Source organism: Akebia trifoliata, chromosome 3 (assembly GCF_017979445.1).
Source record: "Akebia trifoliata isolate Shusen 1 chromosome 3, ASM1797944v1, whole genome shotgun sequence".
Classification (NCBI taxonomy): Eukaryota; Viridiplantae; Streptophyta; class Magnoliopsida; order Ranunculales; family Lardizabalaceae; genus Akebia; species Akebia trifoliata.
In genome coordinates, this window is record NC_141377.1 from 24,649,228 (window position 1) to 24,710,175 (window position 60,948).

The 60,948-nt window shown below is 34.9% G+C and overlaps 2 long non-coding RNA genes across 2 annotated transcripts; both read left to right on the plus strand.

Moving 5' to 3' along the window:
- The first annotated feature begins 46,131 nt into the window (after nucleotides 1-46,131).
- Nucleotides 46,132-48,287, plus strand: LOC147406187 (uncharacterized). The gene is made up of 2 exons (XR_015175776.1): nucleotides 46,132-46,519; nucleotides 48,024-48,287. It is a non-coding gene; the product is annotated as an uncharacterized LOC147406187 (long non-coding RNA).
- A 4,194-nt stretch (nucleotides 48,288-52,481) lies between these two features.
- LOC147406188 (uncharacterized) lies at nucleotides 52,482-54,642 on the plus strand. Its single transcript, XR_015175777.1, has 2 exons — nucleotides 52,482-52,872; nucleotides 54,379-54,642. It is a non-coding gene; the product is annotated as an uncharacterized LOC147406188 (long non-coding RNA).
- Nucleotides 54,643-60,948: the final 6,306 nt, after the last annotated feature.

A 60,948-nucleotide genomic window follows, 5' to 3' on the forward strand; every position in this document is an offset into this window, starting at 1 on the left:
GATAAAAAAAAATCTTAATTAAAAGTCCGATGAAGTCCAATGATAATTATGAATCCAGATGCATGATAAGCCAATAAAGGCCCGATCTTTCAAACTTTGAGCTCGATTTTGAATCATAGAATGAATTAATAGGATTGTTTAAGTTCCTATAAATCTGAACCCGAGAAACGTGGCTTAGTAAGTTTGAGTCTAAGAAATGAGACTCCAATTTTTTTTTGATTCATAAAATAAATTAATAGGATTGTTTAAGTTCTTATAAATCTGAGCCCGAGAAACATGTCTTAGTAAGTTTGAGTCCAAAAAATGAGACTCCAACTTTTTTTTGCATCTTAGAATGAATTAATTGGATTGTTTAAGTTCCTATAAATCTAAGTCCGAGAAACGTGGCTTAATAAGTTCGAGTCCGAGAAATGAGACTCAAAATTTTTTTTGATTCATAGAATAAATTAATAGGATTGTTTAAGTTCTTATAAATCTGAGTCCGAAAAACGTGACTTAGTAAGTTTGAGTCTGAGAAATGAGACTTCAACTTTTTTTGAATTATAGAATGAATTAATAGGATTGTTTAAGTTCCTATAAATCTAAGCCCGAGAAACGTGGCTTAGTAAGGTCGAGTCCGAGAAACAAGACTCCAACTTTTTTTTTGAATCACAGAATGAATTAATAGAATTGTTTAAGTTCCTATAAATCTAAACCCGAGAAACGTGACTTAGTAAGTTCGAATCCGAGAAACGAGACTCCAACTTTTTTTTTAATCATAGAATGAATTAACATGATTGTTTAAGTTCCTGTAAACCTTAACCTGAGAAGTATGATTCTAATAAGTTCGAGTCCGAGAAACAAGACTCTAATTTTTTTGAATCATATAATGAATTAACATAATTGTTTAAGTTTTTTAGCCCGAGAAGCGTGGCTATAATAGGCTCTAGTCCGATAAACGAGACTCAAACTTTTTCGAACTCTAACAAAGAATTTCAAATAGGATTTAATGAAGTTCCTACAATGTTATGACTCCAATTACTTCATTGTTCAGTCTTTCCATGATTGCTTTCGTTGCATAAGCATATATCAATTTTGAATCATTATCGTCAGTGAGAGAGGATCTCTAGGACCTGACACATTTTTACTCAATAAGCATCACACACCATTGCACACACGTGCACTTTTACATTAATTAGGGAGAATTTTCTAAAATTCGAGGATCTGATATCGTTGGTGAGAGTTCAAGCTCGAGGACTTGACAAACTTGTTCGGAAAAAGTTTTACCCTCAAGGATCCGAATGTCTCGACGAATTGATAAATCAGGATGCAAAATGAACTGTCATTAGCTTTGGCATTCGGATATCGCTCTATCTACAGAAATAAATTTGCTATCTAGTTTGCTTCAACCTTCTGTTAAAGAGAGGCATCTGTAGACATCCCATTTTTACACTCGCCTGATTAATCAACTCGTCAACCCGATTGCAACGGTTCCCAATGATGGATGATTATTCCAATGCTCTATTTTGTTACTAGATGTGTTTCAGAAATTCGGATGAGGTATCTCAAACTAATAAAATTGTAGAAACCACGCTACGCTAGGAAAATATAATCTCAAAAGCTTAGAAATCATCATCTTACAAACAAAAAGAAGTTTCACGATAAAAATCACTAAAAAATGATCAAATTATCAAAATACCCCTATCCTCAAAACATCCTTAGAGCCTACATTACGATTAGGAAAATCCTTTCATACACATAAAACAACAAATCGAAACCAAATAAATCATTTCGCCAATTTTCACAAAAATTGATAAAATTACAAAAATGACCCTCATAAAGTTCACTACCATTTCGCACAAAAAATTTCATAAATGACAAAAACAAATATTCTCATCGAATTTCTTACGAAAAATCGATTCCAAAACATCTTGGAACATCGAAAACGGATTTAAAACGCAAAAAGTCATCTCCGATGGCAAAACAGTAATTTCACAATTTTAATAATTAAAAATTTTAAAATTGATAATTAAAACATTAATTGATGTAAAGTGAAATCCTAATTAAAATTAAAGTCAATCATGTAAGACTCAAGTCAAAATCCTAAAGTCAAGTCAATCAAGTGAGACTAAAAGTCAAAATCCTAAAACAATTCTAATTAAATTATAATTCTATTTAAAACAATTTTAATTAAACTCTAACACTAACTCTATAATTCTAATTAAACATTAACTCTATTTAAAACAATTCTAATCTAACACTAACTCTATTTAAAAAGCATATAAAAAAATCTATAAATAGGGGTCCCTACAACCTATTTTCGTATCAAAAAATAAATCATAAGAAAAGTTTGTCAAAAAACTTCCCTATCCTCTCATAAACCTTAATTTTGAAGTCCCAACTCCTTACATAATATCAATATCCCAACTTTAGCTCAAAAAATACCTAGAAGCCCTTCAAAAACACCTAGAAATTCATAAACAAATCAGAAATATTTAGATTTAAGAAAAAGATACTTCATCTTGGAGGTCTAAAGCGAATCTGATGACAGAACGAAACGAGGAGTACTATACGAGGAGCTATTCTATCAGATCTGAGGGAACAAAACTGTTGCGTTGCAAAGGTAAATATTTTTATTTATTATTTAGGTATTTTTCTCAATGTAATCTTTTTTGGAAATTAGTAGAGACCGGCGTTTGCCAGGCGGGGTTGGTGTCTAACACCTTCTAACCACGTAATGTGATTCCCGGACTCAGTATTTTTTTTAGTAGATTAGTTATTTTTTTATCCGTTTCGAGTCAATGTTCAGTTCCTATACGTAATAACTAGGTGGCGACTCCCAAACCTCAAAGTCAAAAGCGGATCCGCACACCCCGCAGATCGAAGCACCCTCGATCTACGAGGTATACGGATCCGCTTTTGACTTTGAGGTTTAAGAGTCGTCACCTGGTTATTACAGTCTAGGAATCTAGCATTGTCTCAATATGGATAAAAATTACTAATCTACAAAAAGAAACTAAGTCTGGGAATCACGTTACGGAGTTGGAAGGTGTTAGGCACCAATCCCGCCCGGCAAAAAGTCGGTCTCTACTATTTTTCAAGAAGATTACATTACTAAAAAAACCTAAAATAAATAAATAAAACAAATAAAAGGAAAATATACCTATACGATCGCAATAGATCGTTCCCTTAGAACTGGTAGAGTGGTCCATCATAAGATATTCCTTGCTTCGTTTCTTTTACTGGATCTACTTCAGATCTCCAAGATGAAGTGCCTCCTTCTTAGATCTGAGTGTTTTCTAATTTTTTTAATGGATTTCTAGGTGCTTTGTGAAGATTTTTGGGTGTTTGTGAAAAAAAACTAGGGTTTTGAGGATATGTAAGGGGTTAAAACTTCAAAATCAGGGTTTTGGGAAGGTCAGGGAGACTTTTTGATCTACTTTTTCTAGGATTTTCTTTGATCTACGAAATTAGGTTGTGGAGGCTCTCTATTTATAGAGTTTTTTGGGTAGAGTTAGTGTTTGATTAGGTTTCTTTTAGGGTTTTAATTAGGGTTTTGACTTTACTTTTATGAGATTGACTTGGTCTTTTTATATTAGGGTTTTAATTAGGGTTTTGACTTAAGTCTTATGAAATTGACTTGGTTCCTTTAGATTAGGATTTTAATTAGGGTTTTAACTTAAATCTTATGAGATTGACTTGATTTAGATTTTTAAATTAATTTTATTAAGATTTTACTTTACGTTAATTAATATTTTATTTATTAATTTTGAAATTAAAAATTTTAAAAATTGAAAAATTATCGTTTTGCCCTCGAAGAGAACTTTTGCGTTTCAAATCGATTTTCGATGTTCCGAGATGTTTTGGAATCGATTTTTCGTAAGGAATTCAATGGATTATTGATTTATGTCACTTATAAAATTTTTTGGCATGAAATGATTGTCAACCCTTATGAGGGGTATTTTCGTAAATTTATCGAATTTGGTGAAAATTGGCGAAATGATTTATTTGATTTCATTTTATTATTTTATGTGTTCGAATGAGTGTTTCTAAGCGTAAGGGGGCTCTAAGGATGTTGTGATGTTAGGGGTATTTTGGTAATTTGATCATTTTTTAGTGATTTTGATCGTAAAGCTTCTTTTTGTCTGCAAGATGATGATTTTTATGTTTTTGGGATTATATTTTTCTAGCTTAGCGTGGTTTCTACAGTTTTGTTAGTTTGAGATACCACATCCGAATTTCTAAAACATATCTAGTAACAAAATAAAGCATTGGAATAATCATCCATCATTAGGAATTGTTGCGATCGGGTTGACGAGTTGATTAATTAGGTGAATGCAAAAATGGGGTGTCTACATTGGGGGGGGCATGAGAAGTACATCCCCTATTTCTTTTGTCCTCTGCCCTGCTCAAGTTACACTCTCATTTTCTTCAATTGCTGTTGTTGCTACTTGCCAGGTTTGGCTACTGTGTGTATTACCTTACTCCTTTTGACCAAATTTCAAGGATCATCCTTTAGTCGGATATACTTCTCTACTTTTTCAAAGAACTCACTTAGCGTTTCTAGCATCTTCTTCACCAGTAATTTGTATAATCTTAAGCTAGACGGCAAAGAGTTTTCGAACGCCACCACTGCAGTTCTTTATCATAGTTCTCCAGGCCATGTCCTCTTCTCTGAATCTCCTCATAAATTCTCTAAGACTTTCTCCTTGCTACATCCGCAAGCTGAGGAAAGCATCCACATCTCTGTCAACTTTCCTGTTATCGATGTATCGTACCACAAAGGTAGTGCAAAGCTCCTCAAAAAAAGTTATTGATCCACTCGACAGATTGTGGAGCTAAGTAAGGGAATTTTCCTATAGACTAGAGGGAAATAACCTACACATCAAGTATTTGTTCCCCTCCCACAAAGTCAATATCCGTCAAAAGTGGAACAAATACTCAACTAAATCCTTTGTTCGTGAAATGTGGTGCCACAAACTTCTTTGGGATCTCTTGAGATAAGATTTCAGCCACGAAAGGTGATTTTTGAATTCCCCTAGCAATTTGTGCAGCCACCAAGTCAATATTCGTGCTCTTTACCATCTTATTTTTCTTTCGAATCATATCTCTGACCTCCTCTAACGTCAAACCCATCATGGGTTCAACTCGAGTTGTTGTAGCGGTCGCGATTTTAGTGTCTTTTTTCCCACTTAGGTCTTAGGATCGAGAACTGCTTTCTGCACTTGAATCGTGATCATCTCTGTCAAGAGGTGGGATATCATGCCTTTCTTTCTATTGGTTCTCCATGCATTGACTCAGCGCTTGGTTCTGTTCAGCTAAGTCATTCATTTTTTTTTTTTTTGCATCTCCTCTTGTTGCCTTCTCATATCTTGTAGTAGATTCAAGTGAATAGTTACCATGGTATGCGCAACAGGCGGAGGAGCATTTCCCTCGATTGATCTGGTAGTTTTCACTATTATTTTGACTGAAATCAATTTGTTATAGCTTTCCCACGGATGGTGCCAAATTTGTAGAGGTAAAATCAAATTTTACCTTGATCAACTCTACTCTACTGATCCGAAGTAGGTCCTAAGTCCTTCTTGAAAGCAATGATATGGTACCTGCCAATAATCCTCTGACATCCAAGTTAGAGTTGCAGAGAAAATAATATTAAAGAAAAATAATTTCAGCCTTCGTTCTTCGAATGCCCCTCTTCTTTTCCCTCCAAAAAAGATCATTTTTCCTCCATTGATTCATCTATTTATAGTTTATTCCTTCAAATCAGGGTTTATTCTTTAATCATGATTCCATTATGGTGAATCCCTTGATTACAAAGATCCTAGACGAATTTGAATATCTGTGATTGAGTCCAAGATTCTTCGGACTTAATATGGGTAATCCAAAATTATGCAGATATTCGGATTAGGCCTGCCTTACTAAGTAGGCCACGTCCTCTTTTATGTTCTCTTGCCCTATTAGTTAGACTAGTTGTTACTACCTTGGTCTACCTTGCTGCTAGGCAGGATTAGATTTATTGGCTCTCTCCAAGTACCACTTACTCGGCTAGGACATGTGTACGGTGTAGATAACATACCATTATTACTCTTCACACCTACCATCAAACTATAGAAAAGTTGATATATAACAACAGATAAACATTATTTTCTCAACTACTCAACCACAAAACTAGTTAATAATAGAATTTTCATGTTTGATTGGGTAGAAATTCTCATGATAGATATAGATGTTGTACAAGCTAAAGAATATTGTTTTCTAATAGTAACAGAGAAAAGAGGGTTAAATTTAGATTTCGATTAGGGTTATAGTGGGTTTTAGATTGTTAGTCTTTTTTTTTTCTTTCAAAACGTAACAAAGAGAAAAAGAATCAGAGATGTGAAGGGAATTGGAGAGAAAGATAGAAGCATTCTTTTGTAAGTGGGTTTACTAGAGAGAGAATATAAACAAATGGGACCAAGGGTATTTTGGTAAAAAAACATGCGATTATTGTAGCAAGTCAACCAATTTTCTGTAAAACTTTAAAAGCGATCATATTTTCTAAATAAAGCAAAATTGTGGCATTATTTGCTAAAATTCCCTTGGTTTTATCTTTTGCCAATTCTTTTTTAATTTAACGGATCTAAAAAGTTACTTTTATAACTAGCATTGCTAAACAAACTTTTGTGATTCAAAAGCATTATTGAAAACTTATTTTCAGCAAAATATTTTTACGGAAGTAATAGAAGTAATTTCAAACATGTCCTTACCCATAGAGAGGTTTTCTGACTTCTCCCAAAGTTCTAGTGTCAATTCTTCCTCCATAACATTAAATAAAATATTATCTGTGAGACATAGTGGAATTTAGTAATTATTCTTATCTCAATATCTTCCCAATCTGGATCTGTAAACTTTTTTTGTTTATTGGACTTCCCTTTCAACTAGGCGATTGAACCAAGATATCCTTCACCCTTCTTTGTTCACAAATTAAAACGACCACTCCCATCCAATCTCTTGGCTACGAACTCTTCACTACCATTATATTAAATCCTAGTTTTGTGGAGTGTTCCCCCCACAAAAATCAAGAGAAAAAATAATCTTCAAAATCCAATCAATCTTTCCGTAAGAACTTGATTGCTCTGATACTAATTATTGTGAATTTGAAGATATATGTTCAATACGATCAAGAAGAAAATAAATAACAAACCTAAAAAACACCAAGATTTGCATGGTTCAACAACAATGCTTATGTCCACAAATAAATCCAATTTTTTTCACTAAAAAAAATTAAAGGAGAATTGTACAAGAAAAAACACTCAAGGTTTTAATCCCAAACCTTAGTCTTGAAACTCTTTTCCCTTTCTCTCTAATAAAAACCTAGAAGAAGAAACCCCAATTCTTATAAAAAAAAATATCCCATAACATTATATTTATAGGGTTCCAACAAAAGCAACTTATTCCAACCATTGAATTAAAACTTAATCTAATGAACTAGAAAAGTTTAAAGCAATCTCCATAATCAATTGAGCTCACTGCAATTGACAATGAATCAATGATAAGAGACCAACGATAAGTTCTAGGTAAGTATTTATTGCATTCCTATGTATGAATAGAAATTGGTTTTCTTGAAAGCTTATACGCAGCACTAGATTCTAAAATAGTTGAAGGATTTAGGTGCATCTCCAACCCTGAATAGGATTAAGATTATCCATGGGTCCAAAGTAGATCTAGAACTTGATTGAATCCTAACGCAAAAAGTATGTAGGCATCAAAAGTTCTAAAAGATCTCTAACATAGTGCAATTTGGAGAAACATAGATTGTTGAGTTTGAGGGTGCTTGTAAAAGATTTTGTGATTTGGATTAATGGATTTAAATCTATAAATAAAAGTTGGACCTCAATGATAAGAAATTGAATCAAAGCACATTTAATTTTGAATAATAATACTAAATTGACTCCCAAAAATAAAGAAAAAAGATACTCAAATACGCTCAATTGATGTGAAATGTGCACAAAACCTTATTTCCTTGGGTATCTTGAAGTAAAAGTTATATTTTTGTGCACATTCCACGTCAGTTGAGTAATCGTGTTTGTTTTTTTCGAGTTAGGTTAGGTAATTTTGAATACCTTTCATTGTTCAAAAACTCTAGGTTGATTGTGAGAGTGTCATTGCACATAATTTATGTTCGTCAAAAGACTAATAATAAATTGACTTGAAAAAATCTACTTGAAATTCACTCTGTGTACAAAACTATAGATTTTTTTCCTTGTGTATCTCGAAGATAAGGATCTATGATTCTATGCACATGCCACATAAGCAAGTGAACTTAGAGCAGCTTTTTTTTTTTTACTAAGTTTATCGTGACTCTTGTCAAAATTAGTTGAATTAGTGCAACTTTTTTGCATTATAGATTAGGAGAGCTTCAATACTAATATAAAAATGTTTAGTTCAAAACTTTGCGAATAATAAGTTGGAATTAGATTGCGGATTGATAGAGCTGCAAATGAATCATGACTTTTTCAAAAAATGGGCCAGTTTTTTCACCAATCATGGGACAACCATACTAAAATATGTACCATTTTCGCATTGATAATCAATAGAAAAGAGGTTTTAATTGTGTTTTTTTTTTTTAAAATTGTTGATCTATGGTTGTCAAAAGGGAGGGAAAAAAAAGGGAGGGAAAAAAAATCATCTTGATATATTAGGTATAATTTAATCCATTGAAGGTTGGCCTTGTAGCCATTAATTGTAAGTGTCGGCATCGACTAATATCCAGTTATCGAATAGGAGAAAATAATTTTCTTTCTTTTCTTTTTATTATATTAATGGGTAAGATGGTGTTACCATCATCCCCGGTGGCAATTGTCCTTGGCTCATGTCCATAGATAGTCCTCGAGATACATAAATATAGAGGACCTTTTGATCCTGATATAGGTGTAGGTCATGACAATGACGACAATAAATGTGGGCATTTCAATTTATGGGCCACCTAATTTGTCGGCAAGGCCCTTTATCTTTAATCTTGTACATCTACTTTAAAAAACATTTCAAATCATAAATAATAGACTAATTAAAGTAAGTCTGTTTATCTAATTATTACGATGGGTGTGAATCCAATCGAAAGATGTAGCATCAATGTAATTGAAAGTCTGTTTATCTGATGATTACAAGTGTGAATCTAATTGAATGGATGTAACATTAATTTATAATAAATCTTATAATTTATAATAAGAATAAAAGATCTTCCTCAATCAATCTCTTTGTCCAGAATCAGAAAGATCGTTTTCAAAGTTTTAATTTATTTATTTAAAATTTAGGTATTTTTTTCTACTTAATTTCATATTAAATTTCTTAATTTTTATTTACTTTGTAGTTGTATTTATTTTCCAATTTTTTTTTATTATTATTATTTCCTTCCATCATTCCTAAAATCCTATAGGTTTGATCCTATAGAATCTGACTCATTTTCTCATCGAGCGAAGCGTACAAAATTAATCAGATTGATTTTTTGATAAAAAAATATTATATAAAATCTTTGACTTTTTCCTCTTCTTCTATCTCATGGGTATCAAGTATTTTGTATGAATTTATAAATCAAACATACTTTTTATTTTATATGAAAATGGTAATAAATCCTATTTGGTGATAATATATTTTAATCAAAATGATTATATATATTGTATTGGCACCTTTACCACCATTTACTAATTTATTTTTATACGGACCAACCTTCAAATCATGGGCCAATTTACGGTTGGGGGGAGGCACTTGCCACCACAAAATTTTTTAAATTTCATAAGGATTTATCAGCTATTACAACTAATAACAATTACATAAAATAAAAAAAAAATCACTAATGCCCCCACCATTTTTTTTATTTATAAATTTGCACCGGTCTTTGTTGCGCCAACATAGACAAAATCCTGGCTAATTCAAATCAAGGGTATAAAGTTAAATTTATCAAATTATTCTTACAACAATTGGGTATTAGATAACCATTTTGGTAAAATACAATTACAAAATTGGATATATGATTATATTCATAAATATTAAAAAAAGACTGATTCAATGATTAAGGCAAAATAAGTAGTAGTTTTAGTAATTTTCTCTTCTCTTCTCTTCTCAAGTTATTCTTCTGACAATGTTTCTTAATTGGATAACATAATTTTATGGGAGAGAGCAATAATTGCGTCAACAATGACCACCGCCTATCTCTATAAAACAATTATCTATGGAAATGCTTGTACGGTGAAGAAATACAATAATCTTAAGTAACATCATCATACAATGTCTGTATCAAGAAATTTTACTCCCAGTCAAAGTGAAAAATGATTGGAAAACTTATTCATAGGACCCTACAAGTAGGGACGTCTTTCTAAATGCACCCTGAGTTTTTGGGTGGTTTCATAAAAACCCAATTAATAAAAAATTTCCTTTTTAATACTCCTCACCTTGGTAAAATGACTAATTCAAATCATCGAGATCAAGATTCAAATTGTCGACATCAACCATTCAAATTATTGATTTTGACAATTTAAAATGTGGATCTCGACAAATCATGTTTAAACGTAAGGTCGACAATTTATAACCATTGATCTCAACTATTGGAGCAAAAATTGATCTCAATGATTTGAATTGTAGATCCCAATAATTGATCTCAATGATGAAAAAGGGATAACAGTTCGTTAAGAAAGAAAAAGTTTACTGATCTGGGTATCAAGATACCACCCAAAATAATAACCTCAAATGACGTTTTCTATTTTTTCTCAAATCAATGGTTGAGATGGGATAATATTTCTAGAGAATCTCACGATGGAAATATCCCTAGAAAACCTGTACCCAATCACTCCCCACCTCCACAAAAATAATAATATATATATATATATATATATATATATATATATATATATTTATATATATATATATATATATATATATATATATATATAGGGTCACACTCAATGGCAAACTTTTTAGAAAACTTTTTGGCAAAACATTTTTCAAAACATGAGTTAAAAGTTTTGGAATGGGCTGAATTTTAGTGAGGATAATCTCTACAGTGAGGAGATCATCATCACCAAAAATCAGCTCATTCCAAAACTTTTAACCCCATCAAAAACAGTTTACAAAAAATGGACGGTCCACGATTTTTCAACTTGTAAACATGGGTTAGAAGTTTTGGAATGGGCTGATTTTTAGTGAGGATGATCTCCTCACCGTAGAGATCATCCACACCAAAAATCAGCCCATTCCAAAACTTCTAACTCATGTTTTGAAAAATGTTTTGCCAAAAAGTTTGCCAAAAGTTAGCCATTGAACACTACCCATATATATATATATATATATATATATATATATATATATATATATATATATATATAAATATATGCGGGGCGTTCAATGGCCAACTTTTAGCAAACTTTTTGGCAAAACATTTTTTAAAACATGAGTTAGAGGTTTTGGAATGGGCTGATTTTTGGTGAGGATGATCTCTATGGTGAGGAGATCATCATCACCAAAAATCAGCCCATTCCAAAACTTCTAACCCCATCAAAAACAGTTTACAAAAAATAGATGGTCCACGATTTTTCAACTGGTAAACATGGGTTAGAAGTTTTGGAATGGGCTGATTTTTGGTGAGAATGATCTACTCACCGTAGAGATCATCCTCACCAAAAATCAGCCCATTCCAAAACCTCTAACCCATGTTTTGAAAAATGTTTTGCCAAAAAGTTTGCTAAAAAGTTTGCCCTTGAACGCTACCCTATATATATATATATATATATATATATATATATATATATATATATATATATGGGAAATGTTCAGCAACAAACATTTGACAAACATTTTGGCAAAACATTTTTGAAAACATGGGTTAGAGGTTTTGGAATGGGCTGATTTTTGGTGAGGATGATCTCTACAGGGAATAGATCATCATCACCAAAAATCAGCCCATTCCAAAACTTCTAATCCATCAAAAATGGTTTACAAAAAATAGACGGTTCACAATTTTTCAACTGTTAACATGGGGTTAGAAGTTTTGGAATGGGCTGATTTTTGATGAGGATGATCTCCTCACCGTAGAGATCATCCTCACCAAAAATCAGCCCATTCCAAAACCTCTAACCCATGTTTTGAAAAATGTTTTGCCAAAATGTTTGTTGCTGAAAGGGACCCTATATATATATATATATAGATGTGGGAGCGGTTCGGCAGCTCTAAAGTTTGCCAACTATTGTGCCAAACATTTTTTATAAATCACTTTCAATGGGGTTAACATTTTTGGAATAGGCTGATTTTTTATGACGATGATCTCTACAGTGAAGAGATCATCCTCACCAAAAATCAGCTCATTTTGAAACTTCTAACCCTAATTTACAAGTTGAAGAATCGTGGACCATCCAATTTTTGTAAATCACTTTTGATGGGGTTAGAAGTTTTGGAATAGGCTGATTTTTGGTGAGGATGATCTCCTCATCATAGAGATCATCCTCACAAAAAATCAGCTCATTCCAATGCTTTTAACCCATGTTTTGAAAAATGTTTGACACAAAGTTTAGCAAACTTTAGGGCTGCTGAACCGCCCTCATATATAAGGGGCGGTTCAACAGCCCTAAAGTTTTCTAAACATTTTTCAAAACATGGGTAAGAAGCTTTGGAATGAGCTGGTTTTTTGTGAGGATGATCTCTATGATAAGGCCATCATCCTCACCAAAAATCAGCCTATTCCAAAACTTCTAACCCCATCAAAAGTGATTTACAAAAATTGGACGGTCCACGATTCTTCAACTTGTTAACTAGGATTAGAAATTTCAAAATGAGCTTATTTTTGGTGAGGATGATCTCTTCACCGTAGAAACCATCCTCACAAAAAATCAGCCTATTCTAAAACTTCTAACCCCATCAAAAGTGATTTACAAAAAAGGTTTGCCAAGATGTTTGGCAAACTTTAGGGCTGCCGAACCACTCCCTATATATAGGGAAATGTTCAGCAACAAACATTTTGGCAAAACATTTTTCAAAATATGGGTTAGAGGTTTTGGAATGGGCTGATTTTTGGTGAGGATGATCTTTATGGTGAGGAGATCATCATCACAAAAAATCAGCCTATTCCAAAACTTCTAACCCCATCAAAAATGGTTTACAAAAAATGGACGGTCCACAATTTTTCAACTTGTAAAATGGGGCTAGAAGTTTTTGAATGGGCTGATTTTTGGTGAGGATGATCTGCTCACAGTAGAGATCATCCTCACCAAAAATCAGCCCATTCCAAAACCTCTAACCCATGTTTTGAAAAATGTTTGTTGCTGAACATGACCCATATATATATATATATGGGGCGGTTCGGCAGCCCTAAAGTTTGCCAAACATCTTGTCAAACCTTTTTCAAAACATGAGTTAGAAGTTTTGGAATGAGCTGATTTATTGTGAGGATGGTCTCTATGATGAGGAGACCATCCTCACCAAAAATCAGCCTATTCCAAAACTTCTAACCCCATCAAAAGTGATTTACAAAAATTGGACGGTCCACGATTCTTCAACTTGTGAACTAGGGTTAGAAGTTTCAAAATGAGCTGATTTTTGGTGATGATGATATCTTCACCGTAAAGACCATCCTCACAAAAAAGTAGCATATTCCAAAACTTCTAACCTCATCAAAAGTGATTTACAAAAAATGTTTGGCAAGATATTTGGAAAACTTTAGGGCTGCTGAACCGCTCCCTATATATATAAGGTCCCGTTCCCCACCCTAAGCTTTACCCTACACTTTAACAAACGTGTGTTTGTCCTTACCTGGGTTAGAAGTTTTGGAATAGGCTGATTTTTGGTGAGGATGATCTCTATGGTGAGGAGATCATCCTCTCCAAAAATCAACCCATTCCAAAACTTCTAACCCCGTCAAAAATGGTTTACAAAAAATGGACGGTCCACGATTTTTCAACTTGTAAACATGGGGCTAAAAATTTCGGAATGAGCTGATTTTTAGTGAGGATGATCTTCTAATCATAGAGATCATCCTCTCCAAAAATCATCCCATTCCAAAACTTCTAGCCCATGTAGGACAAAACACGTTTGTTAAAGTGTAGGGTAAAGCTTAGGGTGTTGAACATTTCCCATATATATATATAGGGTTGGGTTCTGTAGACTCACATTACGACTCACATTGCGAGACACCGTTTTGTCTTATATGAGCAAAAATGTTTGGAATGGGCTGATTTTTTGTGAGGATGATCTCTATGGTGAGGAGATCATCCTTGCCAAAAATCAGTTCATTATGAAACTTCTAGCCCCATGTTTACAAGTTGAAAAATTTTAGACCGTCCAATTTTTGTAAATCAATTTTGATGGGGTTAGAAGTTTTGGAATTGGATGATTTTTTGCCAGGATGATCCCCTCATCACAGAGATCATCCTCACAAAAAATCAGCCCATTCCAAACATTTTTGCCCATATAAGACAAAATGGTGTGTCGCAAAGGGGGTCGTAATAACCCGACCCTATATATATATTTGTTTTTTTTTTTTTTTTTCCTCCTATTTCAACAATAAGTTTGTTAAAATAAAATTCCATGTTTTGGCTTTGCAAGGCATTATCTAATCACTAAAGGCAATATAACAAGGGAAGGTCGTTTACAATCTCTCGTTTTTTTTAATTTAATTAATTGTCAAACATGGAGAAAGTTGAGGGCCTATTGGTTTGTTTGTTGATCTTCACATGACTTTTTTTTTTGGGTCTGTGGAAGCATTGTTGTGTAATTGTGTGACAATTTTATTTGGAATTTTTGTTTTATTGACTTGAAGAACTTGCGTTACCTTGATCTTCTCTAGAAATATTGTTGTATTGCTCTTTTTTCCTCTTTGGACCTAGACTTATTGATGAAGAATGATACTTTTTTCTCTGGAGGACTTCTTGTTGTTTGTTCTTATTTGAAGATTCCATCTTTATTAATTGTTGTTTGAAAAGCTTTGTTTACTTATTATTACATAATAATTTTCTTTTGGATCGGACCAACATGTTTAGATGTGTAATGATTTTGTAATTCAACCTCGGTGATTCAAAAACTCAACTGACATGTACCCAACAATAACAGGGTGACTCATAATACACAATTACACATTCCATAAAACATGTGCAGTTGTGTATCCCGATGAAAAAAATCTATGGTTCTTTCACCACATCAATGAGTTTTGAGTTACCCTGTCAGGTTGAGTTACAAAATCAGCACTCTATTTCAATTTGAAGAAGGGCTTGTGTTGTGTTGGTTGTCTTTTTACCAAACAATTAGTTAGAATACTCTAACTAGACCTTGGACTTGTATTTATAGGTAGCTCCAGAATTGGATTAAATTTTCAATTATATTGTCACTAATTGGATAGATTTAGACAATAGATGAAAGCAATGACACACTGATAGTGAGGATTTTACATACTTTTAGTAATCCGAACTAACCTATTGGGTGTGGGGCCCACAATCAGGTTATCTGATTCTTGGGCCAACATATATTTAATTGAATTAGTTGGATGAAACAGTTTTGTTTGTATGTGGGTCTGGTGCCAGACCTAGGTCACTTGGATATATGAGTGCCTTTGATATATTTGAATTTTGAATTTTGTGGAGGGTCAAACCTGCAAGTCCCAAGATGGTGACAAGTGTTTCATAGGATACATGGAGAACCGACCTAATATGGGTATATCGAACTGTGAACGTTGGGGAGGACAACTCAGAGCTCAAAATAGTCAAGCACGATGCTAGAAGCATAGGGTCGAGAGAGATTCTCTTGAATGATATGCCATCTCATATCATTCAAATTCTTGATGTTTAGGGATTTGTTGGGCACCGTAGATTTATGTTGTTAAAAGATTCTAAAAAAGGATAAGATTCTAACTAAGCAAGGATTGCTTAATTAGGATAAGAGTCATGTTGGAGTGACTTCAAGATTACACCTCATATCTCACTTTCCTGGCGTGGTGGCTTTCGAATCCTCTGTAAAAATATTTCAATCTGCATCACTGTACCTTTCATGCATTATGAAAAATCTTTACTAAATAATGCCTATGTTCAATGTTGTTTTTAAGTTTCTCATTACTTTAGTAATAACATTCCAATATTCAATACTAGGATTAGTAGTATATCTACAAAGTAACCTTATTGCATAAGATATATCAGGTCTAGTACAATCTGTAGCATATCTCAAACTACATATATAATACTAACATACTCTTTTTTATTCATATTATCACCTTGATTAGGAAAAAGTCTAATGCTAGGATCAAAAGGGGCACAAACAAGCTTACAATCAAAGTAGTTGTATTTCTTATATAGTGAGATTGATCTATATAAATGTCATTAATGGAATTGGTTATTTTAATTCCTAGAGTGACATTTGCTTCTCCAATGTCTTTCATGTACAAATTATGAGATAATAAAATTTTCGTTTCTTTCACAATCTCTAAGTTAGTACCAAAAATCAAGAGATCATACACATATAAGCAAATCATCACGTAAAAATTATTTTCATATTTTATGTAAATACATTATCACTGTCATTTATTTTAAAAACATTAGATAAACTAAATTAATCAAATTTTATAAGCCACATTTTAGGTACTTATTTTAAATCATACAATGATCTAATTAATTTACACACCTTATGTTTTTGTCAAGGAGTTTTAAATCCCTCAAGTTGATTCATATAAATTTCTTCTTCCAAATTTTCATTTAAAAATGCAATTTTTACATCCATTTAGTGAATAACTAAGTTATGAACATCAGTAATAAAAATTAACAATCTGATAGATGTAACTTTTTTTCTACTAACCTAGATTAAAAATTTTCCTATAGAACTATCTGGTCTTAGCTTTTTCTTTTAGGATCCACTTACACCCTATGGGTTTGCCCCCGAAAGGTAACTCAATTAATATCCAAGTTTGATTATTAATTAGAGATTCCATCTCATCATTGATAACTTCTTTCCAGATATTTATATCTGGAGAGGATAAGGTTTCTTCTAAAAAAGACGGGTCTCCTTCTAAGGAAAATACATAAAAACTAAGACCAAAATCTTTATCAATTTTAGCTATTTTACTCATTCTAGGTTCTAAATCTAAAATTCTACTTTGTAATGTATTAGGAGTTATATATATTTTTTATTTAGATAAAACATCTAATTTCAAATGTTGAAATCTCTCGCTATTTTCAGAATTAAAGGGAAATTTGTCTTCGAAAAAATCTACATCTGAAGATTCTATAATTACATTATTTGTTATTATGAGAAGTATAACCAATAAACACACACCTTGAGGCTCTACATCCAAGTTTTGCCCTCTTGGGATCATTTAACCTTACATAGGATAAATATCCCCAAACTTTAAAATAGCTCACATTAGGTTTTCTATCTTTCCATAATTCAAGAGGGAAAATTTTAGTTTTATAATTAGGAGCTCTATTCAAAACATAACATAGTGATAATATGGCCTCACCCCATATATTGATGGGAGCACTTGAACAAATTAAAAGAGCATTTATTAATTTTGTATAAGTTTTATTTATTTTTGTTATGTGACTCCATTCATTTATGGTGAATAGGGAGCCGAAGTTTCATGAATTATTCCTAAAGATTGTAAAAATTCAAAAAAAAATATTTGAATTATATTTTAAACATCTATTAGTTCTAAATCTTTTTAGTTTCCTATTATGTTGATTTTCTACTTTTAAAATAAATATTTTAAATATTTTGAAGCCATTCTATAAATGAATATAAGTAAATTTTGAAAATCAACAATAAAAATCATGAAATATTTTTTCTCTCAACAACTAAGAATTCCTTCATACTCACAAATGTTAGAATGAATATATTCTAGAAATTCAGAATTTATTTGAAAACTTTTATGAGGAACTCTCATTATTTTTGCTTAACTAAAATATTTACATTTTTTAAAATTGTTATAGTCTAAAGATGGAATTAATCATAAAGTACTCATATTATTCGCATACATTTTATTAACATGCCAAAATATAGCATGCCAAAGATTAATTGAAGACAAAAAGTAAGTAGAAGAATTGAAAATTTTATTAGCAAAAATTCAATTTGAACATCCCATTATAAGCATAACCCTTCCCTATGAAGATCTCATTCCTAAAGATTACATTTTGATCTGCACTAATATTTTGGTGGAACTCAGCCTTGTTCAATAAGAAACTTGAAACCAAAATTTTCCTTATCTCTAGAACATGCATGGAGCACATCTTTGAGAAGAATTGTTCTTTCAGAAGTGAAATTTAGTTCAAGGTCTTTGGTTCCAAGTACATGAGTTGAATGTGAATCTTCAAGTAGGATTTTCATACCTGAAAAAGAAGAATAAATTTTAAACCATTCTTTATCATAACAGACATGACGAGATACTCCTATATCTGACTAAGATCCTTAATGTGTAAAGCGGATATCTGGACCTTGAATTGATCCTTAAACTAATAGGATTTCTTCAAATTTTCAATTTCTTTTTAAAGATTTCAGATGTACCTTGTGTAGACACCCCAATTTATCTAGACCAAGCCTAAAAGCTCTCAAAATCTAGTTAAAAGATCCAATTTAAGTATTCAAATTGGATCGAGTGGGGCCTATTGGAAATATGTATATATTATTATGTCTTTATTTTACTTTTTCTAATTTTCTATTAATCTCTATGTAAGGGCATTTATGTCCATTTACCTTGATTATTATAAATACCTTGCCAAGCTTTCATTGAGACTTGATAGATTCACATTCTATAATTCTTTTTGGTATCAAAATAGGTTGAGGACTCATCGACAAGCTTCTTTATTATTTTCTTCAATTTTTTGGATCCTTGAACTTGCATTGCTGTCGCCACTCCTCTCTATTCTCTTTTATCTTCTCCCTCTCATTTCTATAGACTTTAGAAACCTAAATCTTAGTAATAGTTTTGTTGGGAGATCTCCCCTTCGGGTTTTTTTTATATTATTATTTGGGTCGATATCTCTTAATTGCATGTTGTGACAGGGATTTTTTCTGGTTTGGTAGTGTCATTGACCCCTTGCAATTCTTTTTTTTGTTGCCTCATCTTTTTTGCTGGGTTGCAACAAGGTTCACAAGGATTGCTATGAGAGGACTACTAGCTATATGACAGAACTGTTGTGGTTCTACCTTGCGACAAGACTACTGGCTGTGCGATATGATTGAGTAGCCGGCTACTGCTTTGTTTCTAGTTTATTAGATAGAACTGGATTGTGCAACTAGGCTTCCACCATCTTATTATTTTCTTATATGTTCTATTGTGTTTCTGGTTTGTTTAATATAGTTGGATTGTGCGACTAGGCTGTTGGCTGGGTTGTCTAGTTTTTTTTTCTAGTCTGTGCGACTAGATTGCTGGTTGTGTTGGGCTATGTTGTAGACAACGATAAAGGATGTTGGCTGTTTTGTTCTTAGGGTGCTTGTGCAACTAAGTTGGGCTGCTGGCTAGTTTTCTATGTTGTTTTGCAGCACAATTGTGTCATTGGATTAAGTTGCTATGTACTTTTGTAATCAGATGATATTGATGTGTTGCAATTATGCTGATTTTGTAGCCTTTTGGGTGATTGTAGAAGACCCCCTTTTAAGCTAAAGCTCCATCTTTATGCCTCGACTATTTTTTTGCTTGTTTTTTTTTCTCTTCTTCGCACATTAAGTGTATGATAATCTAATCATACACTATTCCTTATCAAATTGTAGTATTCCCATATTTGATTATTGGTTTTATTTTTTTATCCATTTATTGTAGAGAGTTCTGACATCACATTAGTCTTGGTTTCGGTTAGTGAAACTCTATTTGGGAAGTAGAGACAAATCAGGATGGCTTTTGGGTACTATTAATACTTATTGTGGCCTTGGGTCGTAGTTTTGGTCTAATGAACAGTCTTATATGTAGTCATTTTGGGAAGACAGGCCATGAGTAGGTCCAATTTTTTCCACTCTATCTTTTTTTGTTGAGCTTTACTACTACTCATTCATTGGGACATTCTGCTCTTCATGTTGTCACTGTGGATTTTTCACTTGTTCCCACCATTATCTCTCCTGGCATTATAATTTATTACAGCTTCAGACCTAGATTGCCACTATTGTTCATGATTAGATCCGTGCTCATACTTGTTCATCTTTGATTATGGATATCTCCAGGTATATCTTCTGCATTTCATGTCACCCAGTCTGGTCTCACTCCCCTAACATGGGTTATTGATTCTGGTGTCTCTAATCATACAATTGGTGAGTCTAGCCATTTTACTTCATCTATTTTTTCTAATACTCATAAGAAGGTTTGTCTTGCTGATGGGTCCCTTATACCTATAACAAGAAGAGTATCATCCCTTTATCACCTGGTATTTCTCTTGACTATATATTCCATATTTCTCACATATCCATTAATCTTTTGTCTGTGAGTATTGTTACCAAATCTCTAAATTACTTCATGATCTTTTTTTTACTCATTGTATTTTTTTGAACCAGACTTCGAGAGGGATTTTTGACAAGGAGTATAGAAGGGATGGACTATACCTGTTTAGATATCCGCATACTACTTTTCTAGCCTCTGTGCTACCCTTCTCTGGGAATCTTACTTTCTCTTCTAAGTCTTTAGATTTGTGGCATGCTCGCTTAGAAAATGTTAATTTTCAATACTCATGTACTTTATTTTTTTACTTTAAAAGATTCTTATAATGTGAGTTTTCTAGACATACACTTAGTTCATATATCCTTCGCATGCATCAGTTTAATACGATATTTGATTTAGTTTAATTTGATGTATGGGGGCCTTCTCCTGTTGCTATTTTTATTGATAGTCGATATAATTTTATATTTTTAGATGACTATTCTTGTTGTACTTGAGTCTATTTGATGTGATCTTAGTCTGAAGTATTTCTATTATTGTTAACTTTCTTAAAATGATTCAGATCTAGTACAACATAACAGTTAAAGTTCTTTGGTCTGATATTGGAGGTGAATATACTTATGATAGGATTTACTCTCACCTTCATAAGCATGATATGTTTCACCAGTTGACTTGTTCTAAAGGTTTTTTAGAAGAAGAATTATTATTCTTATTGAATTTCAAGAGAAACGATTACAAGATAAATAGTAGAGGAAGGCTACTAAATCAGGAATGCCACAAAAATAATAAAACAAATCAAACCAAATAAGCATATCTTTAGGTTAGAAAATAAAATTTCCTACTAGAAATCTGACACCCTCCTTAAGTTGGAGCGTAAATATCTATCATGCCCAAGTTGCTTAGAAAGAGCTCAAAACTAGGTCTGAAAAGTCCTTTGGTAAATATATCAACTATTTGTTGAGTAGTTGGAACAAAAAGCATGCTAACAGTTTTACTATCAATCTTCTTTTTTATGAAGTGTCTGTCAATCTCTACATGCTTCGTGTGATCATATTATACTGGATTTTGAGCAATACTTACGGTAGCTTTGTTGTCACAATACAATTTCATTGGCATGTTCACCGACATTTGCAAATTTTCTAGAATTCTCTTTAGCCATAGCATCTCACAAACTCTGTTAGCCATAACCCTATGTGATAAATAAATTAACTTTCCTACCAACTTTTGATACCAAGTTGTCTTCAGTAGACCACCTTGCTTGTTATCTTCAAACTTCTGATTTGGACCAATTGGAGTGTCTATTGGCCTATAACCGCTCATCCCAGTCTCCTTAGGGAGGTCCATGACATACTTCCGAAGGGAGATAACAATCCCTTTCTTCGACTGAGCAACCTCCATTCCAAAGAAATACCCTAGAAATCCTAAGTCCTTGATCTCAAATGTTGATAAGTGGGAAGCCTTCAATCGATTCATCTCAAGTACATCATCTCCAGTAAGAATTATATCGTCTACATACACAATTAGTATCACTATCTTCCCATCTTGTAAATGTTTTATAAACATCGTATGATCACCTTGTCTTTGAGTCTACCCCTGATTTTTAACAAATTGAATGAATTTCTCAAACCAGGCACTTGGTGACTTTTTTAACCCATATAAGGACTTCTTCAGTTTACACACCTTTGTTACAAACTTTTCACCAAATCTTGGAGGTGCATCCTGAAAGCGCCCTCGATCCCGGGGTGCGCGGATCCGCTTTTGACCCTTGAGGTTTGGGAGTCGCCACCTACTTATTACGGTTTAGGAACTGAATAATGACTCTAAACGAATAAAGAAACTAATCTATTAAAGAAAAAATTGAATCCGGGGATTACATTACTGGGTTGGAAGGTGTTAGGTACCAACCCTGCCCGGCCAATGCCAGTCTCTACTTATCTCAAATAAGACTACATTGCTAACAAAAATCTAGATAGAAAAAATAAAAGAGATTTTACCTTCGAACGCAACGGTTCTATTCTCCCAGATTTGATAAAACTTCTCCTTGTACAGTACTCTTCGCTTCGTTTTGTCTCCGGATCTGATTTCTGATCTCCGAGGCAAGGTATCTCTTTCTTAGATCTGGATTCTTCAAATTTGTTTATGGATTTTGGGGTATTTTTGAAGGACTTCTAAGTATTTTTCAAGCTAAAATCGAAGTATGGGTGTTAGGTAAGGAGATGGGACTTCAAAATTAGGGTTTATGGGAGGCTAGGAAAGCTTCTTGACCTACTTCTCTTAGGAGTTTTTCTTTGATACGAAAATAGGGTGTGGAGGCTCCTATTTATAAAGTTTTTTAGAAGAATTAGGGTTTGATTAGGGTTTCTTTTAGGGTTTTAATTAGGATTTTGATTTTAGTCTTATGAGGTTGACTTAGTCTTTAGGGTTTTAATTTAGGGTTTTGACTTTAGTCTTATGAGATTGATGTAGACATGAAATGTTCGCAATGAACCTCAATACTACATTGTTTGGAGTCGCCACCATTCTTTTTTGGAAATGGGTGTGAATGGGCACCCGAATTGATTTTTTGAAAACCATTTTTTCCATGGCATTGTAGTGACTCTCATTTGTTGGAAAGGGCAAGGTCTACCTAAGATCTAGGTAAAGAGATCCGATTAGAGGATGGGGAAGGTGTTAGGCACCCCATCCTCTCCACCAAAGGTGGTTACCTTGCTTGGTCATTTTATTTTGTAAAAAATTCAAGAAAACAAATATTAAAATGCATGAGAATGTATGGTAAGAGTGGTGTGTGCATTAAGTGGAATATTCCCTTAACAAAGGGTTTTTTATTTTTAACATGACATTAGGGGCATTCTATGGAAAAGAATGACCCATGTAGCCACATTAAATTTATGAATATGAATGTAGGTTTGAACTTTTAGAGAGACTCCATGATGGAGTTCCCTTAAGGCCACAACCATGATGCATGTATGCATGGCTAGAAACTTAGTGTTTCACCCCATCAAGAGGGTGACACATTTCTTCATCATTGCCATGCATAGGTGAGTGTGTGCATTGTGTACAATATGATGCATGAGATTGAGGTGAAAAGGGCTTCAACCCCCATCCTTTCGATCGAACCTTAGTCCAATCTACCGGGGACGGGAGAGGGTATACATTACATCCTAAGGCTTTCCAAAAATAAAATAAAGAGAGGGTTAGAAGAAGAGAATGCAAACTTTGAAATAAGTAAACTACATCTTAAACCCTACCTTGTCCCTTGATGGTGAACTTGGACCTTGAAGAGTAGGCTTGAGAGATGAATGAGATGGTTAAGGGTTGAGTTGAAGTTTAGAAGATGAGAGAATGAGTAGGAATTTTTGTAGAGTTTTAGGTTGAGAGATGGGGGCTTGAGAGCATGAGTTGTTCATAGAAAATGAGGGTATTTATAGAGTTTTTGGAGAACTTTTGGGGATAAAGTGGTCCAACCCTAAAAATAAAGAAAATGGACATGAGATTTAGGTTATTTCTTTTTGGATTTTTCATTTGTATGAGGGTAAAGATGACATTTGTGGAGAAACCCTAAAAGCATGCTTTGATCCTTGGTTTTTTGGTAAATAGAGGTGAGAGAACAAAAGTACTTTTGGGAGGGTGAATGGGGGAGTGACATGTGTAAAGGTGGAGTGGTAGGTAAAAAGTAGATCTTGGTTTATTTGTAAATAACTCATAAAACAAAGGTGAAAGTATAGTTTTGAAATGGACCAATGGAAAAACAAAAGCACATTTGGGATGGTGAATAGGAGGATGACATGTGTAAAGGTGAAGTGGTAGGTGAAAAGTAGACTTTGGTTCATTTGTAAATAACAAATAAAGCAATGGTTGAAGTATAATTTTGAAATGGACCAATGAGAGAACTCCATGTATGTACTTGAAGATTCCCACCTTTTGAGGGCATAATGGGAAGTTCCCTCACCTTTATGGATTATTACCAAAGACCAAATAACCTTTTTGGTTTGACTAAACCTTTTGAGAAGGGCATTCTTGAGTTTTCACAAAGGGAAAGTTGACCCTCCAATTAGATGATGCATTGGGTATTGGGGGCTTATGAGGTATCAACATGTGTCATCATATAAGGGGTAAGAGAATGGACTTGGGTTTGGGTTTGGGATATGGACTTGGATTTGGGCTTAGGATGGACTTGGTTTTGGGTTAGGGATGTGGACTTGGGTTTGGGCTTAGGATGGACTTGGTTTTGGGTTAGGACATGGACTTGGATTTGGATTTGGATTTGGGATATGGATTTGGATTTGGGTTTGGGTTTGGGTGATGGGTATAGGTTTAAGTGGATTAGGGACAAGGCATGGGCATGCAATGATATGAGATGATGCATGTATGCATGAAAATGATGCAAAATAGCAATGTGGGTCCGTCGAAGAACTTGAGTTCTAAATCGAAATTAATTCGAAAAAATTTGGATTTTCCTATGGGTTCGTGCAAATTGGGGTGTCTACAATTGACTTGATTAGTTTAGATTAGGGTTTTGACTTTAGTCTTATGAGATTAACTTGATTAGTTTAGATTAGGGTTTTGACTTTAGTCTTATGAGATTGACTTTAAGATTGACTTTAGTCTTTCTTGGTTGACTTTTAATATGTTGACTTTAGTCTTACTTGATTGACTTTAAGATTGACTTTAGTCTTACTTGATTGACTTTAATTTTAATTAGAATTTCACTTTACATTAATTAATATTTTAATTATTAATTTCGAAAATTTTAATTATTAAAGTTGTAAAATTACAGTTTTGCCCTCGGAGAGGATTTTTCGCGTTTTAAGTCATTTTTCAATGTTCTAGGATGTTTTGGAATCGATTTTTCGTAAAGAGTTCAATGAAAATATTGGTTTGTGTTATTTATGAAATTTTTTGTGCGAAATGGTCGTGAACTTTATTAGGGAATTTTCGTAATTTTGTCAAATTTTGTGAAAATTGGCGAAGTGATTTTTTTGGTTTCGATTTGTTGTTTTATGTGTTTGAATGAGTTTTCCTAAGCATAGCGTGGGCTCTAGGGACTTTTTAAGGTTAGGGATATTTTGATAATTTGGTCATTTTTTAGTGATTTTTATCGTGAAACTTCTTTTTGTCTGCAAGATGATGATTTCTATATTTCTAGAGTCGTATTTTCCTAGCGTAGCGTGGTTTCTACAGTTTTGTCAGTTCGAGATACCTCATCCAGATTTCTAAAACATATCTGATAACAAAATAAAGTATTGGAATAAACATCCATCATTAGGAACCATTGCGATCGGATTGAGGAGTTGACTAATCAGGCGAGTGTAAAAATGGGGTGTCTACAATGCCCCTCTTTGGCAGAGGGTTGACGCAAACTAGATAGTAAATCTATTTTGATAGATAGTGCGACATCCGAATGTCAAAGTCAATGACATTTCATTTTTACAGCTTGATTTGGTGGTTCATCGGGGCGTCCAGATCCTTGAAGGTAACTTCTCCCTCGACTAAAAATGTCAAATCCTTGAATTTTGAAAAATTCTCCTTAACTTATGCAAAAGTGCACGTGTGTGCAATGGTGTGATGCTCGTGGAATAGTCTATCGAATCATTGAGATTAAACCCTCATCGATAACAACAAATGTCAGGTCTTAGAGATTTTCTCTCATTGACGATGATGATTCAGATTGAAATGCACATATGCAATGAAAACACTCGTATGATATTAAACTATGGCAAGTCTGAACAACGAGATAATTAAAATCATAACATTATCAGAATCAAGATATCTAGGAACTTCATTAAATCCTATCGAGATTTTTTCAGAGTTCAAAAAAAATTTTGAGTTTCGCTCATCGGACTCAAGCTTATTGGAGCCACGTTTCTCGGGTTGAGGTTTGTAGGAACTTAAAAAATCCTATTTCAAATGGTTGGAGTCTCGTTTCATGGACTTGAACTGAGGTTTATAGGAACTTAAACAATCCCGTTAATTCAGAGCTGGAGTCTCATTTCTCGGACTCTAGCTAAGGTTTACAGGAACTTAAATAATCCTCTTAAAGTTGAAGTCTCGTTTCTCGGACTCGAATTAAGGTTTACAGGAACTTAAACAATCTTGTCAATTCATTCTATGATTCAAAAAGATTGATTTTTAGGAACTTAAAAAATCCTGTTAATTCATTCTATGATTCAAACAAAGCTGGAGTCTCGTTTTTCGGACTCTGGCTAAGGTTTACAAGAACTTAAACAATCCTGTCACAGTTGGAGTCTCGCTTATCGGACTCGAACTTGCTGGAGCTACGTTTCTCGGGTTAAGGTTTGCAGGAACTTAAACAATCCTATTAATTCATTTTAGGATTCAAAAAAGGTTAGAGTCTTGTTTCTCAGACTCAAACTTGCTGGAGCCACGCTTCTCGGGCTTGGGTTTGCAGGAACTTAAACAATCCTGTCAATTCATTTTATGATTCAAAAAAGTTAGAGTATCGTTTCTCGGACTCAAACTTGTAGGAGCCACGTTTCTCGGACTTGGGTTCGCAGGAACTTAAACAATCCTGTTAACTCATTTTACGATTCAAAGGAGCTGAAGTCTCGTTTCTCGGACTCAAACTCAGAGGAGCCACACTTCTCGGGCTTGGATCAATTAAAGATTCAGTATTATCGAGCTCAACGATTGAGAGATTGGCCTTTATTGGCTTATCATGCATCTGGATTCATAATTATGATTGGCTTCGCCGGACTTTTAAGCTTTTGAATAAGATTTCTTTTTTTAATCATGGGATCAAAAATGAAAACTTCAGAATTATAATTATCTTAAAAAATGCCCCTAGTTTCAAGGTTGGCTTATATCTAAAACTTGTTTATGAAATTGATAGAATGGATTGCACTTGGAGAGTGGATGAAAAGCTACGGATTCTGACAAACAGAAAGACCGACATTCTTTTAAATGTTCAAGACTCTTAAGATTATCATATGTGCAATAAGGAATTGATCATTCTCTTTCGAGTTTCTTTTTGAAAAATGCTTGAGGTGGACTTTGATAAATATCAGAATATAAGATCTTTCTCTTTAAAGTGGTCAATGATTCTACATTTTCCATTAGCAGACACTATTAAAGATCTTGTAGTATTCAAAAGAAAGGCTTCTGAGTTTCTTCAACTTCAACATTGTCATTGTCAAATGTGAGCTTTTAACTAAAAAATGAATGTTTTGACTTGAACGATTTTCTACATTCTCCAACTTCTGTGAAAGCTTTTCTTTTGAATTTTCTTTCTCGGTGGGATCTTTCCTTCAATTTGATGATGTCCTACTTTTGCCTAGATCGCCTCTTCAGGTTTTCAATCTAGCGGGCTTTGTTTTTTCCTTTTTTGAAGATGCCTGGCATGGAAGCGGTCTTGCCAGTTGAAATGGAAATTCCATCTCTCCGGGTCTTATTGGAAAGTTAGTTGTCAGAAACAGATTGGGTTCGCCAGCGGTATGAAGAATTGAATTTGATTGAGGAAAACGACTGAGAGCTTTGTATCACGTGCAAGCTTATCAAAGAAGAGTCGCCCGTGCATTTGACAAAAAGATCGAGGCCCGTCACTTACAAGTCGGGGATTTAATACTTAAAGAGAATCGGGCACCTATCTTTGACCCTAGAGGGAAATTCAAACCAAATTGGGGAGGTCTGTACATCATCAAGGAAATATTACCAGGAAAAGCTGTCAAGCTTCAAGATCATGATGGAATCGAGTTACCAGAACCAACCAACCTTGACCAAATCAAACGGTACTACATTTAAGGAAGCTATTTTCTGCCAAATCGGTTTTCCTACTACCTAGTTCATCATCTCCTTCCTCAACCCTTTTGTAGCCTATTCAAAAAGAAAAAAAAAATATGCATTTTACTTCTTAGCCTGATTATCTAACCCAGGGGAGGAAAATTTTCAAACTACGTTTTGGTCTGATCCCAAAATTCTGGGGCACGTAAGTAACCTGAGAAGTTACTTCAGGCCCGACCACATCAAAATAAAAAAATAGATTCCCCTACAAAAAAAATCTAAAAAGAAAAAGAAATATCATCCAAAATGGGGAAGAAAATTCAAGAAAATTTTTAAATGAAATGCCACACAAGGGGTATTTGGGTTTTTGAGCCTCAAAATCCCTTTCATTTTATGTCTAGTCCCAAGCCTACCTATAAAAGTCCTCTTAAGTACCGTGTGAAAAAGTCAAGGAGGGTAGCAAAGCATGATCAGACAGTAATTCTAGAAGTGCAGAGGAGAAAAAAAAAGTGAAGCCTACTAAGTTGAAAACCTGAAAAGGGCGGCTTAGGCAAAAATTAAGTCAAGCTCGCAAGGTTGAAAATCTGAAAGGACAACTTTGGCAACAATCAGAGCCAAGAAAAAAAAGAAAGAGCTCGCTAGATCGAAAACCTGAAAAGGCGATCTAGGCAAAAGTTAGAACAATAAAGAAAAATAGAAGAAAAGCCCAAACTGAGAGCGGTCCGAGCTGAAACATCAGAAATCCAAATAATCAAGGTCAATACTTAGCTTAAAACCAGGTATAGACTCGGAAGCCAAGGGTAGCGTGTCTACGATTGATCTGAAAATTCTTACTTCCCCAAGTGAACCAAGGGAGAGAAGAATGAATTCTATGATGAGTCTCAAAAAGGAAATAATTTTGTTCTCGTGAGCCCGACTCAAAACCTTCAACAAAATTAATCAAAATTAAAAGTTGGATCTTTATTGCGCTTGTGGTAATCAAATATTTCAAACCTTCATACAAGGGGCATTTTCTTTTTCCTCTAAATATGTAACTTTTCCCCCTTATACAAGGGGCATTTTCTTTTTCCTCTAAATATGTAACTTTTCCCCCTTATACTAGGGGCATTTTTTTTTTTGCATGATGTATTCAATTATTTTCAATGCCATGTTTATTGTCAAACTAGGGGCATTTTATTTTTGAGCAATGTTAATCCTAAAAGATAATGAGAACCCCAAACTTAAGGTTACCCTCTTGATAACAGTTTTTCGAAAAACTCTTGAGGTTCAAACTCAGGTTTTAAATTCATAAAACTTTTGGATCAAAACCTTGAGGTTCAGACAAATGCATTTTGGATCTCGCATAAGATATACGGCATTCATTTTGTTCCAGATCTATTCATTCCCAAATTCAACCCCTCTTTTCTAGATTCATTTTCAATCGTTCTTTCCCAGATTTATTCCTTCATTCACAATTTTACTTAACCAGATGCCATCGAGGGCTTTCTCGGAACTATGCTCAGTTGCCACCGAGGTTTTCTCGGAACTATGCTCAGATGCCTCCAAGGGTTTTTTTGGAACTATGCTCAGATGCCGCCAAGGGTTTTCTTGGAACTATGCTCAGATGCCGCCGAGGGTTTTCTCGGAATTATGCTCAGTTACTGCCAAGGGTTTTCTTGGAACTATGCTCAGTTACCGCCAAGGGTTTTCTTGGAATTATGCTCAGATGCCGCCGAGGGTTTTCTCGGAATTATGCTCAGATGCCACTGAGGGTTTTCTCGGAACTATGCTCAGATGCCGCCAAGGGTTTTCTTGGAATTATGCTCAGATGCCACCGAGGGTTTTCTCGGAACTATGCTCAGATGCCGCCAAGGGTTTTCTTGGAATTATGCTCAGATGCCGCCAAGGGTTTTCTTGGAACTATGCTCAGATGCCGCCCAAGGGTTTTTTTGGAATTATGCTCAGATGTCGCCGAGGGTTTTCTCGAAATTATGCTCAGATGCCGCCAAGGGTTTTCTTGGAACTATGTTCAGTTACCACCAAGGGTTTTCTTGGAACTATGCTCAGTTACCGCCGAGGATTTTCTCGGAATTATGCCCAGATGCCGCCGAAGGTTTTCTCAGAATTATGCTCAGATGCCGCCAAGGGTTTTCTTGGAATTATGCTCAGTTTATATTCACTTCATGCTCAGATTTGACTCATTTCTAACTCAAACCCTTTGAAACCTATCTCAGATTTTGAGTCCACACACTTGCACAGTTGTTACATCAGTCAAGGAGAATTTTCTAAAATTCAAGGATCTGACGCTGCTAGTGGGAGCTCGCGCTCAAGGACCTGACAACCTTTAAATTCGGGGAGAGTTTACGTTTAAGGATCCGAACACTCCGACGAATTGCTAAATCAGGTTGCAAAATGAACTGTCATTAGCTTTGGCATTCGGATATCGCACTATCTACCGAAATAGATTTGCTATCTAGTTTGCTTCAACCCTCTGCCAAAGAGGGGCATCTATAGACACCTCATTTTTGCACTCGCTTGATTAATCAACTTATCAACCCGATCACAATGGTTCCCAATGATGGATGTATATTTCAATGCTTTATTTTGTTACCAGATATGTTTCAGAAATCCGGATGAGGTATCTCGAAGTGATAAAACTTTAGAAACCACGCTACGCTAGGAAAATACTATCCTAGAAACATAGAAATCATCATCTTGCAAATCAAAAAGAAGCTTCACGATAAAAATCACTAAAATGATCAAATTACCAAAATACCCCTAACATCAAAACAATCCTATAACCTACGTTACGTTTAGGAAAATTCATTCAAACACATAAAACAACAAATCGAAACCAAATAAACTACTTCGCCAATTTTCACAAAATTCGATAAAATTACGAAAATACCCCTCATAAAATTCAAGACCATTTCACATAAATTTTTTTATAAATGACAAAAACCAACATTCCCATTGAATTTCTTATGAAAAATTGATTCCAAAACATCCTGGAACATTGAAAAACGACTTAAAACGTAAAAAATCCTCTCCGAGGGTAAAACGACAATTTTACAACTTTAATAATTAAAATTTTCGAAATTAATAAATAAATCATTAAATAATGTAAAGTGAAACATTAAAGTCAATCAAGTAAGACCAAAGTCAATCTTAAAGTCAATCAAGTAAAGCTAAAGTCAAGATATTAAAAATCAACCAAGAAAGACTAAAGTCAAAATATTAAAGTCAATCTTATAAGACTAAAGTCAAAATCCTAAATCAAAATCCTAATCTAAACTAATCAAGTCAATATAATAAGATTAAAGTCAAAACCCTAAATCAAAACCCTAAATCAAAACCCTAATCTAAACTAATCAAGTCAATCTCATAAGACTAAAGTCAAAACCCTAAATTAAAACTCTAAAGACTAAGTCAAAACCCTAATTGAAACCCTAATCAAACCCTAATTCTCCTAAAAAACTTTATAAATAGGAGTCACCACACCCTATTTTCGTATCAAAGAAAAAATCCTAGAAAAAGTAGATGAAGAAGCCTCCACAACCTCCCAAAAACCTTATTTTGAAGCCCCAACTCCTTACCTAAACACCCATGCTTTGATTTTAGCCTGAAAAACACCTAGAAGCCTATCAAAAACACCCCAAATCGATAACAAATTCGAAGCATCCAGATCCAAAAAGGAAATACCTTGCATCGGAGATTAGAAATCAGATCCGGAGATAGAACGAAGTAAGGAATACGATACAAGGAGTCGTTTTCACCAGATCTGAGGGAATAACACTTTTGCAGATCGAAGGTCAGATTTTCGTTATTTTTTTATCTAAGTTTTTTCATTAGCGATGTAGTTTTATTTGGGATAAGTAGAGACCGGCATTGGTCGGGCGGGGTTGGTGCCTAACACCTTCCAACCCCGTAACATGATCCCCGGATTCAGATTTTTTGTAGTAGATTAGTTTTTTATCCATTTTAGAGTCAGTTTGGTTCCTAGACTATAATAACTAGGTGGTGACTCCCAAACCTCAAGGGTCAAAAGTGGATCTACGCACCCCGCGGATCGAGGGCGCTTTCAAAAGTCGAAACAAAAAACATATATTCCCAAAAGGCATAAAATTCATAAATTTAAAAATCACAAAAATATTTAAGTTTTCAAAAGAAAAATATTTAAATCTGATTAGTCCAAAAATAATTCTCCACTAATTTATAATGAATTAAGAAAGGGTTTACGACCCTTACCTGAAAAAATGGGGCACACCCTAGGAAAGTCCATTTTATCTTGGTGGTACTAGCAATCAAAATTTGATCAAGCTTAGCTAGGATCATAGGAGCCAACCGGTCACCATCTCGAACTTGCAAAATAATGTCAATCAGAGCTGAGTCCACATGATCACCCTTGCGTCGCAATAAGATTTGGTTCACCAACACTAAGGTTAGAGCGTTAAACCTATAGGTCAAGTAGGAACTCGAGAACATCTTGTTAAAAATGAAAGGCTTTGAAAGTCGAGTCAAAGAAGAGTCTTAGGAGAGAGGTTTGAGTTTCGATCGAGGTGTGTTGAGAAAATTAGAAAATCTTATTTTGTAACTTTCAAGGAGGGGTGGAATCACTACTTACGAAGATTTTTGCAACCTGAATGTCTGTTCAACTACTTCAATTATCGATGTTAAATTTTTTCTCCCCAAATCGAAACACGTTAGCATCAGGCACTCAACATCCAATCAAGGCTTCAACCAATTCCCATTTCACTTTAACCTTAAATAGAGAAAAATGAACCCTAGTTTATTCTCTTCAACCCATCAAACTTTGTCACTCACTGACATAGCATTTAACCATTGGGTTGTGAGTGGATTGCTTAAAGGCTCCCTATTTAGGTTAGGAAGTTGAACCCGGCCTGATCCAGATCCTTCCCGACATCATTCTCATTGCACATTGACGCTTTCTGGATTCCATAAACATTTAGGGCTGATTTTTTAGCAACTTTTTGGGCAAAATCCAAAAGGAAATTTTTTTTTTCATAATAAAAAAAGACATAATCACAGGTTTTAAGCCCTAAATCGATGTTCGACCATGAGAAAGTCATGGTCCAAAGCAAAAAAGGCCCAGACCATCTCTAACCCATTGCCCAGGGTGTTTTCACCCTTAACCAATACTAACCTATAGCCATTGGTCACCCACGGCCCAGGGTATAAGTACCCTGATTTTGGCCTACCTTTCAAGCCATTGGAGGTTAATTGGATCTCCGGTTCACCATTTTCCCAATAAATTGATACCATCCGCTCATTTTAATAATTTTTATTATCCTTAGTAGAACTAACTTGATCATCAAAAATTTCACACAAAAAATAATGCAAGAAATAAATTGGTGAGTTTCTTAATAAATGCATCAAAGTCTGATAAAGAATCCAAATACAATAGACAAGTCAAGTGTCAGGATTCTTCTTCTTCTTCTTCTAGAAATAAAGTTTCAACACGACGACAACGTAGAGGGTTCAGAAATTGCTTTAGTAGTAGGTGCAACAGCGGTCTCAAAAACAAGATCAGAAGAAAACACATGCTCGAGCTCACTAGATGGTGCAGCAGCATACTCAACATAGGCTCAATCTCGGGATCACCAAAATCCTCATAATTGGTCTCAGTCTCGCCTTCACAACCATCATGTCAGTGGCACTATCCTCACAAGTAAGATCAAACTTGGACTCAAACATTGGCTCAGTCTTTAAGATAATGGAGATTTAAAACACGAGAGGGTTGATAAGCCAAACTTAGTCGAAGTAAAGTCAGCCAATGTCGATCTAGCCACCCCCAAAGTAGTACTACTCATGGTCTAGTACTGATGATATCCACTCAAACCAAAGTCACTAGCACGCGAAGGCGTTAATGCATGAGGTGGTTCTAGTATATATGGAGCAGGCCCTCCTTAAGCACGAGGAAAAAAGGAACCAATGCCTAAAACTCCTTGCATAAAAGAAAATACAACAAAAAATTCATTTTAATTCAGTTATTATCTTAACATTAACTTTTCTTTAAATAACTCTAACAAAAGATATTTTCTTACCCATTATGCTGCAAGAGGAGGCTGGTGTGACGAACTGACTCCATCATATGAATGTCGTGCCTCCTACCAAAAAGAATTGAGGGAAATTAAAATGAGAAAATTAAAAAAAGGTATAATGAGAAAATATCTTACAATCTCTTGCTCAAATATCTCAATCAGAAATAAGTGTAAGGCTTGCTCAAGGTCTCTCTACTCCAACTCATCCCTCAAATATGCAATCTCAACAGTCTAAAAATAAGGGTACATCATAGAAAAATGGAAAAAGAATTTAAAAAGTGCAAAACACAAAATAAAAATAAAAATAAACAAAAAAAAAATAGCAAAAAAGAGTTTTTCGATTTAATACAGGGACACGTTACTCAATGAGAAGGAGAAATATCCCAAAAAGCCATTTTTAAACGTACAAGCATGAAGAATTCAACCTCAAGAGAAAATATCGAAGAGTACACACTTCAAACGTGAAGATTTCTAGACAAAGCTAACCTTTACAAAGATTTCAGCCAAAATTACAAGAAGTTGATCCAGTCATACCAAATAAAAACGAAGATTGAAGCCATTTTCATCATCATAATTTCTTTTCAAACGATCTCAACGCCCTACATCATGCTAGTAGATCAATTCAAGGTTTTCAAGAGCCATACATCGAGCCATGGAATCGAGAATTAAGTAGTAGCTCATCCTTGTCAGACTCAAAGCTTGGAAAGGTTACCCCTTACCTTGTTCTTTAACTTTACATCAATCTAAGCCTATCAAGGCGAGACTAGAAAGAAGTATAGGTTCGAGCTTGTATGAATAAATCAGAGTTTGAGTCTATTTTTTTGCAATTCATTGTCAGCAACTCTCATAAAAAGAAGCAATTGTAAACACCCCAATTTATTTGGATCAAACGAAAAAACTTTCAAAACCTAATTAAGAGAAACCCAATTTAAGTCTTCAAATTAGATTAAGTGGGGCCCATTTTAGTGGAACCCAATTCTCCAAATCCATTTCACAAGCTCAATTAAGCTAGTCCATGGGGTACCCATGACTTAGAGAAATTTTCCCCAGGGTCGTGGGTCACTTGTAGCCCTGTGCATTTTGTGAATAGAACCTTGGGTAGGTTATCTTTTCTAGCAAAATTTATATTCCAGCACTCTCACCCAAGACCTACTCAATTGAATTTGTTATAACCCATGTGCTTATAAACATGTTTAGGGAAAATGATTCATTAAACCCCCCCCCCCCCCCGCCCGCCCGCCCGCCCCTTAATTGACTCATTTTTCAAGAAAACCCTCTTTAATTATTTCAATACCCATACATTAATTCATCTTTAATTTCCCCACCAAAGTCCTTTTGTAAATTCCCCATTTCTTCTATAATTGATTCCAAGTTACCCACTTAAGTAAAATTACTCCCCTAACCTTGGTGTGTTGAGACTCATTAACAGTAATTTACTTAGTGCCCCCAACCTTGTTCATCAGTCAAGGACGATTTAATGTAAATTTATCAATTTAAGAAGTTAATATAATTTTATCTATCCAAGAAAATGCTCTAGAATTTTTGTGCGAAAACACTACTATCCCTAGATTGTTGAAACCTAGATAAGTAGACAATTTAGAATATCTAAAAATCAAGTACCAATTTAAATGTCATTTATCTTAATCTTTTCCAATTGACTCTCTAAAAATTAGTGGACTTTTACTAACCTATCCCTTGATCATCTTGATTGGTTAGGCTCAACGGTATGTAAAAGATCATCAAGGCCATTTAACTAAGGGGTAAATGAAGTCATTCATTATGATTTTCTTGTAAATCATTGTAATTCAAGGATTTAGGACAAAACTATCTCAAAGGGTCTCCCAAAATCCTATAAATATGTGACCCATCCAAGACAAAGGAAAAGAGAGCTCTAGTAATCCAAAATTTTGATCAATTATCTCAAAACCTTCTAAATCCTACATAAATTATGTCTAATTAGTTTATTACTATTTCATAAATCAAACTAAAAAAAGAAGAAGGAAAAAGCACAAAGGTGGGGTGATATATTTAAAATTTTGCTTTGAGGTTAATTTCCTCTTCTAACACCTCTCTTTCATTTATTTTATGTATATTTAAATTTTAAGTATGTAGTTTTTAATTTCATTGTTATTTTGATAGCTTGAGGATAGAGAGTAATTTCTGTTTGGAGGTAATATTTCCCTATAAGTCCATAATAAGCTCTTAGTGAGCATTTAATTTTCAATTTCTTGATATTTTAATTCCATTTATTTATACAAATATTCTTTTGTGCCTATTAATTTAATTTTTCTATCATGGTTGAGGAGAAAGACAGTAATTCCTCAATATGAGGTAATCTTCCTTCTGATAAGTCATGTAATAAGTTTCAATGAGAACCCCTCATACATGCACTATTTGCACATACACCACAACTTTCAATTCTAAAAAGGCCAAGAACTAAAGGTGAAAATTTACCAAGATTTAGACATAACTCTCTAAACCAACAAAATAGTCCCATGGGAATAGAAAACTATGCATAGAGGCCACTAGTCTTCTTATGATGATGTCCAATTCATGGATGTTTCCTAAAGACTAAACCATATATTATCAAGTGCACGCATAAGCTCTAAAAGAGAGTTAGGGTAAAAAAATTGGTGCATCCAAGTGAATTCCCCCAAAAGTCCCAAACTCATTGTGGAGGTATACAATCCTCACCCATATGGATATTTCATTCTTACCATCAACACACATCTCGAGGCATATATGTGGTAAGATTTGTGTAGAATTCTATGTAATTAAGGAAGAATCACAATTTAAAAGGATTCTTCCCTAATAAATAACTAATTTATTTGTATAGGGGTAAAATGGGCAATTAGAATTTAACTAGGATTAGAATTTCTTTTTAGGATTTTTCTATTTAAAAGCCTTGAGGCCATTACAAAAGGAGAGCAAAAAACGAGGAAGAAGGGGGAGCCCGAGGAGATGTCATGTAATAGAGATTGTATATAGTGGAATAGTTCCCCAAGCCCATGGAGAGAGGCACGTTTACCCAACCATGTAAAAAACTCTCATGTTCTTTACTTTTTTCATATTTTTTATATTATTTTTTAGGTTTAATGATGATAAATCGTGATTAAGGTCGATTTATCACAAAATCGACCTCTACAATTGGCACCATCTATGGAGACAAATAAAGAATCATGTGGTGGGACAGATCTCATTCAAGAATGGGGGCTATGTTGGTGAGGTTCCGATCTCGCTTTGCCAAGAAAGATCAAGGTTGACTAGATGCGTATAAATCTAGATAAGGGGGAGAATCTCAAACATCTAGCTTGGGCCAAATTCCTAGTAGAGATTGATAGAATTACGGAAGATAGTAGGGGCTGTGCTTGGAAACTCTAGTTTTGAAGATGGGTTTTCCTCCAGTCGACCTTCCATGTCTCGCTTTAGAGTCGTGTGTGGTTAGGGATTAAAAAGGAAAAGAAAAGGAAAGAGGGCAGAGGTAGATTAGTCGTATATGATGGTTAATAGCTATCGTGTATGATACATGTAATGTGGCCGAAGGTTCTTTGGTGGTTTTAAAATATATAAAAAAAAAAAGTGAGAAAGGGCTGGTTCGTGGGTTCTAGGAGTAGGAAAAAAAGAAAAAAAGAAAGGGGAAACTGAGAGGGAAAGAGGGTGAGAGTGCAAAGTGAGTGGCCATGTGGCTGCTATGAGAGAGGGTGTGGAAGCGCTGAATCAAAAGATGAAGGATGAAGTAGAGGGAAATTGAGAGAAGGTGAGATCGTGGCTGGTGTTGGCTAGCTAAAACGGTAGAGATGAAGTAGCTGATGCTACTTCGTTAGGAGTGTAGGAGAAGAAAATAAAACAAAAATAGAAATAAAAGGAGATAAGGTTGGGAAGGCATAGTCCATGTACATAAGCAAAAATGTTGGAGATAACGGAAAGAAAAGTGTACGTACACAACAGGTTAATTGGACTCAGGAATGCTATTGAATTGAAGGCAATAATAATGCGAGGTCTGCTATGATATGTCCAAGTTATTAAAGAATTGAAAGTGTGTGCCAAGGAATTGCGTGTTGTTGGGGCAACAAGGCATTTTAGAGTTCAAAGAGATTGATATGGTCAGATCGCTTTTGATATTACCAAGTTCATGTTGAGGTGTAAAGAGGCATGAGGCATTGGTTTGCTAATTAAGGACAGTACATGAGGTTTAAACGTTTATAACCACGTCTCAGGGCTCCAACTCAAGTAAATTCTCGACAACTTCATCTACGACTTGAGATTATTGGATCTTGATTTATATGGATACATAAATCAAGGTATTATTTTAATTTTCTATGTAATTGAATTTGTTACTCAAGATTTTGATCAAGTTATGTATTTTCTTGAGCCAATTAAATTGCTCGGGGATTTAATCACGTTGATCCAAGTTGTTAATTAGGTCGGCTTTACAAATAAGGTTAAGGCACCAACTATAGCACCAAGTGATTATATTGCTCGGAAGGCTTACCCATAATAAGGGTCCCATGTGACCCAAGTTGTTATTTAACTCGACAAAAAATAACGCGAGGGTTAATGTTCAAGGAGCTCAATTCAGGCCCATAAAACGGATCCCATGTTATCCAATTTGCTTTACTTGGATAACCTGACAAAAGAAAAACTTGAGAGCTAATTTATACGCCCAACTCAATCGAGTTTAGGGATTCTTTCAAGTTAAGTGGTTCAATTCATCATTTGATTTCTGACCCACAAAGTTAAATGGTACACATTGGGGCTCAATGTAAGTCCAGTCAGTAGGATAAAATGGTTAGTTTGTACTTGGGGGCTTGGTCCAAATATAATTTTAGGGCCTTTGAGGTGTAAACAAAAGTGAATCCGACCACATTATTGATCATGTACACAAAAAGGAGCTCCGACAATGTTGTGGGTAGGTTGGTGCACAAGATAGAAATCCAACCTCTTTAGTGGCTGATGTACAAAATAGAAATCTGACCCACTAAGTTAAATGGTATGCATGAGGGCTCGATTTAATCCCAATCAATCAAAAAAAATATGGCAAATTATTACTTGGGGTTTAAATCCGAGTAAAATTAGTGGGGATTTAAACTCGGGTGTTACTAAAAATGTACTATCAATGGAGTTTCTAAGGTTCCAATAAAGTAATCAGATTTTTTGATATTTATGTTTCTAATAAGGTAAATGCAAGTTGTTATGATCTTTATTATTAAATATTGTTATTCAAAATATTTATCAAAAAATACAGTTCTCTTTTGATTCACTTCTACATGATTGATGTAGTTAAAGAAAGTAAAAAAAATTTGATTTATTGAGGGAACCGAACCCTACTCATGTGAAGTTGAGTAGATTCAAGAAGGTTAAGAATTGATTCTTTAAGAAAATTGAACCCTACTCATATGATGTTGAGTAGGTTCAAGAAGGTTAAAACTCGGGTCATTGAAACAATCAGCCATACTTATTTGAGATTGAGTAAGTTCAAGAAGACTAAGTCTCAATTTATTGAGGGAACCGAATCCTAATCATATGAGGTTGACTAAATTCAAGAAGGTTAAGACTTGATTCATTGAGAGAACCGAGCCCTAGTTATATGAGGTTGAGTAGGTTTAAGAAAGTTATGTCTTGGTTCATTAAGGGAATCGAGTGCTACTCATATGAGGTTGAGTAGGTTCAAAAAGATTAAGATTCGATTCATTGAGGGAACCGAACCATACTTATATGAGGTTGAGTAGGTTCAAGAATGTTAAGACTCGATTCATTGAGGAAATCAAGCCCTACTTATAATGTTGAGTAGATTAAAAAATGTTCAAGGTTTTAGTTCAATTATTCAATTATTTATCTAAGTCTTGGATCACTTTGGGATTTGATCGATTTTCCTATTATATATATATAAGTTTTGAATTATTTTAGATTCAAGCTTGATTTGGGATTTTCAAGTCATAGATCATTTTGGGATCTAAGATCAATATGGGATTTATTCGATTCTTTTATTATTTATCTAAGTCTTGGATGGTTTTGTGATCCAAGATCGGCCTAGGACGTGGGTCGATTCTTCTATCATTTATCATAGTTTTGACTCATTTAGGGAGTTAAAGGACAGTTGGTTCTATTATTGAGGCATCGACTTATTATGGGAGCTCAACCTACTGGAAAATCAGAATTGTGCAAAATAGGGAAGAAGATAAGCTTAGGAAATCAGGAACCATACTAGTTCGGAAATCAGGGATGATGTTAATTCAAAAAAGATTATCAAAACTTATAAAGTTCTCAAAGGTGAATCTCAATACATCAATCTCCAACTTCAAGAGGGGGCTATGTGGATGAATAAAATCATCTCCTGTTTGAACCGTTCATTCGCACCATCAACACACATCTCAAGGCATACATGTGATAAGGTTTGTGTAGAATTCTATGTAATTAGGAAAAAATCCCAATTTAGGAGAATTTTTTCCTTGTAGATAATTAATTTATTTGTATAAGGGTAAAATAGGCAATTGTAATTTAATTAGGGTTAGTATTTCTCTTTAGGATTTTTCTTACAAAATTCCCAACAAGTCATCTGGGTTGAGGCACGAACTAGGTCACTCTCTTTAAGAAGTTCCTCGCATCTGCCCAAATTTCAAAAACTACAAGAAGATTTAACAAGTCATCCCCAATATACAACAGCTTAGACACAATCATTGTTAATTTTGTTTTTGCAAGAAAAAAAAAATCAAAAGCTTTACTTCGTTTATTGGCCCACAACAGAAAATAATAAATCGGTAGCAATAATGGGAGAGAAAAAAAAAAGATAGAAAAGATAAGTCCATTGTGTGTTTGAAAAATTGAACAAGTTCTCAATTTATAGACAAATCTTCTACCCCCTAAAAAGCAAATTAATTTTCTTACCTATTTTTTTTTAAATTAAAAATTAAAATTTTAATAATTATTATATTAACAATTTATTTTGTGATTCCAACCCGATACACCTCTTTAAAACGGTGAAGTAACATTGAAATTTGACATCGTATTGGTAACCACTCCTCATTACATGGTGAGTTTTTTTTTTTTTTTTTGCTAACTAAGGGTGTTGAGGTCAACCAATTCCACCATCCAACATGGACTTCTAGATTTATTTGGAAAAATCAAATATAAAAGAATTAAAAATTAAAAATAATTTTTGATTTTGATCCAAGGTTTTAAAAATTGACGGCTACTCATCTCCCATCCAAATCTCAAATTTCATTAAAATTTAACGTTGATAGCTATCCTCTATCAAGGTTTTTTTTGTCTTAAAGTACATAGAATATTGTCATTTACACCCCCTTGGCATTGGATCAATGTTTTGTTTGTCAAAAGATAAATTCAACCACCCTAAGTAAGATTTGAAATCTTGATAAGCTATGTTGTAAGACTAGACTTACTCTTACAATAACAAATCCGGAGATTTTATATAACATAAACACTTTGCTCACTAATTTAATAAAATTTCAAATGATACTCATGATCAGTGAGGTCAAATGAATTACCAAATTGACAATCCAACATCAGAGACTTCTAGATTTCACGGAAAATCTCTGATGGCAAAAAAAAATTAATAACTTTTTTAAGGGTTTGATCCAGATTTTGAAAATGGATGGGTATTGAACTCCAAAATTGAAAATTAAAATTTAACAATGAAAAATAAGTATTTTTAAGATTTTTTTAGTTCATAGAATATTGTCCTCTTCATCATGTGGCATCAGTTCTTGTTTTTTAATGTCAAATAGTGAAATTAAGGACACTTAGTAAGATTTGAAATCTTACTAAGTTAGTAAGGCTAAACTTACTAACAGCTTAAGCGACTAGGCGCCACTCCGCTGATTTTTCTCCACAAAAATCTCTAGGAAATTGTTGAACCGTCATCAATCCCCTGAATTTAATCCATATATCTCTCTTCTCTAATCCATCATCTTACACCTCAGTAGAAAACCCTGATTCTCTTTCTCTAGCCTTTAGGTGCAAGTTCAAGTGTAGAGTTGAGAAGATTCCAATTGATGATGCCAATGACCCCATCAACTGTGCTTACCACTACAGGGGTGTGTGTCACTGGTAAATTATCAATCAGATTGATTATTCTTAATATATGAAAAAAGTAAGAAAATATATATGGAATGAGTAGGTCAAGTTATGATAAGCATTTTGTAACCACACATGTATGAGATATCAAGTAGAATAATCATGATTCTCTCTCTCTCTCTCACACACACACATCAGTCCATAGTCTCCTCTTGGATTCTATTGTTTAATTTTGTATATGTTCCATTTGTGGATAAATTTTTTGAACCGTGCTGGTTTAAGTGCTCCCTTTCTCTACTTTTTGGAGGTGTCGAGCTTCTCACGTTTTTTTTAATTGTTCTTGTTATTTTATTTACGGTAAATTTTTTGTTGATGGTCAATCTAATTAAAACAGACATAATTGGGTAGGTGGAGGCAATACAGTAGCAAAGTGGAGTAGAGGTAAATCCAGATATCAATTCACTGATCCTTATTGGAAACAACATTATCTAGATGATTTTGAAATGTGGTTCGATTTGCCAGATTTAAGATATGTGCTTGATTGAAAGCTAATCTCGACTCCATTCTCTCTCAAAAGAAGCTTCTCTTCATGAGAGTTATATCCAACTTATGATAGATTTTGCACAATATTTCTTGTTATAAAGGTCCTCAAGTGGTAGATGGTGTTAGGAAAATCAATTTCTTAAATGGCATCGTTTATAAAATTTCTCGGCTATGTTTCGTTATAGATTAAATTCTCTCTATCAATACCTTCCAAAAATAGAAGAATTTTTTTTTTTTTCTATCTATTACTCTTAAAGTATATACATCATTTTTCTTTGAATTTTAAAAATAAAATACCCTAAACTTAAATTTGTAACTTTTTTTCCTTTCTTTTGAATAGTAGAACATTGAATATTACTTAGAAAAAGCAGTTCGAGGAATGAGAATGCCAATCATCAAGTTGGAAAAGCAAAAAACTAAAAATAAAAGGCCAATATTTTTTTATGTGATTTGGTAAAATTTTCTACATTCAGAGATGATGATGATGAGGTCCTTTCATCATTATCGTGAAAATCAGAGCCATAATCATTAATCACTCTATCTCTCTTTCTCTTCAAAAAGTTAAAAATCCCTTACAGAGATTGGATTTACCATGAAAACATAAAATATAACTAATATAAAGATGAAATTAATCCAAAGATAAATAATTATGAAATTGAATAAAATAAATTTCATAAAAAAAAAAAAAAAAAATTGGATCAAAGTGAATCACTTGACAACCCCGAAACTTATGGCAGAATTAGACCCATGGTATCTCTTCTTGGTACACAGTCCCTACTGCCAATATGATACTATCAACAAATAGAAGGCACAAATATAAGACATTATATTAAGATGAACCAAATAATTGAATAATAAGTCTTATAGATGAATAAGCCTTATTCCTCCTTTAATTCTATATAAAATCATTTATTTTCTTAATTAAAGAGAGTTGTTATTGGCATCCCAATTTTTACTTATCATACCCCAATTCTTATTTTAGAATAAGAAAACTATTAATCTTATGTTTTTTAAAGCAATCGTTGTTCAGATGAAGGGACAAAAGGCTAATATAATATATTTTATATTAAAGTATTTTATCTTTGGATTGTGGTAGTAAGTTATTATATCAATGGTACGTAATTCGATGGGTATTCGACTCATCCCTCTTGGTTTGTAAGGTTTAGCAACCTATTGTCTTTTTTTTCCTGTTTTTTCTAGTGTTAGATGTAAATTAGTCTATAATGATCTGATGAGAGTAATTGATATTTTTTGGGGGGCAAAAAGTGAAAGAGAGGGTGTGTTTATTAGTCATTAAAAACTTGAGTGATTCTTGGGCAAACCCATAGGGAGCTATTATTTACATAATATTCTTTGATGAACTTCATAAAAATCTATTTCACACTCAAAAATTTCAATTTCATTACAAGTAAATTAAATATCCACTTATGGTGATTCTTAGCCATAATATTCTTTGGCTTAAATTAAATATCCACATATATATATTTTTCTTTTATTTGGATAGCATGAAGCAAATGTTTTTAAAGGTAGAAATTTTTGTATTTTTCATTGATGCTTAAAGGTTTGATATATAAAACAAAAAAGAAAAAGAGGTCACACCAAATTCAAGAACACAATATTGACCTAAAACATCATAAACATGTAGAATTTTAACACCAAATATTGAGAAGGGTGGGTAGCAATCATAATAGAGACTCCAATTGCAAGGAAAGTTGAAATATTTATGAAGCACAAAAGAAGTGTCATAAGACCACCAAGAGATGTGCAAAAACTTCATTGGGTTGATGAATTTAAATAAAATAATTATGTAGGAATTTAATGTTATTTTTGTTTTGGATTTCATGACAACAAAGCGTGGCTCCTTCCTCAAAAATTCAACCTCCAAGCATTCAAAAACATCTAGTTACATTCACTTTAAACTATTTTTTGAGGGCCAATATGCAACACAGATGCCTCAAGGTACATAAAGAGATCCTCCTTATTCATTTCTTCCAGGCTTTTTCAAAAAGACATATGTGGCATCCCAAGCTACGCATCAAAAGGTAGCGGGTTGCAGGGTTGCAAGAGAATATAAATATATAATATCAAAAGAAAAAAATACAGAGCATTACTTAGAATCACTATAAACAAACAACTTCTTATACTTCTCCTTAAAGGCTCACTTCCTCTTAGTAGCTTTGAAATTGATAGTTAGCTTTTCAATTTAGTTCTTTCATTCATTATTGTTTTATTGTATGACATTATTATGACAATGCTTTATATTCTATTGGTTGTTTTATATTGGAAGAATGGACTATACACAAGGTGCAATTCTGTGGAGCAATTGCATTTCTTGTACGGATTATAAATTCATAGTCAAATCATTTTAAAGTTTTTATGAGGAAGATTTTCAATTTTTCTTAGAGGATGTGAGATTGAAAGATTGTAACTTTGTTTTTCATGGAAATAGTGAAAGAATCTCATCACCACTTGTGGACCTAGGCAACCTCGTCGAACCACGTGATAAATCTTATATTTCTTGATTGTTTCATCATATACATTTTTTATAAGTAAAATTTTTTAACAAAAGCAGTTGAGGAGACCAACCAAAGAAACTAGAGAGAAAACATAACCATTGTAGAGGGAAATAACCGTGCAGTTATCTAGACCGTACACGTGTCCAGGCCAGTTGAGTAGTACCACATGTAGATTAGCATACGGGTGCTAACCAACAGAAGGGCAGGTCAAGGCAGAGAGCACCTGGTCTAGCTATAAGGGTAGCACGGCATTTAATGTGTAACACCCCGAATTTTTAATTCGTATCTCGAGGAAAAATAAATAGTGAAATTTTAAGAAAATCTTGAAAGTGGGACTTAGGGTAAAACTGTGGGACCTTGTTTTGATCATTTTTAATAGAATCTGACCTCACCATTAGATTCAAAATGATCGAAAAACATAGTTTAACCTGTAAGCACGCTCAAATGCGAGTCCGAATATAAAAGTTGCAAAATCCTCGATTACCGGGTCGGACCAGGCTAAAACAGTGACTTTTTGTTAGAGGAATAATTTTTAAAATTCGATCATACCATTGGGTTCATAACGAAAAATTATTTAACATAGACTATTTATTTGTCATTTTTGGAGATCAGGAAGTCGAATTATCGCCAAAAATGAAAACGACATCAAGTTTAGGGGTCACGTCAGGCCAAAAATGTGAATTTTTGATGGAGACATAATTTGTAGAAATTGACTATACCATTAGATCCGGAACGAAAAATTAGGCGAAATAGTATATTCGTTTGTCAGTTTTGAAGACCGAATGACCAAGTTATCATCGATCAAAAGAATAGGCAAAATACCGATTTCGTCCTAACTTTTATAAAAAAAAAAAAAATTTAATTTTTTTTTTTAATAACTCATCTTCCCCAACGCGTCATATGGCCGAGACATATAAAATGAAAATTTGTTTTTTTCTCTCCGATCTTCCACCTCAGATCTCTCGCAAATGGTTCACTTTTGACGATCTTCGCAGAAGAGAAAAAGGTCCGCAGCTACGTTCTCTACAAAATCCACCGAACTTTTCTTCGTTTCACTTTCTATTTTACCCGATATCGTCAAAAATCAGCCGTATTTGGATACGGAGATTTTCGTAACTTCGACCTCGATTTTCATCGGTTTCGGGGTCAAACCGCCTTTCGCCGTAGAAGGGAGAAGAGACAAGCACATCGAGATCTTCAAAACCACCAGGTCGATTTCAAAAATCAGCCGCTTCGAAGTTCGATCCGTCTCGATTTCCGCGCTGATCGCCTCGATTTTCGCGCACACGCTTTGATCCTTTCGCCTAGAGATAGTAAGGAACTCTTAATTTCTATTAGTAATCTAGATTGTGAAAATTGCTTTTAGAATTTTATCGAAAAATTTGAATGTATTTTTAAAATATAGAATTATTTTGTTATTTCAAAAATTCACGCCAGAAATTGCATGTTTGATATGTTTAATTGTATTTTTAATAAATTATACGTGGGTAGGGTATTTTAACGGGTTATTGCCATAAATTGGGTCTTATACACTGCTCGGACCCCGTTTTGATATAAAATTTATTTTTTTTCAATATTATTGATAAAAATAAATTCTTTAGTTGGAAAATGTGATTTAATATTCAATGAACTCATATTGAGTTGATGAATATCAGAAAATGGATATTTTATTGAAGAGATTGAAAATTGTAAAAATCGAAAAAAGGAAAAAAGGGTATGAAACGGTAAAATGTCAGAGTCACACCCGAGGGGTGATGTCTGCATTTTACGTTGTTGTGTTGTGTGCAGGTTGGTGAACAGATATCCAGGAATAATATTGTTGGTTGCATGTTTATTTAAATTTCTGTTAGCGCGAGGCGCTCCGTTATGTTATTTATTTTAGGTCGGGTGGCCACACTTACATGGTAGGAAACTGGATATCTATTCTCAACCTTGTATTGTTAATTTCTCTTTTGTTTTCAAATGAAAATAATATATATAAGTAGCTATTTTGTGAGCTGTTAAAGAGTTTGTGAATGCCTGAAGGGATAGTGCATCATATCATCCGGAGTGGTGTACTATCCTGGGATGTACGGTAGGGACCACCAAACTCATACGTGGTATGGGACGCGTATGAGAGTGGAGTCACAACTAGAATCCGGGTTTATTCCTCTCTATCTTTACCAGTGAACTTGTAATGTAAAGGTGGTCGTATACGAATGGTTTGTATCTTTGGGAATCACATGTACGCCTGATAGGCATAGACGAAGATGATTAGTCAGTGATCACTAACAATCTATAGTAGTCGAACGTTCTGACACATCGAAAAGAGACCCATTGCTTACGGTCACGTCAAACGGCCAGCCTGAGCCGGATAAATGGTCAACCAAGCGTGGTAAACAGCGACCAGCCACAAAATCAGGAACTAAAAGCCCGAGAAGAATTGTAACATCATGTCCCGACTAGGAGCGATCCAGTCGTGAATCCCAACTCTCTAATTCCAATACTCCACCATTGTGTATTATGTATCTATTGCTTATTTTGATATATAAGATGAAATGAATGTTTATTGTTTCCATTTGATCAATTAGATTTGTATAAAAAGATAATGTTATAGTGAGTACTGCTGATCGATGTAATGTGAGTTTTAAAATGTTTAGTTGCTCATCCCTGGCTATATGTACCAGTTAATCGTAGTTTTCTTCTGTAAAATTTTGTTTATTTTAAAATGATTCAGTATGTTTATTCGTTCATGTTAGGAGAGGTTATTGGCAGAAATTGTTGCTTCCTTACTGGGTAACCCTTGTTACTCACCCTTTCCTTCTCTATTTTTTTTAGTTTCAGATCTAAAGCTTGGCGAGACAAGTATAGAGCACGAGTGAGAATCATCTGGTGGGTCAAATAGATAGCCAGACTTTGTCACTTGGTAAGTATTGGAGTTATACTCCATTTGTCTAGGAGTATTATAGATTTGTATTGAGCGTTAGGATTCTTGTTAGAGTGAGAAAATTTTGTATAATCCCGTAAATTTTCTTCTTCCGCACTCTGATAATTCGTACGTTATTAGACTTATATAGGCTTCCGCTAGTATTATATTTTGTATATGTATGCAGGATTGTATGTCGTTTATCAGGTGCAGGTTGAACGCCTTGGAATGCTAACATAAACAGAGGAAACCATGCCGAAATTTCGAGGTGCTACATAATACCTCGAGATCTGACATGGGGATTTGTGTTAGCGTCCGGCGGGGCGCCACAGATGGTATCAGAGCATAGTATTAGATCCGTATGGGATACTGATCTGCTATATTTTAGAGAATTGGCTGATACCACATATATTAGAGCGATAATCATAGAGTGTCACTAGGAATTCGATATCCGAGCTCATTAATAATTCCGTATTGGAATTATGAGTTCTTCCGTGTCTAGATGTTTATAGAGCCTTGTAAGCCTAAGATAGGATTCTAAGTTTATTCTTTAGTAATGGAAATGGAGTCCATTACTAAGTTCCAATCTATGATAGTAATTCATAGTTACGTAAGAGTAGCTTGGCCTTATTATGATAAGTGCCTTAATACGGATGAACATAAGCTAGAGAAATGGATAAGGTAGAGGCCAAAACGCAACAGAGACAAGATAGGTTTTGGATCAGACATTTGACCTGATATCACAACTAATATCATTCATCGGATAGGTGGCTGAGTCTCATGACAAGTTTAGAGAAGAAATATGAATAATGCAATCACCAACACCTCGAAGCCAAATGGAAGGAAGGCAATTAGCGACAAACAGTTACGAAACTAACAAATTTATAGGAAAATAACAATAAGTGGGGAGTGATATTATAGACATACCAACTCAATGGATGGAAGAATTTTATAAGAAACAACATATACCACTAAATCAGTCGAAAGGAAGAGTTGTGATACATTACGAATATGGTAGATTGGGATATAAAGGAGAACACTGTTCAAGTCAATGTCAATCGATTAAGGATGCGTGGCTCAAAAAGATGCTAGACAAACAAATTGAAGGAACAATAAGGCCACTAGATTTCAATAAAGTTAATAACGTATTCGTGCCATCCTGAACAGACAAGACTAGTGATCGGAAGTGAGAGATGGTACAAGACTTACCACGATTGTAAGGCACACTATTAAATCCAAGAAATGAGGAAGCATTGGACTTCTTCGCAAAAGGGAAATACTATTCCACCTTAGGGACCATTTTCACAAGGTCATGCCTTTGAAGAATAAGAGAATTTCTCAGTCCAAAGGACAGGTAGTAGATCCAAGGATGTGGTTGTAGAATTTTCAACGATTACATCTATTAAGATTTGGAGACTTTTTCGATCTGATTGAGGTCAATAAGTGGGTTTTAAAGACCTAAAAGATTTTGAGTGACATGTAATGCCCAAGAGATCAGTGGGTGACGGCCGATTACATTCTAGTTGGACGAGTATACCAATCATTAGTAATGTTTTGAGATGAATGTATTGGGGGATGGATCGTTTGAGTGGATAGACTTCGAGAAGATATTTCTCGATAGATTTATATCCGAGATTTCTCAAGAAATCAAGCACTAGGAGTTTTTGATATTAGTGCGCGGTACTCTATTAATTACAGAGACTAAGATATGATGTTCATTACGTTGTCACAATATGCACCCTAGTTTATCCTGACAGATTTACAAAAGGCCCATAAATTCTTTAGAAGACTATAACCCTACCTAAGGGCCAGGAGGTTGATGATTGAGACTACCAATTATAGAGATACGATAAATCGAGCTTAAAGGATAAAACGAGAGGAGATAGAGTTACAGACCTCCAGTGGACAAATGAGTTGACCTTAGATTTCTTTTCTTCCCAGATCAGATCTGGCCAAGAGGCCGATGTATTTGAGGTTGATCTTCCCCGGATCAGTGTATCCACAATATAGAACTCCTCCACTATCAAGTTGTAGAGTTCCCCAATTGCCTAGTTATAGAACAATTGGAGCTCCAATGATGCCAACAAGGCCAAAGGAATCAACAAGGTAGGTTCAGAGCCTACAAACCCCAATTTACCAACTGCCTACTCTATAGAAACCAACGAAGACAAGATCGTTGACATATTACGCGTGTGATTAGGTGGGACATATCAAGAGAGAATGTCCTCTATCATAGTCGCGAGCAAGGATTGTGACCCAGGAGAAAGTACCTGTCTCCAACGAAGTTTTGGAAGGTACAATTTCTAATTATAATGTTAGAACGTGGAGTTTACTCAATATTGGTTCATCTAGATTATATAATTCTGTGAAGAGTTTGTATACTTGCTGGAACTAGAAACCACTGACACAGGTCAAGTAATGAAATTATTTATACCATTGGGAGGCCTTGCGAAGAAAGAATAAGATTTTTGGAAGATCATTTAAGAACTTGCAAAATAGGTATTAGAATAATTGTGAAGTGTGAAAAGACAAGTGACGTTCAATTGGTACGCTAGTCTTTATATCAATAGTCTAATCAATTACTCGTATATTACGCTAGTAGATAAGTAGGTGTTTCTTGTATATCCTTCATGTCGAGAGCTACGTCCTCGAATATTAACATAGGGAGTTGCGTATCTTTTCTTTCGATTGAAGATAGCTTAACTTTGGGAGGCTTAACGACTGAACTATTAGATAAAGCAGCTCTTGCTTTACGACTTCTTGAATAGATTCTCCTATTTTGAAAAGATAGATCATCTTTTCCCTTTCATCTTTCTATCATCGATGTCGATTCTAACTCTTCTTTTGCCTTCTCCTTTCACGATCACCTTCCAGTAGAAGAATTCATTATTATCATTCTCGTTACGTGATCAATGCTTTCTACAAACAAACGCTCACTTCGAGACTTCGATCGTGACTCCTTTTCACTCCTCGAAACGAAAGCACTATAAGTAAAGATAATGATTCCGTAGAAGCAGCGACTACCACCTGCCAGTGTCCACATCCATCCTAAAAAGATTTAGTAGAGTATAAGTTAGGAGGTGGGTCGATGTAAAATGTGAGAAAGAATAATCTTGTGACAATGTTGCATTAATGATGACTTAATGGAATTGTGAAAAAAATAGATGTATGATTTATCCCCTCGAGTAAGATTTTAAATTATAAAGGTTATGACAGAGGTTTTGAGGAAATATCGCAATAAGTAGAAAATGTAATATTGAATCGAATATAAAGACAGTGGTGTTTTACAGTAAGACTATGCAATGGGGGAGTAATATACATAATAATTATGAGTAAAACATAATATATGATGTAATTGATGAGAAAGTAAGGATGAAGAATAAAGAAGATGTGAAAGGATTATTGTTGATAGACATTGATGGGAAAGTGATACAAGGTGAATTGATTATTATTTTATGATTATACAAATAATGGATTAGTTGGAGTATGAGTTTAAAATAGAGTGATTAATTAATGAAAGTGTTGGGTTGACAGAAAATGGCAGATATAAGTCTACGAGCTATAAATGAGATTGACTTGGGACTAAGAATAGATAGTAATCGAAAATAGGTAGTGTTTATTATACATGTCGTGTTAGTGGAATCGCGACAAAGTTTGATAAGTATGATTTCAATTTCGAGGACGAAATTTTTATTAAGGGGGGGAGAATGTAACACCCCGAATTTTTAATTCGTATCTCGAGGAAAAATAAATAGTGAAATTTTAAGAAAATCTTGAAAGTGGGACTTAGGGTAAAACTGTGGGACCTTGTTTTGATCATTTTTAATAGAATCTGACCTCACCATTAGATTCAAAATGATCGAAAAACATAGTTTAGCCTGTAAGCACGCTCAAATGCGAGTCCGAATATAAAAGTTGCAAAATCCTCGATTACCGGGTCGGACCAGGCTAAAACAGTGACTTTTTGTTAGAGGAATAATTTTTAAAATTCGATCATACCATTGGGTTCATAACGAAAAATTATTTAACATAGACTATTTATTTGTCATTTTTGGAGATCAGGAAGTCGAATTATCGCCAAAAATGAAAACGACATCAAGTTTAGGGGTCACGTCAGGCCAAAAATGTGAATTTTTGATGGAGACATAATTTGTAGAAATTGACTATACCATTAGATCCGGAACGAAAAATTAGGCGAAATAGTATATTCGTTTGTCAGTTTTGAAGACCGAATGACCAAGTTATCGTCGATCAAAACAATAGGCAAAATACCGATTTCGTCTTAACTTTTATAAAAAAAAAAAAATTTAATTTTTTTTTTTATAACTCATCTTCCCCAACGCGTCATATGGCCGAGACATATAAAATGAAAATTTGTTTTTTTCTCTCCGATCTTCCACCTCAGATCTCTCGCAAACGGTCCACTTTTGACGATCTTCGCAGAAGAGAAAAAGGTCCGCAGCTACGTTCTCTACAAAACCCACCCAACCTTTCTTCGTTTCACTTTCTATTTTACCCGATATCGTCAAAAATCAGCCGTATTTGGATACGGAGATTTTCGTAACTTCGACCTCGATTTTCATCGGTTTCGGGGTCAAACCGCCTTTCGCCGTAGAAGGGAGAAGAGACAAGCACATCGAGATCTTCAAAATCACCAGGTCGATTTCAAAAATCAGCCGCTTCGAAGTTCGGTCCGTCTCGATTTCCACGCTGATCGCCTCGATTTTCGCGCACACGCTTTGATCCTTTCGCCTAGAGATAGTAAGGAACTCTTAATTTCTATTAGTAATCTAGATTGTGAAAATTGCATTTAGAATTTTATCGAAAAATTTTGATGTATTTTTAAAATATAGAATTATTTTGTTATTTCAAAAATTCACGCCAGAAATTGCATGTTTGATATGTTTAATTGTATTTTTAATAAATTATACGTGGGTAGGGTATTTTAACGGGTTATTGCCATAAATTGGGTCTTATACACTGCTCGGACCCCGTTTTGATATAAAATTTATTTTCTTTTTCAATATTATTGATAAAAATAAATTCTTTAGTTGGAAAATGTGATTTAATATTCAATGAACTCATATTGAGTTGATGAATATCAGAAAATGGATATTTTATTGAAGAGATTGAAAATTGTAAAAATCGAAAAAAGGAAAAAAGGGTATGAAACGGTAAAATGTCAGAGTCACACCCGAGGGGTGATGTCTGCATTTTACGTTGTTGTGTTGTGTGCAGGTTGGTGAACAGATATCCAGGAATAATATTGTTGGTTGCATGTTTATTTAAATTTCTGTTAGCGCGAGGCGCTCCGTTATGTTATTTATTTTAGGCCGGGTGGCCACACTTACATGGTAGGAAACTGGATATCTATTCTCAACCTTGTATTGTTAATTTCTCTTTTGTTTTCAAATGAAAATAATATATATAAGTAGCTATTTTGTGAGCTGTTAAAGAGTTTGTGAATGCCTGAAGGGATAGTGCATCATATCATCCGGAGTGGTGTACTATCCTGGGATGTACGGTAGGGACCACCAAACTCATACGTGGTATGGGACGCGTATGAGAGTGGAGTCACAACTGGAATCCAGGTTTATTCCTCTCTATCTTTACCAGTGAACTTGTAATGTAAAGGTGGTCGTATACGAATGGTTTGTATCTTTGGGAATCACATGTACGCCTGATAGGCATAGACGAAGATGATTAGTCAGTGATCACTAACAATCTATAGTAGTCGAACGTTCTGACACATCGAAAAGAGACCCATTGCTTACGGTCACGTCAAACGGCCAGCCTGAGCCGGATAAATGGTCAACCAAGCGTGGTAAACAGCGACCAGCCACAAAATCAGGAACTAAAAGCCCGAGAAGAATTGTAACATCATGTCCCGACTAGGAGCGATCCAGTCGTGAATCCCAACTCTCTAATTCCAATACTCCACCATTGTGTATTATGTATCTATTGCTTATTTTGATATATAAGATGAAATGAATGTTTATTGTTTCCATTTGATCAATTAGATTTGTATAAAAAGATAATGTTATAGTGAGTACTGCTGATCGATGTAATGTGAGTTTTAAAATGTTTAGTTGCTCATCCCTGGCTATATGTACCAGCTAATCGTAGTTTTCTTCTGTAAAATTTTGTTTATTTTAAAATGATTCAGTATGTTTATTCGTTCATGTTAGGAGAGGTTATTGGCAGAAATTGTTGCTTCCTTACTGGGTAACCCTTGTTACTCACCCTTTCCTTCTCTATTTTTTTTAGTTTCAGATCTAAAGCTTGGCGAGACAAGTATAGAGCACGAGTGAGAATCATCTGGTGGGTCAAATAGATAGCCAGACTTTGTCACTTGGTAAGTATTGGAGTTATACTCCATTTGTCTAGGAGTATTATAGATTTGTATTGAGCGTTAGGATTCTTGTTAGAGTGAGAAAATTTTGTATAATCCCGTAAATTTTCTTCTTCCGCACTCTGATAATTCGTACGTTATTAGACTTATATAGGCTTCCGCTAGTATTATATTTTGTATATGTATGCAGGATTGTATGTCGTTTATCAGGTGCAGGTTGAACGCCTTGGAATGCTAACATAAACAGAGGAAACCATGCCGAAATTTCGAGGTGCTACATAATACCTCGAGATCTGACATGGGGATTTGTGTTAGCGTCCGGCGGGGCGCCACATACTGAGACCTAGTTTGCCAAGCAAAGTAGACAAGAATACCTGTAATCCTGATATGCGCACGTCAAGCCCAAAGATCTTGGAGGAGATCTCTCCAATATAGCATATCCAATCCAAAAGATCCCCATTCCGTTGAGGATCCAAGGAATCAGGGGATTCTTCGGGATCACCTCCTATGAGAAGGGGAAACCCTGATTTGGATGAAAGATCTATAAATAACACAATTTGCATTGAAGAAGGGATCTTTTGATGGATTGGAGGTTTAACTAGTTTATTAGATTATTCCTCTACTTCTCTAATTTGAGTGTCGAAGAGTTTTTGGTAGGTACCACATCGGCACAGGTAGAGAGGTAGTAGGAGTGACTTTGGATCTGTGAGGTAGAGTCCATTAACACCGTTAATCGAAATCTACCCCCACAAATCTGGCATTGTCCTTAGAAACCCCAATAACATATTGATTTTAGTCGAAACAATGGGGAGATCTACTAGAACCACAGAAGTTAATGCACCTCCACCCGCAGTACCTACTGCAGATGCTCAACTCTTGATGATGTTAGAAACCATGAGGAAGCAACAAGAGGAAATGCAAAAGAAGATGGATGACTTAGCCGAACAAAATCAGAACCTGAGTCACGTCTTAAGAACTAGCAACCAGCAAGACAAGATCTCCCACCGAGAGATCCTTATTCTCATGTTGGAGACAATCGCGTCTCAAATGCAAAATGAAGTTCTCAACCGTTGATCAGAACGGGAGAGGGAAAAATAGACGTAGCCATTGTTAATACTTGAGCAAAGTTTACAATGGGTTAACTCAAGAGGAGATCAGATCACAGTAGTCAATGCACATGCGTACCTTCCCATCATTCTTGGTATAAGAATGACATTAGCGAGCCACTAGGGGGTAGGTGGATGCTATGAAAAATCCTGCTTGAAATTGCTTCATTATCTCGTCCTTGACCTTAACTGTCCATTCTGATTTTAATCTTCGTAATTTCTACTTGATTGGCTTGCTTCCCAGCATAATAGGTAACTTGTGGACGATCAAATCTGTATCTAAATCGAGCATGTCTTGATAGGACCATGAAAAGACATCGTGGTACTATTGTAAAAACCTCGTCATCTCTTTTTTCTATTCAGTAGTCGATAGGACTCTGATCTTAATGCTCCATGGGTTATCTTCGGTGCCTAGGTTCATTGAGTTTGTATATTTTGTATTTGGCTGAACACCCTTCTCATGGCGTTCCATGAGTTCTTTTCAAGGATATTTAACATCTTCCTCTAACTCTTCTTCAATCCCCATGATTTCAAAGTTGAGCTCGAGGTCAAAATCATATTCATCTCTTTCATACTCTATTCTGTCACAAAGTTCATTCAGTTGAGGAAATGCTTTGAAAACCTTTGGTATTTTAAAGATTTTTTATTTTTTGAATTTTTGAAAATATTTGATTTTTTTAATTTTTGCAGAGTTTTTTTATTTTTTTGGATTTTGAAAGATTTTTTATTTTTTTGGATTTTGTGAGTTGTCTAAATTCCTGAAACAAGACAAAGAAAAATCATGCAAATTTATTAACGACGAAGGTAAGTCCCCAAAATAACCTTGCTTCGAGGACGAGGGCTGATTATGATCCTCGGACAAGTGAGATTCTACTAATAACATTTTTTTGGAGGTCGTAGGGATTCTGGACCCTTTCGCGACCTTATAAGTGATTGGGTATTCCTCCCAATTTTTGAAGATTTTCCCTCCTCTGTAAGATAGATAGGTCGAGAATGTAGTTCCTTGATGGTTCAAATATGACCATCACTTTCGGTTGATTATTGTCATATCTAAGTATAGACATTTGAAGGGTGAGTGGAATTACAACAGATCCCCAATCGATCTTGAAGGGGAACAGTGATTCGTCTTCTTCGTGTATTGTAACTTACCTTGGCAGGCTCTCTTTCTTCTTCTTCTTGACTTTCTTCGGAATCCCTCTAAACAAGATGTACGTTCCATCTACGAAGAGATGTGAGGACTCAACAAATGAGTTTTTTGTACTTGAAAAGGCTCAATACTTACAACACTTGGCTTTTCGGTGTAGTTTGTCGGCAATAGTTCTAACAAATCATCTGGCCTCTTCGAGGATCGTGGGAAGCTAGAGTTGATGTGTGGTATTTTACCCAAGTTTCGTACATTGGGCACTTGATTTTTCTTTCTTATGAGTCGAAGCTCTCTCTTTTTATCATTCATGTCAGAGATGTCCTTCTTCGTAGGCTTGAATCTAAGATCAAAGTAGGAAGTGTGCTTTTGAGCGCTGATCGGAGTGGCCCTACCTTTTCTTTTGGGTCCCAAATCTTATTTTCGACGATAACCTGCCTTCTTCATTACTCGTCCGATCATCAAATTCACTTTTGACAGTTTTGCCCTTATCTTCTCTTCTCTTCTTGGGATATGGTTGACAAATGTGAATTGAAAGGCGTGATACCCCTCGTTGTTTCCAATCATTTCTACATCAATATAAATTCTTTCCGACGATCAATCGATTGATATGAGATTCTCTATGATAACCGAGATCACCCTCTATCCCATTATGAATTTGACCAGCTGGTGCAAGGAAAAAGGGATCGTCCTTACGATATGAATCCAAGGTCTTCCTAGAAGGAGATTGAATGCCGAGGGTATGTCCAAGATCTCAAACATCACTTCAAATGTACATGATTCGATGGTGATAGGAGATCCAATTCTCTTAATGACTCAGTTTTCTTACTATCAAAAGTTTTGATGGTCCTTCTAGTCAGTTTGATGTGAGATAGATCTGCATTTAGTTTGTATAAAGTTTGTAGAGGTAAACATTTAAAGCTGAGCCATTGTTGATTAACACCCTTGATACCATCATGCATTTGTACATTACTACAATGTGCAGTAGCTCAATATAACCACGCTCTCCACTGATAAATTCATCTTTTGTGAAGGTGATCAGATTGGGGTTTATGATTTATCCCACAATCTTCTCCAACTCTTTCGGTGAGGTAGTCTAACGCAAATGTGCACCACTAAGAACTTTAAGTAGTGTTTCCCAATGTTATTATGAATTTAGTAACAGGTCGAAAATACTGATCTAAGCTGGCATTTTATTCAACTGCTCTACTATTTTATACTTACTTTTTCAAATGAGTCTAAGGAGATCAGCCGCTTCCTTGTCAGTTACTAGACTCTTCTTCTTTTCTAGTTCTTTTTGGAGTATTCGTTTTTTTTTCTATCAATTTTTTTTCCTTTTTCTTTTCTTTTCTTTTTCCTCCTTTGTTTATTTCTTCGTCTCATCCTTCTTTTGCTCTTTTTTTGACATTTTGTAATATCTTTCTAACCTAGTCATATACCCAATGTCTGTAACCATAGCCTCTTTCGTCTTCTCAACCCATATTGATGTGATGATTATCGTCTCATAACTACACGGGATGGTTTAATTTGAATGGTACAGGAAAGGTTTTGGGGATATGATGGTCATGGGTTGAAGATATGACTTTAGATGAATGATAAGAGGTGGTGGACTAGGCTTGATGCTTGGTGTAACAGTGTCGAGAATTTGTAGACTAGTACAAGATAAGGTAAAAGGTGGTCGGGAGGAAAAAATTGAGGTTTGAGAGGTAAGTATAGCATAAGGTATGAAAAGAGGTGGTTGTGAAGAAGATATTGAAGTTGGTAAGGCATAGGGTGTGATGATGGATGATTGAGAAGAAGAGATTGCAGTTGGTAGGGTGTAAGGTATAATGAGTGGTGGTCGTGAAGGATTCGAAGTTTGAGAGTTTGAGTAAATAGTGAGACTGGCCATTCTGATTGGAAGTTGGGATAGTGATTGGTTAGTTATGTCTTGAGGTAAAGCGTTGATGCTTGAGGATGCTGATTCCTTCCTTAAGTTAACTCTGACCTTCGAGCCCGTAGGTGTTATCAAAATTGAAGGGTCAAAGCTTGGTTCATCTATTTTTATGGCATTGACTGTCAGGTTGATGTCCCTCCTCCTATTGTGCGTTGGTAATGGGTTCTGGTTGATGTTCTGCTAAGGTACTTGGGCTACAGGACCATCCAAGATGATCGTTTTCCTGTCAATTAGATTTTGAACTTGGTGCTTGAGTTGCCAACATTGGTCGGTGGCATGTCCTGGTGCACCCATATGAAATTCGCAGAATTGATTGGGATTGTACCTTGGCCCCTTTATCGCCTCATGTTTGATTACCTCTTGATGAGATATTCTCCCTTAGGTAGTACTGGGAATAGTTCTGATAGAGTCATAGGTAGGCGAGTAAAGACTCGAGGGACTCTGTTAGGTTTTTACTACTCGACTTGATGATTTTGGGTGAACTGTGAGTTTTGACCAAACCCTGGGTTCTGGCCAAACTGAAATGCTTGTGTAATAGGTGCTGCTTGAGGTGGGTTAACTCTAAAAGGGACCTGAGGTATTGGTGGCCTCTAGTTCACTGTTGGTGTTGGGATGAAGAAAGGTCGAACAGGTTATACATTGTTAACTTATACTTCCTCCTTCTTCTTATTTAAAATTATTGACTTTCATTGGGTAGACCCCCCTGTTGGTGCCCCTAGATTGGACAGGTCGTAGATCAGACCTGACTGAATACCGTTCTCAACTCAATTCGCCACTTGGACCAATGACAAGAAGTTTGTAGTTGTATGACCCACCAAATGTGTGTGAAATGAGTGGCCTAGAGTTAAGATGAATATGGTGTTATCTCTTATTTAATCATTGGTGACTTTACTTTGGAGACCAATTCCCACCACCTTCGGTCATACTCCTTTACACTTTCTTTTAGTTTTCGAGTCATCTTTGTCATATCATTCCTATCCAACCCCATATCTATATTGAATCTATACTTTTTTGAGAAAATCATAGCTAAATCTTGCTAGCTCTTAATTCGAGAGTGATCCGATTGAGAGAACCATGAGAGGGCTATCCTAGTTAAACATCTCTGGAAAAGTTGAACCAACAACCTGTCGTCATCTCCAAACTGACACATAGATCTACAATAAAACTTCAAGTGGAATAGACGGCATCCGATGTCGTTATACTTCTCGAAGTCAGAATACTTAAACTTTGATGGTAATGGCGCATTCAGGTATAGGCAGAAATCTCCGAACCTCATTCCATTTGTTGAATCATTCCCTTTCATTCTTCTAATTTCTTCATTGACTATTTTAAGCTTGTTAGCTAGTTTTTCCTTTGTGGTGCTTCACACTTTCGTTACTATAAATTTGCATTATTTCTCTTAAACAACCTCATCTCGTTGTAGATTGTAATGAATGTGAATTGGTGATCCTTGATTGACGAGAGCCGTGTGTGGTAAGGTACTCTGCACTGGCGATGATTGTTGTTGTTGCGGTTGTTCCAGTATAGCCTGATTCGAGTCAGAAGCTTAATGTTGGACATCCTGAATGATGCTTGGATTTTTCATTAACAGATCTAGAATCTTGTCATATTTTTCCAGTGCCTTGACCACCATGCCTAACTTCAAGGTGAGATTTGTTACTACTTCTACTATTGATTGTTGAGGTTGCTCTGAAGTGCTTATGGTTGGTTGCGAGTGTAAAAAGTACGAAGGATTATCAGGTGAAAAGTATTTTTTTCTGAGTCATTTGACCACATAAGGACAAGAGGTTGAATGTTATCATATTATTTACATAATGAGGCATGATGATTTATTAGATCAAATTAGATTAATTGGTAAAGTTGAATTAAGAAAGCCCTACATTGGGTTGGAGTTGGATTTTGTTGTCAGCACGGAACTGGGGGTTCGTCAACATAGAACTGAATATTGGTTAGCATGGAGTTGTAAGTTCGTCGACACGAAGCTGGGGTTTGTCAGCACAGAGCTAGAGTTTTGTTAGTATGAGTTGAGCTTGGTCAGTACGAAGTTGGGTATTTGTCGGCACGGAGCTTTTGTTAGCACGATACGGGAAGTTTGTCAACATGAAGCTGGAGTTTTTTGGCACGAAGTTGGAGGTTTATTGGCACAGAGCCGGGGGCTTATCAGCACAGAGCTGAAGGTTTATCAACATAGAGAAGGAGGCTTGTCAACATAGAGTTGGAGGTTTATCGACACGGAACTAAAGGCTTATCGACACGAAGCTAGAGGTTTGTCAATACAAAACTGGGGTTTGTCAGCTCGGAG